Source organism: Haliotis rufescens, unplaced genomic scaffold, assembly GCF_023055435.1.
Source record: "Haliotis rufescens isolate VD_foot unplaced genomic scaffold, xgHalRufe1.0.p SCAF_7, whole genome shotgun sequence".
Lineage (NCBI taxonomy): Eukaryota > Metazoa > Mollusca > Gastropoda > Lepetellida > Haliotidae > Haliotis > Haliotis rufescens.
Window position 1 is genome coordinate 8,061,271 of NW_025964361.1, and position 60,948 is coordinate 8,122,218.

General features: G+C 39.7%; 3 protein-coding genes across 4 annotated transcripts; all 3 read left to right on the forward strand.

Moving 5' to 3' along the window:
* Nucleotides 1-571: 571 nt before the first annotated feature.
* LOC124144464 lies at nt 572-13,708 on the forward strand. Its single transcript, XM_046513876.2, has 9 exons — nt 572-835; nt 3,366-3,603; nt 5,184-5,285; nt 5,415-5,593; nt 6,721-7,650; nt 8,043-9,491; nt 9,894-10,030; nt 10,241-10,380; nt 11,433-13,708. The coding sequence occupies exons 2-9, from the start codon at nt 3,372-3,374 to the stop codon at nt 11,474-11,476; spliced, it is 3,213 nt and encodes a 1,070-aa protein (XP_046369832.2). The 5' UTR covers nt 572-835; nt 3,366-3,371; the 3' UTR covers nt 11,477-13,708.
* An 11,617-nt stretch (nt 13,709-25,325) lies between these two features.
* Nucleotides 25,326-39,810, forward strand: LOC124144462. 2 transcript variants are annotated; one of them, XM_046513875.2, is made up of 10 exons: nt 25,326-25,444; nt 25,848-25,933; nt 30,730-30,989; nt 31,223-31,324; nt 31,774-31,952; nt 33,241-34,155; nt 34,541-35,965; nt 36,288-36,418; nt 37,308-37,438; nt 38,650-39,810. In XM_046513875.2, exons 3-10 carry the CDS (start codon nt 30,755-30,757, stop codon nt 38,670-38,672), a joined length of 3,141 nt encoding a protein of 1,046 aa, XP_046369831.2. In that variant the 5' UTR covers nt 25,326-25,444; nt 25,848-25,933; nt 30,730-30,754; the 3' UTR covers nt 38,673-39,810. The 2 variants fall into 2 exon arrangements, with proteins under 2 accessions (XP_046369831.2, XP_048243552.1); XM_048387595.1 differs by lacking the exon at nt 25,848-25,933 and having other exon boundaries at nt 25,366-25,444.
* A 9,262-nt stretch (nt 39,811-49,072) lies between these two features.
* Nucleotides 49,073-60,266, forward strand: LOC124144461. Its single transcript, XM_046513873.2, has 9 exons — nt 49,073-49,319; nt 51,209-51,456; nt 52,543-52,635; nt 53,665-53,843; nt 54,539-55,456; nt 55,840-57,300; nt 58,092-58,225; nt 58,453-58,586; nt 59,210-60,266. The coding sequence occupies exons 2-9, from the start codon at nt 51,225-51,227 to the stop codon at nt 59,356-59,358; spliced, it is 3,300 nt and encodes a 1,099-aa protein (XP_046369829.2). The 5' UTR covers nt 49,073-49,319; nt 51,209-51,224; the 3' UTR covers nt 59,359-60,266.
* The last annotated feature ends 682 nt before the right edge of the window (nt 60,267-60,948 follow it).

Genomic DNA, 60,948 nt, shown 5'->3' on the forward strand with positions numbered 1-60,948 from the left:
GCATGACATCGTAACCCAACGACGTGGATCGATGCTCACACTATTAATCACCGGATTGTCTAGTCAAGACTTGATTATTGACAGGCCGCCGTCATATAGCTAGAATATTGCCGTGTGCGGCGTTAAACAACAAACACAGACAACACCGTCAAAGGTACCTCAGAGGATTGGTTTCCTCACATAATGACAAAAATAAAATGTACCTTTCGCTCACTAATTGGGGGTAGAATATGCACCAGTGCATACAACGTGAGTCAGAACACTTTTGTTCAAACACAGTGAGTAAGTGAGTTGGGTTTAACTCCGCTTTTAACGGTATTCGAGCTTTATGTGGGAGGAAAGCCCGAAGTGATGCAGGTCTCAGACGTTTATCACTTCGGTGAAACCCACGAGCACGGGCATGGTGCTGAAAAACCTAGAAACATAATCGATGCGAACCGTGATTCGAATCCACACTCATAGGTTTCTGGCGTACCAAAGGGACACAACTCTGCACAGCGAATCGCGGCGCCTTAGACGACTGGGCCACCCGTACCCCCTTGTTCAAACACAGCTTTACATGTGAAAACGATGTCATATATACATTTTTATGTGGTGACTTTGTACTCTCAATAGAAGTTGCTACTGTCACTGTTCCGCTGTTCTACATCCTTGTTGATAAGGAAGCATTCGAGCACATTATTGTTTGAAGTAACCATAGTGATCTGACTTACCAGGAAGAACATTTACCTGTAACCGCTATCTCAGTTTATAGGTATTATGTTGTGGTTACAAATGATAGGGAAATAGTCTTCAGCACTGGTGTTCAGAGTTCTGCAAAAACGACTACAACTAGGTATGTCATATGCAACTCTTTTTCTTCCTTCGTTAACCGATTTGTATCTGTTATCGTGAATACACTGACTTGAAGCTGCTATTCAAAACAACGTTAATGTTATACACCCTGTTTTAACATCGTGTGACTTATCGAACATGTATACGTTAATTATTCTTTTTCGATTTTTGTTTCCATCAGTTAAAACAAAACATTTCTACAACTAAGATGTTTTCCGTGAATGCGTGTTTCAATTTATCGTAACATCGGCTGTATCACATTGCTATTTGACAGGTTTACTGTGTAGGTCATGATCATAGGAGACATAGTTCTGCAGAAAGAAGCGACAAAACCGTTTCCATATTATATAAGAAAATTCTGCTGAAAGCAGAATCGATGGTACTATTTCGACGATGTCATGAGTATGTGTTTATGAATCACAATTATATAATGATGATACCAGGTGTTCGTGAAACGGTGAGCGTATCCTGCCTCGCCGATGTACGTCACAAACACATGCCAAGGCATGTCAATTGTTCACCTTATCGAAACAAGGAAATAATGCGCGTTATTTGGAACTATCCTCCTCACGTATACCATTAAAGAGTCAGTATACGCTTTGTCAAAATATTTGAAAAAGATATTAAGTGTAACGCTGATCATTCCTCTTGTTCATCACTTAAGAGACCGCATCCGTGGTCCAGCGGTAGAGCGTCCGACCGGAGAACGGAATGTCCGGGGTTCGATCCTCGGTCGCGTCATTCATAAAGACGTTTAAAGATGGTACTTGTTGTTACCCTGCGTGGCGCTCGGCATTAAGGGGCTAAAACAAGGACTGGTCGGCTCGGAGTCAGTATACTGTGTCTGAGTAGGGGATTCATGTTCAACTGCGGCATGGTATCTCAGTGAGCTAGCACAATAAAATCGGTATTAGTCCGGACAAGTACAAGCAGACATACACATACATACGTACATGCACACCGCTATATAAGTGCAATAATCTTGAACGCGACGTGAAACTCCACTTCACCTCATCTCATCACTTAAGAGCAACTGCGTCTGTTACATTTTATTTTTAGGTGTAACATGCCTCAAATATCGATTGGTCTCAGAGTTCAAATTTCAAACCCTTGTATCGATTTCTTATCAGGCAATAATAATAAGAGTCATCATAATGCTAATAGTATGGAGTGGCTCGATCATTTTATTACCGTCATGACCCGTGAAGATTCCGGGGTAGAATAGGTCTTCAGCAACCCATGCTTGCCGTAAAAGGTGACTATGCTTGTCGTAAAAGGCGACTAACGGGATCGGGTGGTCAGGCTCGCTGACTTGGTTGATGCATGTCATCGATCCCAATTGCGTGGATCGATGCCCATGATATTAATCACTGGATTGTCTGGTCCAGACTCGATTATTTACAGACCGCCGTCATATAGCTGGAATATTGCTGAGTTCGGCGTTAAACAACAAACCAACAAACTATTACCGTCTTCGCCATGCTTGTTGCTGTAGAAATCGCTTGGTTGGCCTGAAAAGTGAAACAGATATAAGAACTTCTGTTTGCTGCTCAGGACCAGTCACTACCCACTCGAAACCGTCAATGTTAGATTTTGCATCAATATGTAAATATGAAATGACCAAAACCCCTTTGCTGCATTTTGTATTCTAATCTCTACATAAAAATATTATGTAATGAATTAATGAGACTGTCCAACACATTGTCAGTGGATGCCCAGCTTTGACACAAACACAGTATCTTAAGCGACATGATGGTGTGGCTCGATCATTTTATTACCGTCTTAGCCATGCTTGTGGTTTTGACGACACAGAGGTCCATCCATGGTACGACCCGGAATATGTAGAGGGCGTCATGGAAAATGATGAATACAAAATCCTTATGAATAGGCCCGTATACAGCCTCAGACGTATCCAGGCCAACAAACCTGATATTGTCCTTTTTTTTTATAAATCCAATGAAATCATATATATTATTGAACTTTCTGTCCCTTTTGACACCATGTGATTTGACATGATCAGGAAAAACATAGCAGATCTCACGTTCGAAATGTCACTCTTGCATCCTAAGTACCAAGTTGTTCTCGGTGTCTTAGGTTTGGTACCTCCCAATCTGTTGACTGACATTGGGAGAGTACCCGGGTTTGCTACCAGGAATACAGCCCTTCTGACAATCTAGGTAATGCAGAAGGCTGCAGTATTGGGGAGTCTTCACATTCTCCGAAAAGTTCTAGGTGGGCTTGACTAGGCAGCGTTTCCAAGGACAAGTGCGTGTAGAGGGGGCAAGGGCCCTGAGCTGATGATGAGCCTAACCAGCCTGACTCTGCCAGGGTCACCCAAACCCGCTTTGCTGCATTTTCTATTTTAATCTGTAAATAATACTAATAATGCTCCTAATAATAATAAACACGCAATTGGTGTATCACGATACAGACACCCACGTCAATGGCTACACATGAAATTCTGTTATGTCCTTGAATGGATGTTGAATGTTCTGTCAGTGACTGTTAATATTTGGATTTCCATGTTTCAGAGGACTATGATGTTAGTTCAGATTTGGGTGTTAGGTCTCCACCTACACCTTGCACTCTCCATCAGCGAAGACGTTGACATGCCAGGAGATGTGGTGTTAGGAGGGCTCCTTGAAGTACAACACTATGTGGATGGATCTTGCACTGATCTGCTTTCCGAGTCTGTTCAGATCAACGAGGCAGTGAGGTGGTTCTTCAGACAACTGAATGACAGGAACTACATTCCCAATGTCAAACTAGGTACGACATGAACAGAAGTGTTTTTGCAGATGCTATCGGGTATAAGCCCCTTAACCGGGGTCTCACTGACAGGGTATGGAATTGACAACCGTTTTGGGACCACCTAGTACAGGACACAACTGTAAAGTGATTCATGTGTGCATGTCCTTAAACTGTTGCATTCGTTTCAATTAATTTCATTTCCGTTTTCTGGCGAACGAATACAAATAATACACATCATGGGTAGTATCAGTTGCCTCAGTCGCAATATTTCATTAAATGGCCTGTGAACCTTTATTAAGCTTTCAGCAGCTTTCAATGGGATGAACAGCAATCCACTCCTAATATGTACACTTATATACATGTGCCTATGAGTTTATCGACATTCTACATTCAGCAATCAACTGCTTATACAATACGTATTAGTTTGTTTTAAATGCATAATCATTGCTGAAGGACATCAAATACTACTCGTATTTTCAATGTTTGGTTTATGTACATGTATATGCGTTCTATGCAACATATGAACTGGTGGATTGATAAGGCCACACTTTAAATTGAGGGTATACCTCTTTCTATTTACCATGGCTTGGGTTTGTGGAAATAAAGATATAATTTATTTGTAAAGATTTTAAAAATTAAAATTGGCGTGAAGTTCTTCTGATCTCTCGGTATAGGCATGCAGGATTTATGAGCTTTACAGTAACTCATATATTTTAACACATTATATTTTAGCTTTGGAGTTTTGTTTTTTAATGCCGCAAACGTGTAGACGTCGGGCAAACATGAAGGCAAGTTTCTGATCTGGCTTATTGCTCTGGTCAGCCGAAATTCGTAAATTGTATGAGTGAGTGAGTATGGTTTTACGCCGCTTTTAGCAATATTCCAGCAATATCACGGCGGGGGACACCAGAAATGGGCTTCACACATTGTACCCATGTCGGGAATCGAACCCGGATCTTCGGCGTGACGAGCGAACGCTTTAACCACTAGGCTACCCGACCGCCCCGTAAATTGTATGAAGGTGTTGCCTAATTATAAGGTAACTTATCCGAGAGGAAGGGAATCAAGTATTGTACTAAGTGTGTGAACAGCTATTAAATGTTTTTATTTGTAACACTGATAACTGTTTCCTTATCAGCTATGGTTACAAATATTTCAAAAACGATTTTTATAAATCACGGGTGATGTCGGCGAGTTCAAATTGAATATAATTTCTATATTTGGTATTGCAAAATGAAAGTGCAACGAATGAAACATAATAGCTCTTTTCAATGTTTCGCCGTGCGACAGATTTGAGCAATTTGTATGTAATGCTTAGCAGGAAGCAGGAAAAGATTGCTTGTGCACTGAACATTTTATCTTTCCAATGATGTGCACTGAACATTTTATCTTTCCAATGTTGTGCACCTGATGAGGGACCGACCGATGAGGGCCAACGCGTCGATTTAAATACTGTGTACCAAAGTAAGACATATTATCATTTGTCAATGCACGAGGGTGGGCTTGTTAAGCCTGATCTTAAGAAACATAAGTTCATGCGTTGCTGTCATTAGCTATCATACATCTTTTACAGCGTGACACATTTTTGACCATTTCAGGTTTCCATGCTTTCAAAACATGTGGCAACGCCGCACGAGCTACAGGTCAAACCATAGATATGATGACCAAATACGTTAACGGTCAAGGGCCTCAGCTCTTTGGTAAGTTAATAAGCTGTCTTCTGAGTAAAGCGCAATAAACTCGTCCTCAAGTATGTAATACATTGTTATACCGTTGGGCCTTGTGAATTGTGGCATTGTACATGTGCTTTCCATTTTGCCATATCATAGGAATACTGGGACCAGATTACAGCTCGGAAACCCAGTCCGTGTCTCGTCTGCTGAGCTCGCTCCCGGAGGAAGACCGTCTGTTGCAGATCAGCTACTCCGCCACCGCCGCCATCCTCGCTGACAAGAGTATTTACAAAAATCTGTACCGGGTCATAGAAACGGATGATGTACAAGTAGAGGTGAGAGGTATAACATGGTTGACGACTACATGAGCGTGGGAGTGAGTGAGTGAGGATGTGTGGCTGGGTGGGAGAGTTGGGGCAGCGAGCGAGCGAGCGTCAACGCTTCTTTGAACAATATTCCAGTTATATCACAGCGAGTCAGCTTAATGTTGGAGAAAAGCCCTGAATGATCTCAGCCCTGGCGTTCACCATATTGGTGAAACCCACGAGCACGGGTATTATATATGAGGATAACGTAATGCATGTAAAGGGATGGCGTATGAGTAAAATTTGTACACAATGACAAAAGCATACAATAGAGAAACAGGGTAAGTTTATTCTGAAATTTACATCTGATGATGGAGCCAAGTCCACTACAGCTTGTGGTTACTAGTTTTCCCAAACTACAGGAGAAGGTACTGAATGTTTTCTAAAGTTGAAGGAATAGTTTCATTCATTTTAGCTCCAAGATTCAAGACAATTGTTTGCATCGACCTTGTTGAGGGTAGTTGACACTTACTTATAACTTAATGTTTTAGTTACCATTATTGCTAGTTACGAATACTTACAGGTGTTACAACTTTTCATTATAGATGCATAAACATTTGCATGAGATCTCTCCAATTGCATGGTTGATGAACTAAGCATTAGACTTGATGTATGTATTACTTATCAAACTGTTTGTTGGCTTTGAAGCTACCATGTATGTTTACTGTCGGTGCCAAAATTAATAGCGGTATATCAAGAATGTAAAATTGTTCTTGGGGGCAAAGTGGAATGTTTGCCCAATTCAACCACAGCTATTATTCAATCTCTCAGAAATAGCCTAGCCAGTTAGCCAGGGGTATTATTCATTACTATGCATTATGTACATCAAAGACAGTCAGGCAATGCTTACAGGTGGTTAAAATCCCAATGACGTAAGAGGCATGATCAGCGGTTCTTGAAACATGTTCCAAATAATGAAAATTATATAAAGTCTCTTTTCTGATCGTATACGTTCACTAATATCGCATGTACTCCAACTCATAACGTGAATGCAGTTTAATACTCTGGAATGTCGCTTTATAGTATAATAGTTAGAATATAATCAGGATTTGAGTGTTGTCGACCTGTTGAGTAACTACTGTTATGTTATCCCATAGGTCACCCTGAAGCTCATGCAAGCTCTGAACTGGAACTATGTTGCCATCGTGTTCGACTCTGATACCTACGGCCGGGATGCTGCCTATGCCCTCAGAGCATCTGCAGAGGCGGATGATATCTGCATTCCTGTGTTCTTCCCTTTAGAACTGGGTCAAACTGACACACAGCAAAAGACTGCATTCAGTCAACTAATCCACCGTCTTCAGGTCGATGAAGAAAGTACTATCTTAGGGTTGGTCTTTTTTGGTCGAAGTAAAACAGCGAACAACTTGTTTCTTTACATTGAAGGAAATTTGGATCTCACAAATTTTCAAATGATTGTTTCAGAGTCCTTAGCTCTTGACCAGATAAATGTGCAAGATGCAAAGGGTGACACTATCATCCCCAGAACTCACGGACTCTTAACCCCGAGTCCACCCCATTACGATGTGGCGCTGTTCAGTCAGTTCTGGGCTGACTTACACACAAATGCCACACTGATGACGAATCACACAACAGATAATGATTGGTACCTTGGGTACCTGCATAAAATTACTGGATGCCACTTTACCGAGCAAATGGACAATGCTACCTCCTGTCTTAATAAGGCTAGCGAATATATTAACAGACATGAGAAACTGACGTTGTATACTCACTATGCTTTACGTGGCGCAGCAGCATTTGCCAAAACAATGAAACAACTACACGCAGAAGAATGTGGTGCAAACACTGGACTTTGCGATCAGATGAGGAGTCTGCCGAAAATACGAGCAATTTTAGAGATGACTCAAACTGTTATCAGTACCAGCGTGGACTTTCAGCAAGAACTGGTTAATGTTAATATTACCTTTAGCTTTGAAAAAGGCGAGATTCGTTTTTCAAACAAAGAAGCACCTGCATATGCTGTCTATAACTGGAAGTTTAATGGCAGCCCATTTGGATTTTACAAGGTATGCCATCTACATCCAACACCTTTTTTCTATATACTAGTATTTATTTGACTACTTAATAATTATTATTTTTTTACATGCATTAATACACAACTGTAACATTTGAAACAAAGATACTTTACATTGTGATACTTTCTTAATTCTCTAGAAATTACTCTGTAACAAAAACTGGAGTTCTCGTACTCAAGAATGTGTCTGTTTCATTTGTATGTAATACTATAACATCTCGCGTTGAGAGAGAGATGTTATTTGAACAACTTATGTACATTATAGTCTCATATCCCGATTTTCTATCAGGCCTTATATTGATAATAATAATGATCATCAACACCATTTAAATATCCAACAACTTAACTATTTAACTAATGGTGTGTTTACTCCTGTTTTTGTAGGTGGGAGAGTTCAGAGATGAACAGTTACATATAACAGACACAATCGTGGCATACAACAAAGCTCACAAAGAAACAGTCGCTGTTCATGCACAATGTCAGCCAGACATGGATTGTAAAAAGTGCTTAAAGGCAAACGGGGATAGGAAGGTCTTATACATTCCCGGCGATTTCTACATCATTGGTATGGCACCAATACACAACAAGGAAGGGAACTTCCTGAAGTGTGGGAGTCTGCGGTCTGAGTCTCTAAGTGTAGACCTGACAATAGCAATGCAATTCGCTGTATCTACCTTGAACAACAAGTCGGGTATACTTGGTGCAACACTTGGAAACAGGACAATGGGCCTTGTAGTACTAGACACATGCTCCAATCCCTACAAGATACAAGAGCAAATCACCAGCTTGAATGATGGAAGCTTACGTCTTCGCCATGGTTCTAACAGTTCAAAGATTTTGGACAAGATAATCGCTTATATTGGTCCTGCGTTTAGCTTCGTAGCTGTACCTCTTTCAACATTATTGACTGACATTCAGAAGTTGCAGATCTCCTACTCTGCCACAGCCTCCAGCTTGAGCAACAGACATAATCATCCGTATTTTATGAGAGTTAGTTCACCAGATCACAAGCAAGCTGAAGTTATCATGCAGCTTGCCAAAACGACTTCCTCGAAATACATACAGATTATCTTCTCAAATGAGGAATATGGAATAGCTGGGAAAGAGGTTCTTCTTGATGCTGCACGGAAGCACGAGATATGCGTGGCACAGTCCATTGAAGCACAGAACACGGTTGATCCTACTAAACATACAGGCTACATATCTGGTCTCAGAGTTTACAGGTATGCCAAAGTTGTCATTGTGTTTGCCTTGCCGTCACTTACACGTTTGATAATGGAGAATTTGGATAAACATTTGGAAAGTGGAGAATTTGCCTTTATTGGCGGAGAGAGTTGGGCTCAAATGGAAGCACTTTTAACTTCTAACTTACAAGGTTCTTTAACAATAGCTCAAAAGCTTCCTGAGATTACAGCTTTTGCTGAATACTTTAGAGATATAGACGTCCAAACCTATCCAAACCCATGGCTGGAGGAGTACTTTGAAGAAATTAATCAGTGCTATTTACCTAAAAGTTTTCAAAAGAAAAACCGACAAAAATGCCCATCAACATGGATTGGTGACCGTATCCAGCCTGATCTGTGGACAACATTTGGAATCTACACCATATACAGTCTTGTCCGTGGGTTCGACGACGCTGTGACATCAATCTGTGGGGATGTTGTGATCTGTCCAGGTATATCCGCGGCAGCCATGATTAAGAAACTGAAAGAAGTGAAACTTGATATGTACCAGAATGGTGAAAACATCAACGTCTTTGATGACAACGGTGACGGAAACGTGGGTTACACTATTTCCCAGATTGTCAGGAAAGGAAGCCTCAAGTATGAAGAGGTAGGTAAGGTCATGTGAACCTTAAAAATGCTTAGGTAATAGAATATGAAATATATCTAGTATCTCCTTTTCATGGGAGTTCCTATTCTGTTGACCACCTATGTGGTCTAGTGGTTGTGCGTCTGCCCGGAGGGCGGAAGGTTCGGGGTTCGATCCTTGGACGCGTCAAACCAAACGACGTTTGTCTCCTCAGAGGGATAGTGACAAGCTGTGCCCGGGAAATTGGTTCCCCTGTTGCGCCTCAATTTGCGTCCCTTCAAGATGTCATTACTTTTTAGATAAAAAAATCCGCGAGATAAAATTATTACAGCTGTATGTGTTAATCAATTCTACAGTACTGGTGATATTTTTTAACTGTAGGGGACAAACACATAACGAATTAAATATGTTTGTCATTACAAGGTTGGTTATTCATCACAGAAGAGAATTGTATTATCAAGACCTGTACAAGAACTGATGGCACGTTTGAACTTCACTTCGGCTTGTCCAAACGTCGATGAATGTGGAAAGTGCGAGAGGCAATTTAAAAGCGGAAGAATGTGAGTTAAAACATTTAATTAACACTGAACAAGAGAACACTGCGTAAGAGAATATTCTTGGATATCTCATTAAAAGTAAACGAGTTGAAATATTGAAAACACAATTGTAATCAGCGAAGAAGAAGTTTGTTGCACCAAGTGTCAACTCTCATGCTTGTTATGTACATGCGTAGAACAACCGGTAAACTATGTGTATTTATTATGTTTAAGTAATCAAGCGAATCCCGACGGTATTATCATCTTCTACTCCCTTGTGGCTGGCGCAAGTGTGCTTGGGTTGATCGTCCTGGTGATGTCCGGATGTCTCTGCTGCCGATGTCGAAGGGTGAAGAAGACGAAGAAGAAAGAAGGTGAGGATGAAGGGTTAGATAACCCCAGTTTGTAGTGTATATATTTCGCTTGACCATTTGGTGAAAACTGAAACCTCCTGCATGTATACACTATCAATATGCGCAGGTGTATGTACACTACGTTCATCCATCAATCGTGAATACCTACGGTTGGTATGCGGTTCAGTGACGCGTGTCTATCATTTGCCGATTATGAAACGCAGTCAGGCATCACTGACTCACTACTCCAGGCACTAACCTTGTCCATACCGTTGCCAGGTACTGAAGCAATGTGTTGAGTAGATGGCCGCATGTCATTTGAGCACTCATTTGTTTGAGCACCTGCTGGCTTCCCTCAATATTGAACCAGGCCGTAGCTTGGTTCGTTGCTTACAAATAGCGACAACGTTGAAGAGCGGGCGTATGTATTCACGGTTGATGGGGTAACGTCGTGTGAGTGTGTCATACTCTTGACTTTTTCCATCTGAATGCAGTAAGAAGCAAATGATAAGGACTTCATATTATCTTTTTCTGGGGTTTTATCCTAATGCATATAATTAAAAGGCCAGAGAAATCCAGAGTTTTACCATTTCTGTTTTTACTGAACGAGCCATTGCTCTAACAACTATGCTACCTCACCCCCTCTTTACAATTTGGAGTATGACCCTCTATGAACATGCCAACTTCACAATAGCCCTTTACAAATATATGTATAAGGCCATGTCTAGTTTACTGCTTATCTACTGGATACCACTTAGTAAGGATAAGAATTTATGGATGAACAACTTCTTTATTACTATATTATTTGTTCATCCATAAATTCTTATCCTTACTTAGTACTCCAACTTCTAAATGCCTATGACTTCTAAAAGTTATGGATACCACTTTCCTTTTACCCGAATTCTTCTTGCAATTCACAAATTCATATTGTCTGATCATTGCTAAAATTAAATCACCAATGATTCGTATTCACAGAGGATCTGATACAGATCTAATTATTTGATTCGTGGAAGTAAAACACCTCCATGGCACTGATATAGGTTAATGTTTTATATTTCTCATCTCCATTTCAGATCCCTATTCAACAATTTGTCCGAGGGATAGTTTCATTCAGTGAAACACATATCAACATTGCCCAGCGCACCTTTGTAGATATTTCTTTAAATAATCACATCATGTATTATTTATTATATACTTAACTGTGAAAGACTGAGTTTTCGGAAGTTGAGAAAAATATTTTCATTGCAGTGGACATAACAATTAATATTTCACTGCTATGAACATTATACTTTGACGGAACTATTGTCGTACAAGAGTGACCTCCCCTCATATTGTCTCCCCTTATGTTTGGCCCGTTCACAAACTCTTAACTTACTTTTTATGTTAGTTCCACATTGACAGGGCAGAATAATGACAGATGGCCATTTATGGAGTTAATAACGTTTCATGTCCTGTGTTATTCTCTTGAAAATTTTCCGTTATAAACTGTAAATTTCTCACTTAACTCGTCAATTGAGACCGTTCGTTTTGCAAAGCGCCATTTTTATTACTTGACCAGCGTGTATTCTTTCGCTTCCAACAGCGGTCTCGAAGTTTTCAAGAATATTTTTTTGTTTAAATTTTTGGATATTATCATATCTACATGTATGATGCAGAATTTTCGCGACCATAAATATTTTGTGTTACTTTTGTTTATATTTTTATGATTTTGCAAACACAAAACTACTTTTAAGTCGAAAATACAAGGGGTGGTGACCCGTCACTGTGTGTTAAGTAGGACAAATTCACGTTTCAATGTTTTACATTTGTAATGAAATAATTTATTTTTCCGGTAGACAACAACACAAAAATAATAATAAATAGGTTATTCCATGTGTCTCGTGAAATAATATCTATGTATCAGAGATGATCAGAATCTAATCTTTTAGTCACACTCATTCATTACAATTTCAAGCAAAAGAGATGCAATATATGAGATGTCTTTCAATAGACGTACAGTTACAGTGATAACTGATAACATTGTTTGCGTACGAAGTGTTCTTGTACTTTTAAGCTGCACTACCTATATTCTTAATTATTACTTTCAGTCTGTTATTGTTCATATGAATACTTTGTGCACTTTATTTTATACATATAATATACACTGATGTCTTTTCATAACAACTTGGTAATAAATTTAAAACCTCACTCACAAAAAGACACGTTAGTTTAAAATTGAATCTAAATTAGGTAGATATCGGTTGCAGTTTTATTTCCGGGCAAGGATATAGCAACTATGAAACGGTATTTGAGAATTCGAGAATACGGAACGGTTAGTTTTCCAAACACTGTTTCAAGAAGTAAGTGTATAACCTGAATTAAAGATTAGTGTTTACAATATTTTGAATTGCTAATTAGAAACACCATTTTAAACCAAACTGTCGTATTCTCTCTTGATTGTTGATTTTGTAGACGCTCAGACTAGACTGTTACTAGATTATTTAACTGAGTAATATTGATATTGTGTGCTCTTTTCATTACTTGAGATGTATGTATTAGTCTGCTTACCTTTCCTTTATAAGATGTATGTTATTTATAATTTCTTTTGCATTTTGTATTTTTGTATTTCCCAATAAATGTAAAAAAAGCCAGAGATGGACTACTTTCACCACGATGGACTGTCAGAGAATCCCAATGTAGTGCAAGTTGAGGGAATTTCCATGTCACTTTCTCCCGGGGCCCACTTGCATAAAAAACACTATATATTGCTACATTAGGCTTCGTCTACAGTCGCTATCCACATGCACAAAGTAATTGTTGGGTAAGATCATTGTAAGCTACATTTGCAATTGATCGGGACCAACAAAGAGTAGATCCTGAGCATAATTGACAAGAAAGAGTGCATGAGAGGGTCTATTAAGGAAATAATCTGCTTCACGTTCAAACATTGACATTCATTTGTTCAACTGTGCGATTCAAATCGAAAATACGAAGAGACCATCACATATTTCACGCCAGAAGTGTTGTTAATAACGATCCACATAAATATCTATGGATCGTGTAAAACTATAGCATTTCATTATCAGTTACTTCAGTGTATAAGACTAAGTTTTCTGTTGAGAAAGTTGAGAAAAATAATATTTTCATTGTAGTGAACATAACGCTTTGACGGAACTGTTGTGTTATACGAGTTACTTCCCCGCAAATTGTCCCCACTTTATCGTATGTGTCTTACCCGTATACAAGCTGTTGATTTCCCTTTAACGTTAGTTCCACATTGAACATCTCGTAGATGTCAAGATTTTTGTTGAAGTTGATTTTGTATATATTTATAATCATATCCAAATATATGATAAAATGTTTTATCGGCCTCACATATTTTTTGTTTCTTTTGTTTATATTTGTTAAGACATTGCAAACACAGAACTACTTATTAAGTCGCAATTACAAGGGGATGTAAAACGGCTCCGCATGTCAGGAAGGGAGAATTCACACTTCAAGGTTTTACATTTTGGTAATGCAATGATTTAATTTTCCGGTAGGCAACTACACTAAATGTATATAATAAATACTCTCCACTCGTGGAAATATCTCCTTTACCCCGTCACTCCTCGATGAGGGAAACATGATATTTCACTCGACACATCGAATAACCTCTACATGTATATCTGAATCCATGCTAAAAGACGTGTGGGGCCTTTACATGAAATGCGATAAAGATAAACACTGAAGGTGCCTGCAAGATATAGTAACATTTAGTAAAGTGACCTTTTTTACAGGACTGGTAATCTTCATATGCTGGTGGGACATATTTCTCTTTGTATATCTGCCAGTTCTTAGTGTAACTCATTGGAAAACATCTCATTTTTGCATTAAAAAGGTTAGGTTTGGATGGTGTACACACATACAGTTAATAATGAGTGCAGGGTGATATTCACTGCATCCATCAACGTCAAGCATAGACATTAATATGGTCATTACAAATATGTGTGCAAGTGAACACAATAACAGGTATAAAATCATAACCATCAGCCATTCACATAATAGGTTGGTAGGATATTCTAGTCTGCAGATCGAGTTCGGTTTATGGTTAACGCCTGTGTATCAATTCGGTACATTCGTAATTGAAGACACATTTAAAGATGAACATAGTTCGTGATGATCGGGGACAGAACACATGCTTATGTATGACAATCACCCGCCATTCTGTCTAGTGAAACCATGATTCTACAACAGATGAAAGTCCCGCCGTAATCACGTCCTTGGGGTTTAACTTCGTGTTCAAACATTATTGCATTTTTATAGCGACGTGCATGCATATGTCTGAATGTGTATGAGTGTGTGTGTGTGTGTGTGTGTGTGTGTGTGTGTGTGTGTGTGTGTGTATGTAACTATGGGGTGGTTAGGCTCGCTGACTTGGTCGATGCATGTCATCGTATCCCAATTGCGTAGATCGATGCTCATGATGCCAATCACTGGATTGTCTGGTCCTGACTCGATTATTTACAGACCGCCGTCATATAGCTGGAATTTAACTGAGTACGGCGTTTAACAACAAACAAACAAACTTTATTATCACCATCGCAAACACGGACATTCGTACTCTCGTGCATTAGTCAAAGTAAAAAGAAATATCTTCTGAATCAATACTACTGGGAGTTTGTATGCACAGGTGTTTCAGAGGTTTTGTACATTCAATCTTTGCCAGTTGTGATGTGTCAAAGCTGACGATGCCATCAGGCCAGGCACCTTCTGCACCTACTTTACACTGTCCATTAACGGAGGAGACCAAATCTCACGCAGTTGATATCTGTCAACAGAGAACACTAGACAGATAAAATGAAAGTGTGTTGTGCCATGTGACGTTATTTCGTACTGACTTCATATCAAACAAGGTCTTCTCTTCCATCTTGATACACAAATATATTTATCCAATCATTTTATTGTTCTAAAACTATACTAGCCATATTAAGAAACTGTGCACGGAGAAAATATATTCTGGATTGAAATACAACACAGCAAGAACAAAATGATGCAGACGCTGTAGCAGCTGAATGATCGGACCATAAGAAAATGTCCACGGGACCTGAACAACATCTGTTACGATGACGTCAGAAGATCAAAATGGAGTAGGGGGTCAAACGACAAAGTCACAAAGTCAATAACGGGTATGACCACCCTGTGCGTGAATCACAGCAGTGCATCGGCGACGCATGGAGTCCACAAAATGGGCATGGAAGGCCTGGGGAATGACCTGCCATATCCTCCTCAAATCCTGTGCCAAGTCACGGACGTTATCTGGAAGATGTGGAAGACGACGCAGACGGCACTCCATTTCATCCCACACATGCTGGAGAATTTGCAGGCCATAACATGACATTGTTATGGTGAAGGAAATCCATTGCGACCCTAGCCGTGTGAGGACGAGCGTTGTCCTGTTGAAATGTCAATCCCGGGCCATGACATTGCAGGAAAGGAATGACCACAGGCCTCAGAATCTGATCTCTCTAGCCAACACCGGTGAGATTGCCCTGAACAACCACCAAAGGGGTTCGGTGCCGTGCTGTTATCCCACCCCAAATCATCACAGAGCGACCTCCAAAACGATTCCTCTCCACAATACAGTTGCGTGCATAACGTTCTCCCAAACGCCGGTAGACACGTTGGCGCCCGTCACTGTGGGAAATGTTGAACCTCAATTCATCTGTAAAGACAACATTTCTCTACCAAATTCGAGGTTGGCGAAAATGATTTCGACACCATCTTAGACGGTTGAGTCGATGACGGTGTGTCAGGATGGGAGGTATGGCAGGGCGTCGTGGTCGAATCCCGTACTGACGTAAACGATTCCTGACAGTGTTGGGATGGATACGGTGCAGTCCAGGAGTTGTCTGGGACGTCGTTACTGCAGTTTGGAACCTGTGTCGGAGATGTGTAACTCGAATCCATCTGTCCTGTCTTGGCGTCGTTACTCGGGGACGTCCTGAACGTGGGTGGTCGGCAACGTCATTTGTGTTCTTATAACGCCTCACCAATGCCGATATCGTGTTACGATGGCATTGGAAATGTGTTGCCACCTGTTGTTGCCTCATTCCCGCTCGGATCATTACAATGGCTTCGTGACGCTGCGCAGCTGTCAATCTTGGCATGATTTGCTTGTGATATGCTTGTGTCTGCGCCTGAGAAGTTTTGAATTTTTGAATGACCACAGATCATGCTTTCCAAAGTGACAGCGAATTTTGAGTTGCACAAGCTGTGTACAGCTGCACAGGATGCACGTGCAGTAACACATTGCACGTCCATAGGCCCCGATCAATGACGTCATATCGCATGGCACGTGCATGAGCGTTTGAATGTCTCCAATAATTGCTGTGTTCAAACCTATATTTCATATATGGACGGTGTGCCCTTATATCTATATTTTCTCCGTGCACAGTTTCTTTATGTGGCTAGTATAGTTTTAAAGTTATAATCTGTGATATATTGCTAGTTGTTGTACTGTCCTTTGACAACAGTTTTTTTTATATATGTAGTAACTTGTTCCAAGTCACGATATGGCTGAAATACTGCCGATGTGACTTAAAATATTAACTCACTCACTCACTCACAAATAGATTTCCTTTCTCAGTTGATGTGAACTGTAAGAAAGTGTCAAATTTTTGTTGCAGCCTACATTTTAGGTGGTTTTTTGTTGTTGTTGATGGTCTGAGATATGCCTTCCCCTAACTTTGGCGTACAGTTTGTAACATGACATACGGTACCAAACTCCTGGTATTAACCAGGGGCCATAGTCTCTCATCCTGCTTTTTGATTTCATGTTTCCTGATGGTGATGTCCGCTTGTAGTTCAAGGCACTCTGAAAATGCTTCTCATGTGTTTGATCCCTTGAGGTATTTAGTTAAAGTTCAAGGAGGAAGAATATTCTATACTTTATCAAGGGCTGTATTTGCAGACTTCTCTTTTTCACGTTTGGTCGTTCTGTGAGCACGTTCTACTGTGGGGTCAACTTGCGCTTCTAGTCTCTCCAAATCTTCCTTATTGTGAAAAGGTGTCTGCACTTTCTGTGGTAGTACAGCTTTGGAAGAGTACCCTCAGGTAAACCTTCCGCTAACTGTAGGATTCCATTTTGGTTCTATATTTTTGCTGCCCTCGGGGGACTTTTCCAAGATTCCAAGCCCCTGGGTGTTTTTAGGTTTGTTGAAGAATCCTCAGATCCTGAATGGATCATGCAGCATGGCGACTCACTTCTGGTGGCATTGTTTCACCTGCAAAATACAGATATTCACCAACAAATGAATATTTCTCACCGTATTTATGAACATAAACATGCCAATATCTATCATATTACAGCCGTTTTGTATTTTATTTGTAAATAATGTAAATTCAGTATTTATATTACAGCAGTTACATTATATTTCAGAGCTATTTTTGTATTTATTTCTAAATAATGAAAATTCATTATTAAATACATTTCTAAGAATAACATTTAATCAAGTTTGTAATCTAAGTAATAACACTGAATGTCTAACCGCATTTCAACACAAATATTTAACTTTCAGTTTAATATGCAGTGAGTTAAAAATATCAATTTTTGAATATTCTGAGGCTAAAAACTGTGGCTCTTTCAAAAGTGAATGTATAAAAAACAAGTTTCAATAGTTGATACTTTTAATTTGCTTTGACTATTTTTTTGGTTTAAAAACACAACACAAAGCACATGAGACAAATCTGTAATTGTCTTTCCCTTTTTCAACCATAAGAAATCATGGTAGAAGCATTTAGAGTGGAATTAAAATTGTACATAAACATAATAAAAATATACATTTAATATTTTGAACTTCATTTATGCTCTCAAATAGTTCATCACAAACTTTCAGAGATAATTCTCTCATGATAATACGAATTGAACAAAATTAGTCCAAACTTGCAGACCGGAGACTGACTTGGAGATGAAATTTCAAGAATATTAAAAAATCATCTATAAAATGTGATTTCATAAATCCATTACCAAATTATTTCCATTAAACAATTAATGGAATATCAAATCTACAAAACACTGAGATCTGCTGCGTTCAAAATTCACTCATCTTTCAGGTAATGTTGATGATGGCCATGGTTCATTGTGAAATAAGAGATTATAATATTGTTTGTTGACTAGACAAAAGAATGTTATTACTTTAAAAAATAATCTTATGAAAAACTGGCTTCAGAAGTCTAATCAAAACTTTCACTTTTGAGTAAAATGAACGTTTTAAATCATCAAATCAGTAGACATTTCTTATACGAGTTATGCATTTGTAATATTTTGACCAGAAAATAGTGTCTCAGAAAGTTCCAGTAGTTGCCTGTTTTATTTCTTTTTATGTCACTTAGTTAAAAGTGCATTGAAGCATGACTTAGACTACACGGTAAAGCAAGAATGTGTTGAAATTTACAATTGCACATCAAAATCTTAAACAAGGCCAAAATCAAGGAACTAGAATGTCCCATGTTAACAAGATCGAATAACATTTACAAGAAAAAGATAAATCAGATACCTTTGATAAAGGAGCATATGCTGCACGAGTTGATTAAAATCACATCTGTATTCATATTTCAACAAATACCAACAATTTAAACAGTCGTTGAGTCCTCAGCTTCCATCGTAACATAGGGGGAGCCATCTTGGATGATACAACTAATTATGTATCATACCAAGTGAAAGTAGCATTGGAGCTGTATTGTTGAGGAGATTCAAAACCTAACGGCTCGGAATTTATCATTGCTATCATAATTAAATATCATCTACTTCAAGGAAACTTTAATTCAAGCACAGCAAACCTTTGTCACCCTGAGTGGGCGTGATAAAATGTGTACCTTATGGACTAATGTAAACAGCAACTACACCTTTAATACGAAAAATATCATATTATATCACGATTCAGCTGTTTGTTAAGCTCACGGTGAAGCAGGAAAACTTTGCTTGTGCGTGCTTCAGATTGACTTAGAATATCATATTTCAGTTTGTTTCGTTTGAACTGGTGTATTCTGGAGATAAACCACACATGGAATCAGCAGTTAACATTTAGAAATATGATCGATATGGTGACACGGATAATCCATTTAAAAAATTAAATACCATTAAACGGTTCAAAGTTGACATAAATTAATTAGTGCAATTAAAATGCATTTAAAGTAAGTCCAATGAAACTTAATGTGCCATAATGTATAACTTCTCGTCACGCTATGGCTGAAATACTGCCGATGTGACGTAAAACATAAACTCACTCACTCACTTAATGTGCCACGTTTGATGCACATTTACATTAAATTGTCCATGTCTTCATTTATCAACTGATGTATTTCGTAATGTAGTAGGCGCATTACCAATGCAATTCTTAAAATCTGATTATTTTTTATATCATTATATATTTTATAATTGCAGGGTTTCATGTTTTCAAAACATGTGGTCACGCCACAAACGCGTCTGGACAAACCACGAAGCTAATAGAATAATACAGCCATGGAGAAGGGCCCAAGCTTTATGGTCAGAAAACAAGTTATCTTCACATTAAATGTCTCGGATCAGGCTGTCTTGTAAATGACGGGTAAGCGCAACTGTGTTATTGGCCTTTTTTGTTTGGTTACATAATATACGTTGCCACTTTATGAAAAAGGAATAACGGGACCAAACCTCAGCTCAGAAACTAAAGTCGTGTCACGTCTGCTGAGTTCGCTGCCAGAGGAAGATTGTTTGTTGCAGATCAGCCACTCCGCCACTGCCGCCGTCCTCTCTGACAAGAGTATCTACAAAAACCTGTTCCGGGTCATAGTAACTTATAATATTCAAGTAGAGGTATGCCATAAATGAACTACAAGGTCAAAATGTTCAGGTCTCACCAATAACCTCCAATATATGTATCCAATGATGCTGTATCAGCATATAAATGGCAAATGGTATCAGTGGAACCTTCAATTGGTAAGCATTAATGGCGGCTGTGGTTCCGTGTTTCATTAAGTCAATACAGACACACTGAATATTTCATGCCCCCCATCTGTGAGGATATCACTTATGTTTGTGCATGACATACTCTTTCTAGATTCCTGTAGTAGTAACTATATTCAGTGTCATTATTGAAGAGTCGCATAGGTATGTAGTGTGTCAAACATGAGCACATGCAACAGACGCGTCAATAGCTCTGAGATGTTGACAGTGTGATTAGCAGTTGAAGAACATGCCTATGCCTATGTCACACTGATTGGATGCTTTGATGAAAATGGGAAAATGGACGATTAGGAACAACAATGAAAAGTGCAAGGTTATTGTTGATTGAAAAAGCTACCAAAGACACATGTCTGAACGCAACTAATGGTTTAGCACATACACGTGCAATACATGACAAGTAACAGTCACTGTGGGTGTGAAATGGTTCATTCCTGGCGAAGCGTTACCGGAACTGCATGCTTTGAAGTTATACTTTTATCTGCGTGACTCCTCGATTATGACACTGAACACACATACAAATATAACAACACATTAACATAAATATTCAATAAAATATCAAAACATTTTAGTTGCTTTGTTGTTCTTCATATTGTAATAACCGTTACTTTTGCTGTAGGTCATCCTGAAACTCATAGGGGCCCTGAACTGGAACTATTTTGGCAATGTGTTCGACTCTGATACCTACGGCCGAGACGTAGCCTATGCCCTCAGAGCATCTGCAGAGTCGGAGGACATATGTATTCCAGTGTTCCTTCCAATAGACCAGGGTCTAACTCACAGGCAACGGCTGAGTTAATTCCATCAACTCATCCGACGTCTTCAGAGGGATGCAGAAAGTCCTGTCTTGGCGTTGGTGTTTATTCGTCGAAGTGAAATAGCAAAGGACATGTTTGAATACATTCAAGGAAACTTGCATCACACAAACTTCCAAATGATTGTTTCAGAGTCCTTAGCTCTCGACGAAGCATATCTGAAAGGAAATGATGGGAATATAATTCCAAGAGCTAAAGGACTCTTGACACCAACTCCTTACTATGGACAATTCTGGACTGACCTTCACTCAAATATGACGCTAATGATGCAACAGGTGCAAAATAATGATTGGCTGCTCCTGCACCTGGAACGAATCACTGGATGTCAGATTCCATTTGATCAAGTGTGTATGGATATGGCTCAAGAATATGCTCAAAATAACAAGAAACTGCCATTGTACATATACTACGCTCTACGAGGTGCATCGTCATTTGTAAAACAATTAAAGATCTACACACCATGGAATGTCCTGCAAATAATGGACTTTGTGATCAGAAGAAAAATATGCCCAAATGAAGAGTTGTTTCCAAGATAGAACAAACCGTTATCAGTACCACTGTGGACTTTGAGCCCGAATTAAGTGTTGGTAAAAAGGCATACACGTACGATGTCTTCAACTTAAAGAATAATGGAAGTTCCTTTGAATTATATAAGGTATGATGTGTAAATTTAATTTAACTGTCATTTAATATTTTTGATGGAATGGTTCTCATTTTTATCAGTATGCTTTACGAATACAACGTTCTACATCTTTCAACAATATTTTTTAAACCCCGAAATCAAAATCAGATCTGGTTATACAATCCTGAACATTTGCAGATGGGAGAATTTTACAATGGACAGTTACACATGGCCGACGACAATATTGCATACGATAAGGATCAACAAGGTACAGATGCAGTTCATGCACAATGCCAGCCAGAATACGACTGCCACATGTGCTTAAAGACTGATGAGACAGAGAAGATTCTATACATTCCCGGTGATTTATACATCAATGGTATGGCACCAATACACAACAAGGGAGGTAACTTCATTAAGTGTGGGAGTATAAGTCTCTAAGTGTGGACCTGACAATAGCAATGCAATTCTACCTTGAACAACAAGTCGGATAATTTGGTGCAACACTTGGAAACGAGACAATTGGCCTTGTAGTAGTAGACACATGCTCCAATCCCTACAAGATACAAGAGCAAATAATCATATTGAATGATGAAAGCTTACGTCTAGGCCATGGTTAGAAAAGTTCGAAAATTGGTCCAGCGTTCAGCTTCGTAACTGTACCTCTTTCAACATTATTGACTGAAATCAAGACGTTGCAGATCCCCTATTCTGCCACGGTTTCGAGCTTGAACAAGAGATCTTATCATCCTTATTTTATGAGGGCGAGTTCACCAGACCACAAGCAAGCTGTTATCATGCAGCTGGCTGAAATGACTTCCTCGAAATACATACAGATTATCTTCTCGAATGAGGAATATGGAATAGCTGGGAAAAGGGTTCTTCTTGATGCTGCACGGAAGCACGAGATATGCGTGGCACAGACCATTGAAGCACAGAACACGGATGATCCTACTAAACATACAGGCTACATATCTAGGCCCACAGGTTACAGGTATGCCAAAGGTGTCGTCGTGTTTGCCCTGTCGTATCTTACACGTTTGATAATGGAGAATATGGATAGTGGAGAATTTGCCTTTGTTGGTGGAGAGAGTTTGGCTCAAATGACGGAGCTACTGAACCCAAGCTTACTCACATCTATAACGGTAACTCAAAAGCATCCTGAGATTGCAGCCTTCGGGGAACATTTTAGAAATATAGACATTCAAAAGGATAAATCCTTGGCTACAAGATTTAATGCTTATCAATGCATGTATAACGTTTATTGACACATAAGGTAACGCCTATGCACAAAATAAACATAGGCATAACAATCCGTTTGATTATGAGGGTTAATTCAGCTCTGCAGTGCGTGTTTAATGTCTGCTGATACCACAAGTGTGATTATGTAAAGTTTCATGCGGGAATATTTTAATATCATTATTAGATTGGTTATTCTACGTGACTCCTAATGGGATGTCCTCAGATCTTTGTTTAGCGGTAGCGAGAACTAGGATCTGATTTGAATGAGATTGGTAATATAATGATCACTTCCGTGTGACATCTTCTGATTACTTGTTTAATATTTGTTTCAGGTCCCTATTCCACGATATACACAAGGAGTCAGAAGCATTGACACCAACAGAGAAGCTTTACATGCCATGACACACTTGTAGATCTTTACGAGTCGTCACAATTACCCCAAACTAGTTGCTGAAAATAGGCTACTCCAATGACCGTTCACAACGTCTACAAAGTGTTTGACACTTCTGTCACTATGAACTGTCTGATTATGCAATACATGTATCATGTTGTTTTTGTATAATTATCATTCATGTAATTTCTTGATACTTTGAATTCAATGAATAGTTCAACTTGCAATTTTAACACAAATATGCTACCGACACACATAGTGTTGGTTGTTTGGTTTGTTGTTTAACGCCGCACTCAGCCATATTCCAGCTTTATGACGGTGGTCTGTAAATAATCGAGTCTGAACCAGACAATCCAGTGATTAATATCATGAGCATCGATCCACGTAATTGGGATACGATGACATGCATCAACCAAGTCAGCTAGCCTGACCACCCGATCCCGTTAGTCGCCTCTTACGACAAGCATAGTCACCTTTTACGGCAACCATGGTTGCTGAAGACCTATTCTACCCCGGATCTTCACGGGTCGACATACATAGTGAAAACGCTTAATATAAAGAAATAAGTATCCTTGTACAGTGCATTTTATCGATAAGAACCCGGTTTATTCATATCCCCTAAGTACATGAGGAAAGTGAAGCTCGAACAAAAATAACTTCAGCGATAAAGAATCCCTGAAAGGAAAGTAACGCTTTACACCACTAACTCGCCTGACTGCAAATTTGTCGAAATTGAAACGCATATTAGGACATCACATCCGGATCGTAGCTCCCTGAACTAAGTTGAACGAATAATATAACCATTATCTTTTGTTCACTGTTATCAGCATGGTGCACTGTGATGTATTTGTCATAATGCAGTAGTATGCTATTACATACAGAATTATGTTGGTTGGTTGGTTTGTTGTTTAACGCCGCACTTAGCACTATTCCAGCTATATGACGGCGGTCTGTAAATAATCGAGTCTGGACCAGACAATCCAGTGATTAATTTCATGAGCATCGACCCAAACAGTTGGGATCGATGACATGCATCAACCAAGTCAGCGAGCCTGACCACCCGATCCCGTTAGTCGCCTTTTACGACAAGCATAGTCACCTTTTACGGTAAGCATGGGTTGCTGAAGACCTATTCTACCCCGGAATCTTCACGGGTCACATAATTATGTATCATGTGGAGGAATAAATATATAGTTCAGTTTATTTTATGGTGAATCACCTTTATGTTATTGATTGTCAGTTATATACACATGAAATAATAGAGTGAGTGAGTGAATATGGTTTTACGCCGCTGTTAGCAATATTCCAGCAATATCACCAGAAATGGGCTTAACACAATGTGAAAGAATAGAATATAAGTGCATTTGTAGAATATATTAACGATAAGAGATCGAAGATACGCGTCAAAATATTTTGTTAGTAATTATATTTTTTAAACATAAACAATGTACAAGTATCCTTTGAGTGCCTTTTTGGATATAATTTCACTAACATAAGATATTCAGCTAGAAATCAAGCATAACATAAAAGTCAACTGAGAAATATAGTTTCTTTTGCTCATCAGTTTAAATGTAATATGCGTTAAAGTATACATCTATAATACCAGAAGACACAAGACACCTTCGCACAAGAGCTCAAATCATATTACATATTACATCCACACTATCAAATGCAGATGGCGGTGCATTATATTTTGTCATCTTATAAGCTCATCGCATGTAAAGTACAAGACTGTCTGTCACAGTCGAGAATAGCCAGGCCTTGTCCTCTGACATATTTATAGATGCGCTCTTGTTAAAAATCTAACCATATTCTGCTTCTTGTGTACACGAAGGGCTATTGAAATGTTGGTATCTAATTTCAGGATGTTGTATCCGCATCAACACAAATTATGTTGATGGTTGATTGTAACTCTAACCTCTTTGGAAAAGTCATGTAATAACGACTTTCTTCCTTGTGTTGCTTTCAGGAGATACTGGCTCAGACGATAACCAGGTTATTCAGTTTCAATCTCAAACGTGATCTGTCACATGGCGGGATTGAGTATCAAATCTGTAAGTAAAGTACATTTCTTACGCCGATATAATACTAAATCATTCCTTTTATCAAACATGCTTGTCTAAGTGGCGAGACTCAATAACAATGGTGTTTCGATATGAATTATTTCTTAGCATTAGATGAGGAAAGTTGTTTTATTCGTAGGTTTTGACCTACATCAGTTGTGTGTTTTAAAAGTGGAAATTATATTCAAAAGTTAAACTGTTTTACTACTGGTAAAGGTATACACGTGTGAAAATATACAAATAATTAAAGTGACAAAAACCTTCATATAATCGGATTCTTGTTTACACGAAGGGCTTTTGAAATGGTATTTAATATCAGGACGTTGTATCCTCACGGACACAATAATGGCTGATTGTAACTCGAACCTCTATGGAAAAGTCATGTTGCTTTCAGGAGATACTGGCTCAGACGATAACCAGGTTATTCAGTTTCAATCTCAAACGTGATCAGTCACACTGACGGGATTGAGTATCAAATCTGTAAGTAAATTACATTTTCTTACGCCGATATAATACTAAATCATTCATTATATCAAACATGCTTGTCTAATGTGGTCTGTCTTAATGACAATGTTTCGATATGAATTATTACTTTGCATTAGATAAAAAAAAATGCCTTTTTCATACTACAACAAATTTGATATACATAAGTTGTGTGTTTTAAAAGTGGAATGTATATTCAAAAGTTAAACTGTTTTACCACTGATAAAGTTGCGTACATATACAAGTAATTAAAGTGACAAAAGCCTTTCTATAATCTTAAGATATATCTGCTAAAAGCAGGGGACGAGGGGTAGCCTAGTGGTTAAAGTGTTCGCTCGTCACACCGAAGACCCGGGTTCGATTCCCGACATGAATACAATGTTTGAAGCCCGTGACATAGCTGGAATATTGCTTAAAACGGCATAAAACAATACTCACTCACTCTGCTAAAAATAAAAAGTCGTTTGTACAATTTCGGCTATGTCATGAACATAATTTTTGTGATGATACTAAGTGTTCACGAAAAGGTGAGAAGGAGTTCTTCTGGCACATGAGAGAACGAAACGGAAATAGATGAAAAGGATCCTGAAAAAGGGGGTCTATATCAAAAGAGGGCTGGGAGAATTCACATTTATTAATGTACATGGCAGCTAATAATGATAACCGACTTTCAGATAAGAAGATTCCTTTTCCATTCAATTTTAAATTGGCTCAGTTTCATACGAAATGTAATGCATGCAGGCAGTCATAAACATTAATTTCTACGAGAACGCTGTCGGTATAAAATGTTTGGCATTGGCATGCATATGCCCCCCTAATTGTCAGTCGATGACATGACGAAATCACGTAACCACTTAAACTGCAGTCGAGTCGTTACGTTAGATTCACAACATCACTAATGCATACTCACGCACACAAGGGACATTCTTCTTCCCTCTGTTGTTCATCAGTCACTGTGTATTAATTGCACCTTTCAGATTGTTACCGGTCTTTACCTAACTTTGATGAGTCTGAGGTTGAAGATTTTTCTTTGGGCCGTTTAACAGAATATCAGCAGATTTACAATGGCCTGAGGAATATTAGCATATTCTCGTTCAGCCTAAGTTTAATGAGAAGGTGACTGTTGTAACTCATTGGACGATGTTCAAGCCAGGAATTATCAGCAAGTAAAGTCTTCAGTTCTCAGGGTTTATAAGGTGACAAGTGAAGTGTATCGTCATCAATTTCGAGGTCTCAAAGAGGCAGGTTCTGAAAGTTACGCTAAGAAGGGCAAGTTGTTTGATAGTCGGACTAATGCAGAGTCTATATTAAGGAGTTGTCCGAGCTTAGACATTTAGTGGTATTAGAAAAGGTCAAGGATAGTGTGTTGCCTGGTTGGTAAATTCTCTCTTCAGAACAGAAAGTGGGGAAGTTGTCAGTTGTAGCTGAAGTGTGAGACAATTATGTTCTGGTACATAAGGTTCAGTCATCAAGTGGCTTCTCTTCTCAGAATAGTTCAGGTTTCCGTAGTAATGACTAGTTCAATAATCGCTATCGTAGCCAGAATGGTGGACATACCATTGGCAATGGTAGTCGTGGTCAAAGTCAGGTTCTTAGTATTGTTAGTAGTGGTCAGTTTGCCCAAGCTAGGGTTAGAATGGTAGCAATGATAGTTCGCTGGCATAGATACTAGACAGGAACCTCTAGCTTTTTTCCATTGAGTTAGTCTATGATCATACCCCCAAGGGCCCCTTGAAGTTGGTAAAAGTCAAGTGGGGAGATGATAATCCATCTGAGAATTTGCTAGCCGATAAGATAAAGAATAGCCTCTGGCAAGCTACTAATTTAGCTAAGCAGCACTTGTTTACAGCTCAGTTTAAGGCAAATGCTCCTTTTGACAAGAAGGCTCGTGGTAGACAATTTAAAGCTTGTGAACATCCAAAAGTCCTCCCTCAAAGCTGAGTGCTTTGGTCCTTACACAGTTAAATGCCAGGTTAATAATGTAGGGGTATATTATCAGAACCTCAAATCGAGGTAGGAAGGAGAGATATTGTCACGTTAACTTGCTGGAGGTGTTACGCGCTAGGCGTGACACACAGCCAAACTGAAGTATCTTCCGTATCAACACAGAAGAATTGCAGACTGATCACTGATCACGTAAGCTAGTGCCCGGATGCTCCAGGTACGACCAACGCCATGAGGTTTGGCGTGGACGTGGGCAACGCCAAGACCCTTAAGCAGCACCTTCTCCATGCTGTGAAAGGAACGTGTTTCACCCAAGACAGCTAATGTGGAAACCATCCTGAACTTTCGAACGCTACTGACAAAGCAGGACGTGTGACATTTAACTGTTTTGTTCATGAACATGCCAATGTTGGTTGGTTGGTTGGTTTGTTGTTTAACGTCACACTCAGCAATATTCCAGCTATATGACGGCGGTCTGTAAATAATCGAGTCTGGACCAGACAATCCAGTGATTAATATCATGTGCATCGATCCACGCAATTGGGATCGATGACATGCATCAACCAAGTCAGCGAGCCTGACCACCCGATCCCGTTAGTCGTCTTTTACGACAAGCATAGTCACCTTTTACGCCAAGCCTGGGTTGCTGAAGACCTATTCTACCCCGGAATCTTCACGGGTCGAACATGCCAATGACCATGAAGATGTATTTCACTGTGTACATAATATTATGTGTTGTTCAGAAGAGTTCTACATGTTTCCATATGTAGCCAATTTTCTCAAAATTCAGCAGGGGCATAGCTCTTTCACCTCTCGTAACTGTCCGGCGTTCGGCAATGTCCGCCAGTCGTCACCGTCTGGTACCTTTACGTTCCTCAGCGTATTGAGATGAATTTGTTGTCGTAAATGTTATTCATTAAACAGACAGGGGCGGTCCGGTAGCCTAGTGGTTAAAGCGTTCGCTCGTCACGCCGAAGACCCGGGTTCGATTCCCGACATGGGTACAATGTGTGAAGCCCATTTCTGGTGTCCCCCGCCGTGATATTGCTGGAATATTGCTAAAAGCGGCGTAAAACCATACTCACTCACTCACTCATTAAACAGGCAGTTTAATCACATACCTTTATCATGTATTGATTTGATATATGATATCTCATAAATGTATGCAAGTTTATTCATGTATTCAAAGTGTTTAGTAACTTCGATTTTCACGCAATTGGGTTTTCCTTATTTTAGATAACAATTCAGTTCGCTAGGTTATATCGTTCCACACGCTAACAAATTGAGGTTGCTCTCACCGCCGTCAGCGTGTATGGTTCATAACACTTGACTATATCTAGAGCGGCCACCAACAGGATCCGCAAGAATATTTACGGGTCGCTTTGTTAATGGAAGGTCAGGTCAAAACTTTTGCAAGTAAGTAATTATGGGGTAGTTTTCAATCTTGTACCGGCTTACTCTGGTGTTAAGGAGCTAAACCTAGCTGTGGGTGTTTAATATATTATACCCCGTTTTTTGCAGTAATCCACGAATAGCCAATTTGCCTAGATTGCCAAGCATAGGCCAAGTACCTACATGTGTAATTACAATTGGGAGTCAGGTTACTCTGTTGGTCAAGTACCTATTTACGATTGGGTGTAGGGTGCTCTTTAGGTCAAGTACCTACATGTGTAATTACAATTGGGAGTCAGGTTACTCTGTTGGTCAAGTACCTATTTACGATTGGGTGTAGGGTGCTCTTTAGGTCAAGTACCTTTTTACGATTGGGTGTAGGGTGCTCTTTAGGTCAAGTACCTTTTTACGATTGGGAGTCAGGTTACTCTGTTGGTCAAGTACCTATTTACGATTGGGTGTAGGGTGCTCTTTAGGTCAAGTACCTTTTTACGATTGGGAGTCAGGTTACTCTGTTGGTCAAGTACCTATTTACGATTGGGTGTAGGGTGCTCTTTAGGTCAAGTACCTTTTTCATTGTCGTGAGTCTAGAATCTCTGTAGCTCAAGTACCTGTATTTTAGAGAAGTCTAGACTTTCCTTGCTCAGCCCAAGAGACTTTTAGACAATATTCTTTTTGTCTTATTTGTCCAGAGACTTATTTTAATAGAGGACCCTCAGTACTTATTTCTCCCTATCTAACCAAGACAAGGTTATTATCTTTAGAGTGTTGGGTTAATTAACTCTCATGTGTAAATTGGTCACATCCAGCTGTCTATGCATCTCGGTGATTGTGTTGTCAGAGTGTTGATTTAGCTATCTTCTGTTATTGCTGTTATTCAGTTGCTCAACTAGTCCGCCTGTATATATGTTCTCTTTTGTTAATCAGGGATCATTATCAGTGTCAATTGGGGTCTTTATTCTTTAAGTTGCCTCTCCTTGGTTGCAACTGGCTGTGCACTTTTTAAACGGTGCACTCTTACCACGTTTATCTATTATTACTTAACTATACTTATTCGTATTTAATGACACTCTGGAGCACATATCCGTGAAACGTCCACATGCTTGAACAGTGTACCAGGATGGTAAAACTGATGTCTTCATCAGTGTTCTAGAGGGTTCCTTGTATTCCCTGACGCCATCTTTCCACAAAAATGTTAATTTTATCTAATGCAAATAAGGCTGTTGATCCGTTAAGGGGCAAGAAGTGCAGTGAAAATAAAAAAAAACGTTCTCAAAATACATTCATTTCCTCAAGGTATTGGTTTTGCTTATTTCAATTTGTATCGCGTCATTGTGTAACATTTTACAATCTGCTTCCTCATTTTCGTGAATATTGCATATTTGTATATAGCTCATGCTGATTGTAAAAACGAGACAAATTGATTCGTATCATGCTACCTTTTGATCTTATTTCAGTATAACTAAACATTTTTGGCTGCAAATGGTGTGTCTAAGCCAGGCTTGGGTATTAGTCCTCCACCTCCACCTTGCACTGTCCATTGATGGAGAAGTGGACATGCCAGGAGAGGTGGTGCTAGGAGGGCTCCTTGCAGTACAGCAATATGTGGATGGAACTTGTACTAAACTGAATTACGAGTCTGTTCAGACCAACGAGGCAGTGAGGTGGTTCTTCAGACAACTAAATGACAGGAACTACATTCCCAACGTCACACTAGGTATGAAGTTAACAATGAAATAACCAGTTCATTTAATGACTTGGAAAACAGACTCAATGCGAAAGAAACATGACAACGAGATCGAGCTACTTTGGTGTTTTGATAATTATGCCCAGACACGATCTGTCGCATAATCAAAGATTTCTTCACTTCTTGGTGCATCACTAATTTTAATCTTTATGTCATGATAATTAGTGTCCATGGCCTGACCAATTTCTTTTTCACATTTCCAGGTTTCCATGCTTTCAAAACTTGTGGCCAAGACGAAAAAGCCGTTGCACAAACAATAAAACTGATGGACAAATACATAGACCGACAAGGGCCCCAGCTTTTTGGTATGTTTTCAGGGTATCTTAAAAGATTTCATTCTTTGTTTTTTGACGCCACAATATTCCAGTTAAATGACGGCGGCCTGAAACAATCGAGTCTGGGCTAGACAGTTCGGTTAATAGTATGCAGTAGAACACACTGTGTCAAAATAGTGTTTGTGCTTGAGCGTTCGTGTGTTACTTAACGCCTCTTTAAGCAACGTTCCAGCTATATGACGGTGGCCTATAAATAATCTGGACCATACATCCAGTGATGATATCATAAACAACCATCCGTGGTACTATCGTGGTAAGGTTACACGCCACCAACAAAGTTCTCCGTGCACCATGGGTTGCTGGGGACCAAATGTATTCCAGAATCCTCACTGTATATGTGAAAATGGACATTTACTGAAAGTACTTTCCGGATTTTATTATTTTATCATCTGAAATATATCCCTGTTTTTATATCACAGCAATACTTGGACCTGAGTACAGTACAGAAACCCAGGCCGTGTCTCGTTTACTGAGTTCACTCCCGGAACAAGATCGTCTATTACAGATCAGCTTCTCCGCCACCGCCGCCATCTTATCTGACAAGAGGATCTACAAAAACCTGTACCGGGTCATAGAAACGGATGACGTACAGGTTGATGTAAGACGAACTTTGTGTTTCCGAAATGCGAAAAGAAAAATGGAATGCATGCGTGTGCGTTTTTGTTTAACGCCGTTTTTAGCATTATATCAGCTGTATGACAGTGATGTACCTAACCACCCTATCCCGTGTAACAGACTTTAGTTCTTACCTGGGGCCAGTTCTTTCCACCCATGACCAGACCTTCCCCGCAGAATTGAGGTGAGAAAGGTTCAGCCAAGGCCAGTTCTATCTCATCGCACGCCACTTCTTCTCAACTAAGGTCATTCTTCCCCAGGACATGTGGAAAGAGTTTTTCGAGTATCTCCCATTATATATTTCTCATATTTTGGAAATTGTGTATTCATTATCACATATTGTATATCATATTGTAGATATTGTTCTGTAATATTCACTTATTGAAAGATTTCTATTATTAATTATTGAACATAGGGATGTTAATGTTAATTGATGATTGACAAATGCCAAGTTTCTATGCTGCCAGTGATATTCATAATGTTTCTGTATTCATTTCTCCGTACTATTCAATAATCGTTTAATTGATAGGTGAGTGAGTGTTTGAGTATGGTTTTACGCCGCTTTTAGCAATATTCCAGCAATATCACGGCGGGGGACACCGGAAATGGGCTTCACACATTGTACCCATGTCGGGAGTCGAACCCGGGTCTTCGGCGTGACGAGCCAACGTTTTAACCACTAGGCTACCCGGCCGCCCCTTTAATTGATAGGAAAATAGAAACATGATATATATAATTGATGTGTGACGAAGGAATATCGACGCAAATTAATTCCGCTGTTTAGGTAATGAAATAATAAAATTCTCAACGAATCCAATGCAAATCAACTACAGCACTCCTCCTTGTATAATATATAGTATATATATATATATATATATGTGTGTGTGTGTGTGTGTGTGTGTGTGTGTGTGTGTGTGTGTGTGTGTGTGTGTGTGTGCGACTGTTGTCATGGAAAGAGTTTCATTAAAACTGGCTTAGGATATGCCGTTGAGGTTTAGCTTTAGCCGAACCCTTTATGTCTAAGGTAAAGAACTGGCCAGGGGAAAGGTTTAGCCTGATACACCGGGTCATATGAACGGACGCTTTATCTTTATCGCAGGTTGTAAAAGGCTATGCAAGTGTATGTCCTGCTGGGTAACAGATTTCCTCTATACTGTAACTGGCCGAGATTACACGAAACCCAGAAATGTCAGAACGATAGATAACATTGCCATGCTTCTCTTGTGAGATGTTCTAACTCAAATTGAATGTTAGACTAATCTTTCCTGTAGGTCATCTTGAAGCTCATGGAGGCTCTTAACTGGAACTATGTTGGCATCATGTTCGACTCTGATACCTACGGCCAAGAAGCAGCCTATGCCTTGAAGGCATCTGCAGAGGTGCATGATATATGTGTTCCCGTGTTCCTTCCTATAGACCTAGGCTTAACTAATCATCAGCAAAAGAGTGTCTTCGATCAATTAGTCCAAAACCTTGGGAGAAGTGCAGAAAGTCCTGTATTGGCGCTGGTGTTTATTGGTCGAGGCGAAACCGCAAAGAACATGTTTAAATACCTCCAAATCCATTTGGGACACACAAACTTTCAAATGATCGTTTCGGAGTCATTAGGACTGGATGAAACACGGGTCAGAGACAGCAACGGAGACGTTATCCCCAGAACTAAAGGACTCTTAACACCAAGTCCTCCTCATTATGATGTCGAGTTGTTCAGTCGATTTTGGACTGACCTGCACTCAAACATGACACTGGTGACGAACCATGTACAAGATAATGATTGGCTCCGCCAGTATCTGCAAGAAATCACTGAATGTCAGATTCCTTTGGATCAAAACTGTATGGATAAAGCTAAAGACTATAATCGGAATGATAAAAAGCTTCGGCTGTATATCCACTACGCTCTACGGGGTGCTGCAGCATTTGCAAAAACAATTAAAGAAATACACTCTACAGAATGTGCTCCCAATGCTGGACTCTGTGATCAGATGAGGGGTCTGCTGAAACTGCGAATGATTTCAAAGATGGAACAAATCAATGTCAATACCACTTTGGACTTTCAGCAAGAATTTGAGAACGTTAACCTAACTTTTGATTTTGAGAAAGGAGAAATATTTTATGTAAGGAAGGATCAACCAACATACGTTGTCTTCAACCTACGCGACAAGGGAAATATATTTGGATTTTACAAGGTGCAGTACCAAAGTTACATAATGCCTTCTTACATCTACTAACAATATACAGTAAACAACGTTTATAACCAACACGCTTATAACGAACTGACGGATATAGCGAACTTACTTTTTTGTCCCGACTATTTGCTGTAGTTATGCTGTATATGTGCTTATAACGAACTACGGTTATAACGAACTAAAATTAGAGGTCCCTTTGAGTTCGTTATATCTGTAGTTTACTCTAAACAAATTACAAACTGTAGATGCCTGTACGATCTTGATTGACAAACAGCAATTTTTACAAAGTAAATCAGCTTTATGGGGGACCAATGTCATATAACAGTCAACTGGTATACTTGTATCCTTAAGCTGTAGCATGTAATGTACATCATTGTTTTTGCAGGTGGGGGAGTTTACAGGGGACAAACTTCACATAACGGACGACATCGTGGCATACGATAACAAGCAACAACAAACACACGCGGTACAAGCACAATGTCAGCCAGAGTATGACTGTAAAATGTGCGTGACAACTGACCAGTGTGCGGAAATTCTATACATACCAGGCGATTTTTACATCATTGGTATGGCTGCCATACATATGAGAAACACCATTCAGAAATACGGGAGTGTTGATCACACATCAGCAATGCAATTTGCTGTATCTAGCTTGAACACCAAGTCTGGTATTTTCAGTAAGACACTTGGAAACAAATCAGTTGGCTTAGTCGTGATCGACACATGTTCCAGTCCATTCAGGATACAAGAGCAAATTATCAACTTGAATAATGGTGATTTGAGGCTTGGTCATGGTACAAACAGTGCGGATATTCTTGATAAGATAATTGGCTATGTTGGTCCTTCTTTTAGTTTTGTTGCTGTGCCACTGTCGCCATTAATGACGGAGATCAGGAAGGTGTTCATATCCTTTTCTGCGACAACACCCACCTTGAGTGTGAGGGAAGACCATCCCTATTTCATGAGAACGTGCTCACCAGATCACAAACAGGCTAAAGTCATCATGGAGTTAGCGAAAGTGACTGGTTCAAAATACGTACAGATAATCTTCTCGAATGAGGAATATGGAATAGCTGGGAAAGAAGCTCTTCTTGACGCTGCACAGAAGCAAGAGATATGCGTGGCACAGTCCATTGAAGCACAGAACACGGACGACCCTACTAAACATAAAGGCTACATATCTAGTCTCAGACGTTACAGATATGCCAAAGTTGTCATTGTGTTTGCCTTGCCGTCACTAACACGTTTGGTTATGGAGAATCTGTATCCAAATTTAGAAGGTGGAGAATTTGCTTTCATTGGTGGTGAGAGTTGGGGTCAAATTGTGGAACTTCTTACTCCTAAATTGCTAGGCTCTTTCACCATAGTACAAAAGCTACCAGATATTAAAGCTTTTACCGAACACTTTAAGACTATAGACATCGAACAGTCTGTGAACACGTGGCCACAAGATTACATTGAAGACATCGAGCAGTGCTATTTTCCGAAAAGTTTTCAGAAGTATAAACGACAGAAATGCCTTTCAACAAAGATTGATGCAAGTATCCAACCTGATCCGTGGTCATCATTTGTTGTCTACACAATATACAGCCTTGTCTTGGGGTTCCATGAGGCAACAACATCTGTCTGTGGGGATGTTGTGATCTGTTCCGAATTTTCAACAACAGGCTTGATTGCTAAACTGAAAGATGTGAAACTAGATATGTACCAGAATGGCGACAGCATCAACGTATTTGACGACAATGGGGATGGAAACCTTGGATATATTATCTCCCAGATTTCTGTGGACAATGGTTTCGTGTATAAAGAGGTATGCCAATGTTTCTGCCTTATACTTGCATAGGTAATCAAGAATTACATTTCCAGAGTTAGTCACAGAAGGTGTTTTTAAATGTCACTGCCTATTCCATATTTCAAACGGTATCTTAAAGTATTTTCCGAAACTGCTATCTGACTGACTGACATGTATTCATGCCATTAATACTTATTCTTTTGAGTGTAATTTTTCACAACACATTCAGGATTCTGTTGTTGATTCAATGCCATTGGAACCTACCCTTGTCTGTATTTAATTATAATTTTGTCTGGCCCGAAACAGTAATATATTAAAGTGTTATTGTTTCTCTTATCAGGTTGGCTATTCTACGGAGAAAGGAATCGTTTTATCTACACCTTTACAAGAGCTTTTGAGACATGTGAACTTCACTTCTGATTGCCCAAACGAGGTCGAATGTAGAGCGTGCAAACAGCAATTTGTCACAGTGTCAGCAAACATATTTACATTTCTAGTTCCAAAAATCATTACATATTAAATTGCAATGCCAAATAGAAATCGATAGCCATATTTCTAATTCACCATCGTTATCAACTCTATACTTGGACAATTCACCAATTACTAGCATTGTCTCACAACGTTTGTCATTTTACCCTCATCATGCTTATTTGCTGGACCGTCCCCGTGGTCTCGTGATAGAGTGTCCGCCCGGAGAGCGGAAGGTCCGGGGTTCGATCCCCAGCCGCGTCATACAAAAAGACGTTAAAAGATGGTACTTGTTGTTACCCTGTCTGGCGCTCTGCATTAAAACAAGGACTAGTCGGCTCGGAGTCAGTATACCCTTATGTTAAAGTGCGGCATGGTATCTCAGTGTGCTAGCACTATAAATCGGCATCAGTCCGGACTAGTACAAGCAGCCACACAAACACATACACGTACATGCACGTCGCTATATAAGTGCAATAATCTTGGAAGCGATGTTAAACCCAATTTCACCTCACCTCACCTCACCGCTTATTTGTTGTACTATCAACAGTAAGTTGGTATCGTCCAGCCTCTGTTTTGTACAGCTCTTAGTGATGAAGGTGTAATACATGTATAGGTGATCACATGTGAATGATTATAGTAGCTTACTGACTGCTATTTCTTTTGAAAGGGAAAAATCTATACTTAATCGTGTGGTTGATGTGTCAAAAAATATAGTAACAATCGTACTGTTCGATTTGGACTTGGTAGAAGAATTAATAAATGTTTGATTTTACCACATGCAGTATAAGTGGCAATCGAACAACGCATATAAGCAACAGCAGTGGAACTCGTAACATAAGCAACAAGATCGACTGTTGACAGTATCAACATAATGTTGTTTTGTGTCTAGTGCTCGGCTTGGGTCTGAGAGCGATGTGGTAATCTTCTCCCTTGTGGCCGGCGTGTGCGTTATGGGTCTGGTTGTCTTGGTGATGTCGGGTTGCCTCTGTCATCGATGCTGCAGGAGAAAGCAACAAGAAGGTGAGAGCAACGAGTCAAATTGGTCCCTACAAGCACAATTATTAAAAAGATCTATTCCCGCGGTTTCCTGTTTATACATGTAAAATTATTTTAAAAGTGTATTCTCAAGGTTTCCTGTTTTAAATTAACATCGAGTTGTCACTCCTGTTTTGTGGAACAATGTTTTGTGTGGCATTTTAAATGACGTTAAATATAACAACACAATGTTAAATCTTGATCTGATTATATGATGATATGGATGTCTTGCATGGATAAAACCATTCTCAATAGAGTGTATTGTTAAAAAGTAAACAAACAGGACAAGGCAATGCAAATACCATACCAACAACTCTAACTCGGTTTAGAGAAGTACTCATACAAATTTGTAGCTGTATTTATTTGTTTAAGAATAAAACATCAACATATATTTGTTACATAATCCTTAGACTTGGAATGGTGGGGTAGCATTGTTGTTAAAGCGTTTGCTCACCACGACCACATCCAGAGTTCGATTTCTCACATTGGGCAAGGTGTGAAGCCTGTTTCTGGTGTTTTGCAATCTTGTTGCGGATATTTTGCTAAAAGTGCCGTACATCTTCACTCACTCACTCATCGTGGGTTATCGGAATCAGTGACAGTGAGTTAACAGTGTTTTAGGGAACACTCATCTCATCAGTAGTTCATTAATATGTACGACTATAATTCATCAACGACTGAAAAACAGAATTAGCACTTCAACGTAAGGGAACAGATGTCTCACCATTTGGATGATATCCACTGAAATAGGTATTTTTCGGAGGCATGAATCAAAGGCGGGCCTTTTTGCACCAAATGCATAATATAAGGATTTAACACATACATGTATCTATTCATCTCGTCTAAATTATCGCACCGCCAAATTTGGAATGTAGGTGCGAGTTCAATGTAGAGATTTTCAAATAGTGTGTGTTGACACATCATCTTCCTGTAGAATGGTAGCCACTTTAACAGCCCAACCTTGTGGGTGCGTTTATGCGAGCCGTATGCACACCTAAGGGGTCTGTCTCTATGTTTTATGACACAAAGTTTATGTGTCTTAACTGCTATCAATTTTGAATGAAGTTCGACCAATTTAAAAGTCTTTGGAACGATTGTAACTGTAATCGTACTATCCAAGAATATCAACAAAAAACCGAATTGATCATAATTGGATGAATGATGTAATATTTAATATCTTTTAATCTTAATTTCAGATCCATATTCAACGATACATTAGAGGGATATGAGTCAGTCTAGTTGACGAGAAGGCAATGTTAATCTATTCCACTGCACGTTTCAAATGTACCTGCTTCCGCACATGCTACTTTGAAGAGAGCTTCACGTCAACGCCATTGACAACAAGACATACCTGTGACACTGATGTATTTAACAAGAAATATAAATGCTGAGTACATTCATTTTACATGACCATGTGAAGAATTCTATACAGATAACAAAAACACAAAAAGACAATTATCATTGTACATTGTATGTATGATCAGAAGGGATTCGAACAATCATCTGCAGCAGGACAAATGTAGGTTTAAGCACTCGGCTTCTCCAGTGACCTTGCATCCTTGAGTCGCCGGTGATGTAAATGAGCTGGTTACATTGACAGATGATTGGAAATGACATTGAAAACCTCCATAATTGATTTTATTCAGTGTGTAGGGCAATTTAGCCTGAGGATCACGTTACACTATTGGTTAATCAGAATAATTTAGGATAATGCATAACAAAGCGATCGTAGCCCTTTGACTTCAGAAACACATGTACAATAAAATGGATATTTGTCTGAAACACTGATCAGATGTTTTATTTACTGGTTAAAAAGTGTGTTTGGAAGACACTGCGGAGGGCATTTCCAAATTTGCCGCATCAGTGACAAAAATGATCTCGTGCAATTGCCTCTTTGACTTGTACCATGTCTTCCTGTGTTTGTTTTCGGACTAACTGTTGACCTGTGTGTGAATGTGACGGCTGCCTGGGTACAATGTGTGAAGGCCATTTCTGGTGTCCCCCGCCGTGATATTGCTGGAATATTGCTAAAAGCGGCGTAAAACCATACTCACTCACTCACTGTGACGGCTGACACCGGTGGGGCAGAATATGCTCGCATTTTTATGAACACCTGGTATCATCACTATTTGATATAGATTCATAAACACATGATTATGCTATAGTACAATCGTACAATGGAGGAGAATTCTTATGATCATGGAAAGGGTTTTGTCACTTTATATTTTAATTATATTATTGGTATTTACCCATATGGGCTAAATTATGCAGTATAATATCTTTTTGATATTTGCCCAGTGTGCAATTAGTGATTCTCGAAGCTGATTGGTTAGTTTAACAAAGATATATTTTCATTAGACAACGGGACTATTTTTCTCTACTTCAATTCATTCACAAATCCACGGCCTTCATTGACATGTTTCACTTGCTACAAACTCACTGATTCGAGATTTATAAGACAAGACTCATCGTTTCATATTAACAACATGATTTCACATTATAATCAACGTAGCATGTATTTCACATGATTTTCATTTCACAATAAAAAACAAAACAACTTCTGCGTTGTTTGTAAACAAACATGGCTGATCATTTGACACATGTCAAAGTAAATGACCTGGTTAAAGTGGACGGAGATCTGACTGACAGGAAGAGTTATTCAAACACATTCAATGTCTTTGTTGTTAAAACTGCATATGGCCAGTTTGAAGTTCCAGGATTCAGATTGCGAGTGTTGCAAGAAACGTTCTAGTGCGCCAAGATCAACGCCGCCATGTCCGGGTTTGTCTGTGCTAGATCTAGAGTACTTGCGCGTGCTGTTTGACGAATCTTTCAACCAACCGAATCCAAAAACCGGACTTTTGGGAACGATGATGACATCGATAAGATCTTAACTGCCAATGAAAATGAAAACACATTGAAAAAGTCTAAACTTGACATGAATTTAGTTCACAAATTTATACAGGAAAGCTCAAATGACACAAGAAAGGTGGAATTAAACATTATGTGAAACCAAAACAAACAAAAATTAAAAAACACAAGGAAAAGGAAACTTACCCCAACAAGTTGATCCTGTGTCCGATATTGAACTAAATAAACTCCGTGAATGCGTACAGCAGTTTGTCTATCAACAGCTTTTCGACCATTAATGAATCACATCCAAATATCGTCATACTCCTGTCGTCTACTTGGCTACGTCAACTCCACAAGTGTGATTGACAAGTCATCCTAAAATCTCAGATGCACGTGTTTCCCATCAGTCACACTTGTCTCACAGCACATACGATGTTTATACAACTTGTTGTCCGGATTAAGCTATAACGGCGGCTCTGTTGTCATTCCTGGTTTCGGCTGTCTCATACCTGGGTCAAGTTGGGTCCTTTTTACTGACACTGTGACAGCAATCGTGCTTTTCAAAGTTAACCTATTTTTCGTCACTTTTGTACACGTCTATGTCTTTGTTACAGGTTTGGGCATTTTTTTTAATGACGCATGAAAAAAATGACAGGTTTTCCGTGTTTACACTTCTCAATGTGAAATGTATGTCCATGCTGTCATTGACGAGATCTTCTCAAAACCAGCCTTGATTACAAAGCCTGTTGAACCTTTTGTGAAAAGTGTCTTCTTTTATCAATGCTAGACAGTGTACGCTGTGTAAATGAGACAGAAATATAACTGCACTAATGTAATCTCTAAAGTTATTTAACAGAACAAGGGGGTTGTGGGTGGCCCAGTCGTCTGAGGCGCCGCGATTCGCTGTGTAGAGTTGCGTCTCTTGGGCACGCCAGAAACCGTTGATTGTGGGTTCGAATCCAGGTTCGCCCCGATTTTGTTTCTAGGTTTGTCAGCACCATACCCGTGCTCGTGGGTTTCACCGAAGTGGTTAACGTCTTAGACCTGCATCGAATCGGGCTTTCCTCCCACATTAAGCTGACAGGCCGTGATTTAACTAGAATTCTGTTAAAAGCGGCGTTAAACCCAACTCACTCACGCACTGGATTTAACAGAACTATATATTTCACGCGTAACAGCACGTTGACTGAGTAATGCGGTTGGAGTGAGTGGACAGTGTTTTTTTTCACACGCGGATTGATACAAAACAGCTGATTCCTGATCGGCGACAGTTTGTTTTTTCTTGAAACATGTCTTTAACATGATATTGGGTGATAAATAGCGTAACCCACTCGGTACGAGTGATTACGGAGCTAATGCTCGGAAAGCTCGGAACATAAAACATTAATTTCAGTCGTGACATATTTCACTTAATCAATAATAATTGTACCTCGTGGTATATTCTATAATTATCACCTACGAGGGCAAACATATCAGAGTTCATAAAAATCACAAGTGCCCATGGGTCATATCACGTCACGAGACAACAGTGTATTGTTTCAGTCAACCGGACGGCATTATATCGAATTTAGCCAATTTTCATTCATTGCCAAATGAACCAAGTTGCTATCAAAAAGCTTTTTCATCGTTTACTTATGGTTTACGCCCAATCGAATCCGGATAATGGTTATTATTACTTGCCCGTGAAGAGATCACCCGTTTAATAAACATGCAGCTGTATTACACATTGTGTAATACCAAAACGCGTGCTTATGTACTCTCGGAACATGTTTCACGAACAAATATTGAAAGCTCACAACATCACTTGGCTTATTCAACGTCATTGCGTATGGAGTTGATAGATCACTGAGAGGAGCTTATGCACACTCGATGACCCAAGCAACCTTGTTGCTAGGCTGACGTCACATGGTAGTGTTTCGCCGATGTATCTTGCAACAACATATCACAATTTACGTCATCGGGTATTGTGACGTGATTGTAAACTTTGATGTGCAAGGCCCGTTCCACAATGCGATCGTATTGTAGCGCAACGACAGTCGTTGTGAAAGTATGTGAGTTGCGATTAGCCCTACGATAATTTTGTGAAACGGACGCCTTAATTCTAAAGGTGGACCGTTGCATGGTATTAAATTCATACGTTTCAACTTTTGACGTGTTTGAACTATTATTTTGTTAAACTCAATTGGACTATACCGTGGATCGTGTAGGTGTCAGCCTATTTATACTCAACAGTATAATTCTAAAAACGTCATAAATGGCAAGTAAAAAATTAAATACTAAACTCGCTCCCGTGTAAAACCAATTTTATTACTTGCCCGTGAAGAGATCACCCGTTTAATAAACATACAGCTTTATTACACATTGTGTAATACCAAAACGCGTGCTTATGTACTCTCGGAACACGTTTCACGAACAAATATTGAAAGCTCTCAACATCCCTTGGCGTATTCAACGACATTGTGTGTGGAGATGATAGATCACTGGGAGGAGCTTATGCACACTCGATGACCCCAGCAACCTTGTTGCTAGGCTGACGTCACATGGCATTGTTTCGCCGATGGATCTTGCAACAAAAGACAACAAATTACGTCATCGGGTATTGTGACGTCATTGTAAACTTTGAGCTGCAAGGCCCCGTTCCACAAGGCGGTCGTACTCTAGCGCAACGAGAGTCTTTAGTCTAAGTTAAATTATGTGAGTTGTGATAGCCTTAGCACTACGATAATTTTGTCGGACGAACGCCTGCATTCTAAAGGTGGACCATTGTATGATATTAAATTCATACGTTTCAACTTTTGACGTGTTTGAAGTATTATTCTGTTAAACTCAATTGGATTATGCCATGGATCGTGTAGGTGTCAGCCTATTTACACTAAACAGTATAATTCTAAAAACATTATAAATGACAAGTAATAAATAAAATACGAAACTCGCTCTCGTGTAAAACCAATTTTATGAAACTCGTGAATAGTTGTGGTATCTGACTCGCTTTCGCTCGTCAGATACCAGAACTATTCACTCGTTTCATAAAATTGGTATTACACGGGAGCTCGTTTAGTATTCTATATTTATGAAACTCGTGAATAGTTGTGGTATCTAACTCGCTTTCGCTCGTCAGATACCACAACTATTCACTCGTTTCATAAAATTGCTATTACACAGGAGCTCGTTTAGTATTCTATATTTATCTGACGTTGAGGTTTTATATTGTACGCCGACTTCCACATTGTCTTCATTTGAATCTTATTGTGACGTGAGGTCGGAATGACGTCACACTAGAAATGATGTCATAGCTGAAGATGTTTGACGTCATTCGACAAATTGTAGTGCCGCTGCTGTTGCGACTTGCTGTTCTTTTAGATAAACACAAACAATTGTCTCTGATTTTAGCCATCTTCTTCGGTAATAAATAGAACGTTACACTCTTGCCTAAATTCCGGTATTTCCCGAGCGAAAGTGTCGTTAACATAGTTTGACAAGAACACTGATATAATATCCTCTGTATAAGCTTTGTATGCTTAAATACTTTCAGGTGCATCAATAAATGTCTTTACCTTTAAAGTGTTTGTTCTTTAAACAGTAAGGGGCGGTCAGTTAGCCTAGTGGTTAAAGCGTTGGCTCGTCATGCAGAAGACCCGGGTACGATTCCAGACATGGGTACAATGTGTGAAGCCCATTTCTGGTGTCCCCCGCCGTGATATTGCTGGAATATAGCTACAGGCGGCGTAAAACCACACTCACTAACTCACTTAAACAGTAAAGGAATAACTATATCGAACAAAATGCAATTCCATTTCACAATTTGTATGTAGACATTGATAACGTTTGCCTGTTTTTCTAGTTAGTTTGAATTCAAGAGTAAGGATGATAAGACTGTTACTGCCGTGTCCCTACTTCACCAGGATGTCGAGTGATAGAGTTACAGTACTCGCTGAACTCTCGCTGTATACAATTCCGCACAAACAACTTCATAATCATAATAATAATACCGATACGTTCCTTGTAAATTACAAAACATGAAAAATGAATATTCATTAATGTAGCAGGAAAACCATGTTGAACCAATTCCCAACGTTTTCCTTATGGGCCAGGTAATATTTCTTTCCTCGTGTGAATTGCACTTGAGTTTTACTTTAATTTTCAGGGTTACACGTCCTGGGGCAGGGCCACAAAGCGATCCGAGCGCTACGACAATCGTCAACCTATCTAAAGTATGGGACAAACGATCTCCTCATCAGTAAGTTCGATTTGTGGAACTGGGCACATTTTTAAAAGCAACAATACATTAACCAGTACATATATCTAGGTAAGCAAGTGTGAGTGTGGGTTAAATGGCGTTTTCAATACCATTTTAACTATTCCGAAGTCTGTGTGGGCCGTATGCCAAGCAGGTACAACACTTCTACCATACTGCGGGTACGATGACAATGTACGTCGCTAGATGGGCAATAATCTTGAACGCGACGTTAAACCTCTTTTCAACTCCCACCTGTTTCAGTGTCCGTCTTTATAAATAGTGAATTACCCCCTTTACCTGTTTAACCTTAAGCGAAAATGTCACGCAAGCAACTTATGAACATATTGATTTTTCCATCACAAGGTATAAATATAACAGTGTAAAAACAGTCAAGGACCTTTTTAATCAAGTCAATTCTCATTTAATATTGTGCCTTTTAAAAGAAGTAGAATTAATTCATAAATTTTGATGTACATAATGTGTTATTTTATATTTTGGTAGTGCTTATTAATAACTTAGACTGTTAGTGGCTGTACCCTCGAGGGGGGTTGAAGTAGCGTAAAATTATTGTCCCCCTAAGAGGGTATGTAAGTCCCAAATCATTCGAAGTATTTTTATGCATGCCAGAATTTTAAAACGTAGCATTTTTGTCATTTTAATCTCAGACTTAACTGGTATACTATCGCCAGTGACTGAAGGGATGATATAAATCCTGCCGGGGTCCATGCAGGAAGCAAAGGTACTGTAAGTCCCCATGGTCCCTGGTACGGTGATCTCCCTTTAGGTACTGACGATCCCTAACCCATTTTTATATTGTGTTGTTCACTGATACTTATGGCTTTTATATATTCTCAACTAGTTTTAAATCGAATCTGTGATATTCTAGTTATTGTACTGTTCTTCATTGACAGCTTTTATTTTGTCCAAATATATGTATTATTAATGTACTTCTCGTCACGATATGGCTGAAATACTGCCGATGTGACGTTAAATCTTAACTCACTCAAATTAATTATATCAAAGGATGTAGCCGATCGAATTCATACGAAACATACTCAACCTAATATTCGTAACAGACGATGCTACTGTCTTACCGACAGACATTTTTGTCCTTTTGTTAAATGTTATCAATGACACTGTTTCACAACCTTCACGAGATACAAGTCAATAGGCAAAAATAGAAAGCATATCATAAATAAAAGCAAAACATAATTATGCACAGATGATTATATAGTTTCTAATTTTGATTTCATAGCAAATACCCTATATAATTACAGATGTTGGCAAGTTGGTTAGAAAAACCTACAGGGACCAGCCTGTTCGAACGGGCCTGCTTTTGGAACCCTTTACATAGTTGTAGTGAGTGAGTGAGTTTGGCTCACCGCCGCTTTTAACAGTATTCTAGTTATATCACGGCGTGTCAGCTTAATGTGGGAAGAAAAGCCCGAAGTGATGCAGGTCTCAGACGCTTACCACTTCGGTGAAACCCACGAGCAAGTATATTGTGCTGACAAACCTAGAAACATAATCGGGGCGAACCGGGATTCGAACCCACAATCAACGGTTTCTGGCGTGCCCAAGGGACGCAACTCTGCACAGCGAATTGCAGAATGGGCCATCCGTGCCACCCATAGTAGTAGTGGAAACTATATCATACGCTTTCATTTACGCTTTATTCAGCTATATCCCATTTTTTCAACATACTTCCAAAGTGCACTGAAATCTTCCACATTATTATTAGCACCCGTTTCGGACCTTGCACCACATTACATAATATACTTCGCCACACAAAACTTGACCGACGTGATCAGACAAAGCTCGACCGGCCCAGACTTTCAACGGGAACGCGGCGTTGGCAACAGCAACTCAACGAAAGTCTTCCTCCAGTTGCCTCGGGTCTGAACGGGTCTCCGCAACTGGAACATTTGCCACTAAGTCAGTCATATCCAAACTTTGCAATAAAGATTACTGCTTTCGTCTTACACCTTACACTCGAGTTTTGTCATGTATCGTCTGTCTGAGCTATCAAAACCATGTCCAATTATACTCTTGGACAAAATCAATGATATGTGTGTAAGTGACAAGATGACATTGACTCGTACCTTGTTCACAATCGACCGCCTCCGTGGTCAAGTGGTAGAGCGTCCGCCCGGAAGAGCGGAAGGTCCGGGGTTTGGTCCACTGCCGCGTCATACTAAAAGACGTTTAAAGATGGTACCTATTGTTACCCTGTCTGGCTCTCGGTATAAAGGGGCTAAAACAAGGGCTGCTCGGAGTCAGAATACAGTGTCTGAGTGGGGTATTCATGTTAAACTGCGGTATGGCATCTCATTGAGCTGGTACTATAAATCGGCATCAGTCCGGACAAGTACAAGCAGCCACGCACACACAAGTACATGCATGCACGTCGCTCTATAAGTGCAATAATCTTGGACACGACGTTAAACCCATTTTCACCTTGTTGACACATCTGGATAAATAAAAAACAGTATGTTACTGTGAAATGTCGTCTGTTGACGTGGGAAAGAACATATGCTAACGTACCATGACGAGTTAATCAAAGTTGTCACTGCACAAACGCTGTCAGTTTTGTATACAATACAGAAAGCTCGAGATTTTACTAAAGGGTGCAAGTATTGAGCATTGTCATCTGAACATCATACTCCGGTTCACATTTTAATGATTTAATCTATGTAAACCCTTGCCATCACAACATATGGAGTGTCAATCTGACAGTTAATTGTGAGGTGAGGTGAAATGGGGTTTAACGTCGCGTCCTTATATAGCGACGTGTGTGTTTGGCTACTTGTACTAGTCCGGACTGATGCCGATTTATAGTGCTAGCACACTGAGATACCATACCGCAGTTTAACATGGATACCCCACTCAGACACAGTATACTGACTCCGAGCCGACCAGTCCTTGTTTTAGCCCCTTAATACCGAGCGCCAGACAGGGTAACAACAAGTACCATCTTTTAACGTATTTTGGTATGACGCGGCCGGGGATCGAACCCCGGACCTTCCGCTCTCCCACTGTCCACCATTACATTAGTGGTCGTCAAGTGACAAACTATAGCTTAGTGTACACAGAACGTTGTATAAAATTGAACCATGATTAGGCTCGGTGACTTGGTTGATGGTGTAACATTGTACCCTGACATCATGGATGTTGCTCATAATGTCTGGTTAAGTATGATTAGAATATAAACAGGACCATCACCTAGCGTGAACATTGCTGTGTACTTTGTTAATTAACAAGCAAACAAGCCATACATCATACATCACTTCAGAAATGGTTGTATTTGTTTTGCATTCCTTAAAAATTCAGAGTTTCGAAACTATTGTACAATGGTACTTGCGCTATCATCAGTTGTTTCTCTTGAAAAAACAACAACTGACGTGACTGGAAGGTACAGAAAGAATTGATAGATAGAAGAGTACATCTGCCAGATCCCATTAACCCCCCCCCCCCCCCCCCCCAATCCCAACTCACACACACACGCGCACATATTTGGTGATTTTTAAAGGGTATAGGGTTGGGGATTCTTTGTCTTCTTCATCGTGGTGTCATGAAAAAACAATGATCGAAGGCACAGTTGCATCACTCAGCAGTATTAGGTATTCTTGAATTGGGAACGATTTCCATATCCGCCTGATTCATATGATCAACGGCTTGTTGAAGTGGTACACGTCAACGAATGACATCTTTTCAGGCCTTTAATCAACATTAAACTGTTATTATAATCAAATACAACTTTTGAACCCACACAAACAATATCCATCAAACACACTGGACCAGTGCCCCTTTTTACGCCATACACGACTCCAACAGTATTTACAAGCTACGTTACATTGTATTTATCTCGAATCTCAAAATATAGCTTATTTTGAAGTTTACTCTTTGTTACACTGGAAATTACAAAATTATATGAGTCCATTAGTTATCTCAATATAATCCTGAATGTGGCAGGCTTAAAAGAATTGCTTCTATTCTTTTATCCAAAACAGTTGTTCTCATAATATTTCGTTATTCATTTTGATGCTTGTAGTTTTAACACATCCCTCAAGTTTGTCCTTTTTTCCAAAGGTCACAGACTCCTGCTTTTGTTACAAAATATTGTACTGCTTACTTACAGCGAAACATGATCACCTGACTCAAGTTATTTGTTGATACACCTCCATGACCCGCCTTCGATTGCCCTCGTGAGTACAATGTGGAAGCCCATTTCTGGTGTCCCGTGACATTGCTCAAATAAAGCTAAAGGTGGCGTAAAACCATACTTATTCATTCACGCTACGCTTATTAGATCAACACCCACTACTCATATGTATTCAATATATCTTGCTACATGTATGTACCTTCGACTCAGATTTTAGAGTTATCGCCCTTTGTTGGTATGGCGACACACCTTCATGTCAACATTAAATGGATATGTATGTATATGTTTAGGTATAAGCAAACAACAACATATTTTCAGTGCAAAACATCCAGTGATATAACTGGAATACTGTTAAAAGCGGCATTAAACCCAACTCACTCACTCACATGGCGAACCTCGACGGCCCTGTATTGCCACTTTCTGGGTCGCTTTAATACCTCCGAAAGAGTACCGTGTAATTCGATAACAAGAGACGCAGTAAGTATGAATGTATGATGTCTTCGGGCCACCGTAAACAGTGGCCTTGCTTCCACGCCTGGTTGATTCCCTGCTCTCCCGGCGCTAACAACGCAGTTGCGATTGAACAGGACTTTAAAGTCGAAGCGGATAAAACGGTGAGACAAACTTCAGTTTAAACTGTGTTTAGGAATACAAAATCCCCCATTAAGTTGTATAAGTCTTCCGTAATGTGTGACAATAAGGACCTGACGGGATATTGATGAGGGGTGTGGCTTAATTCAATTTTTCCTTGTATCATATACCAGTGAATGAACACCTCCCGTCCTTTACTTTGTCAGCTTGAGATAAAGCGTTTAAATTCGTCATATATTTACCATCTTGTGATACTGATGCTTTACGTGTTTAATACATCCGTGATTTGTTTGTTTGTTGTTAAATATCTGAACCAGACATTCCAGTGATTAACGCCGTCGGGGTAGGTTGACGAGTCTGTCAACCTGATCACCCGGTCCAGTTGGGATCACAGCCAATATACGGGTTGTTGTGACCTAAAAATATCTTCTAGCGTCCTCACGGGGAACCCTGGCCGATATACACATGACATTCTTCATATGCAGTGACCCAGACAGACGCTCAATGCTATGCGTGTCCCTCGTTGTAATCTGATCGAAACATACCCGTGGAGCATTGTCTGTTGCTGTTACTTGATACTCTCACAGCGATCAGCCGACGGAAGGAGAGACACGGAATTCAGGCGACAGTAATTCATTTATATATTTTGTCTCTCGTGACCCTTAACGGGTGGCACACTTGTATGTACTGTTATATGTATTTATGAAAATATTTTTTGTGAGGTGAGCTATAAATACACAATCTGTCTCTCTGTCCGTCTGTCTGCATCACGGTAAGTCCAGTTGATGTCCGGGGAATGCCACACATGATCAGGACATTTAACACTCGAGCACAGGTATGGTGCAGACAAACCAAGAATCACGCAGTGTGAATCTGGGATTCAAACCCAAGATCATACATTCCTGGCACGCCCGAGGGACGCAACTCTAAAGAGCTGTAGATGTTTGATGGGTCCACTGTAATATCAGTAAATGCTATAATTGCCAAGAAAACATCTTAGGGGATAGTTCCTCTGCGTTGCTTCTCCTCCCATAATGACCTTACTTCAAATGAAGCATCAACATTTTGGTAACGAACTCCATATACTGTCCATGTAATGTCCATATAATATCCATGTAATGTCCATATAATGTCCATATACTGTCCATGTAATGTCCATGTTATGTCCATGAAATGCCCATGTAATGTCCATATGATGTCCATGTGATGTCCATGTAATGTCCATGTTACGTCCATGTAATGTCCATCTAATGTCCATGTAATGTACATATAGTGTAAATGCAATGTCAATTTAATGTCCATGTAATGTCCACATAATGCCCATATACTGTCCATGTTATGTCCATGTAATGTCCATGTAATGTCCATATACTGTCCATGTAATGTCCATGTAATGTCCATGTAATGTCCATATACTGTCCATGTAATGTCCATGTAATGTCCATGTAATGTCCATGTTATGTCCATGTAATGTACATATACTGTCAATGCAATGTCCATATAATGTCCATAAAATGTCCATGTTCCGTCCATGTAATGTTCATGTAATGTCCATATACTGTCCATGTAATGTCCATATAATGTCCATGTAATGTCAATGTAATGTCCATGTAATGTCCATAAAATGACAGTATACTCTATGCGGCAGTGCGTTCACATGACATATAAGAAGTCAAGTATTACGACCACTGTTTAACTAGCTATAATATTCGTATGTAATGCATTATGAACAGCCGGCCGAACGAAAGTATCAACCTTCAAAATAACTTCTTTACTAGAAAAATTACAAATGTCTCACTAGGCTGAAAACAGTATGCCAGATTATTTATAAATATTTTTAAAAATGTAATAAATAATTAAAATTATTATAAAATTATTTATATCTATAAACACATATTTCTGAATATTTCAGTTTGCCAAGTATCACAATGAACTCTTTCACGACCCTGCTGTGTGTCTGGACTATAGGATCAGTTGCCTCATTCTCAAACAACGAGTTCGTCTCTGGGGATGTGATACTAGCAGGGCTATTTTCTATACAGTCCCACAAGGATGAAACATGTGGCGCCGTGGTTCCAGAATCTATACAAGCATACGAAGCGGTCCGATGGTTCTTCAGAGAATTAAACGACAGGAATTATACCAATGCTGTTAAATTCGGTAAGGTTATCTTTATTCTTTAATACAGATGCTTTATCTGTGAGCTATACAAACTAATTCCATCTGGCCATAACACTATTTCTTTGAGGATGCAATATATGCAAGCAATAACATTACACATATGATAAACAAGTAATTATAAATGATAAATAGTCACCACAATTACATAATTGCTACACACTCGGGGAAATGGTGTGGTGCACAGGTATGGTGCAGACAAGCCAAGAATCACTCAGTGTGAATCTTCGATTCATACCCAAGAGCATACATTCCTGGCACGCCCGAGGGACGCAACTCTAAAGAGCTGTAGATGTTTGATTTGTCCACTGTAATATAAGTAAATGCTATAATTGCCAAGAAAACAACTTAGGGGATGGTTCCTCTGCGTTGCTTCTCCTCCCATAATGACCTTACTTCAAATGAAGCATCAACGTTTTGGTAACGAACTCCATATACTGTCCATGTAATGTCCATATAATGTCCATGTAATGTCCATATAATGTCCATATACTGTCCATGTAATGTCCATGTTATGTCCATATAATGTCCATGTAATGTCCCTATACTGTCCATGTAATGTCCATGTAATGTCCATATACTGTCCATGTAATGTCCATGTTATGTCCATGTAATGTCCATGTTATGTCCATCTAATGTCCATGTTATGTCCATGTAATCATTTCTTAATGGACATGCAGTCGAAACTGTTCGGCTAATAATATATTATTTTCCTTTAAGTCTGATGTCTCTGTAAAGGCTTGTACATTGTACTTGATATTTCGATGACGCCTTTGTGATCTCTTTGTAATTGTCATTCTTATAATTCTCATCACTGGTTTGACTTTTACGCCTAATAGTATCAGTTTTGGTAGATAGTCGACACAACTTATTCAGTGAACGCTGGTGTTTTATATATGCTAACAAACAGATCTTTGTTACCTCTTATATATTTATTATGAGTAGACATAAAAACAATGATTGCTAGTTTTAATTAAGGAAAAACATTCACTTGTAAGTCGATCAAATTTCAAACGTTAACATATGTATTGAAAGAAGTGTAAATATCAATAATGTTACTATATACAGGTCTCCACGCCTTCAAGACATGCGGGGATCCATCTATGGCTGTCACAGCAACTCTAGATATTCTGGAGACTTACAAACAGAAACAGATATATGGTGTGTACCCGTCATCAATCAACAGTATGTAGCGGTTCCTGTCCATACCGCAGTTCTAAGCAGTGACGATCCGGGTTAGAATTGGTCTTCAGTCACCCATGCTTGTGGTAAAAGACGACTATGCTTATGGTAAAAGGCGACTAGCGGATCGGGTGGTCAAGCTCGATAACTTGGTTGATGCATGCCATCTTATCCAAGTCGTATCGATGTTCATGATGCCAATCACTGGATTGTCTGGTCCAGACTCGATTATTTACAGACCGCCGTCATATAGCTGGAATATTGCTGTGTGGGACGTAAAACAACAAACAAACAAACAAACATCTGACATCATGACTGTATACGCTTGTAGTTGAAACTAATATTATATTGTACTAAGCGAACAATAGTATTTCATATACTAATTTGATTCAGATTTATTTTTCGACTTGTCTACTGTCTAAACCAAGGATGCGGTTTATCAAAAGAAGAGAATCAATATTCTCCAGAAGAGTATCAACAGAGCTAAAGGCTCTCTCATACCCTTTGAGGGTGAATAAAGACGTTTTGGGATATGAGTATATAAGTTAATTCTATGTTTTGCCGTGATAAGAGGATTATTGAAAAAGAGTTCGGGTGTGTATTTGGAGCTTTACACTGCAATACTGATCAGGCATCTTTGGACCCTAAACTGTATCGACATATACCCACTGTAAATTATGTAGCCTTCTTTTGTGTTCGCATTGTCGATTATATATAATCAACCATAGACAATAAATAGTTATATACACCGTGGGCTAGTAGATAGAAAGTCCGCAGGCAGAGAAGAAGGTCCCCCCCCCCCCCCCCCCCCCACACACACACACACACACAAACACGCACGTGTGTATATATGTGCAATAATCTTTGACGCGACGTTAAAAACCCCATTTCACCTCACCTCGTGATACCAAACACGCAATCAACGGTACAAAGACGACTACATGTAAGTGATAACTGACATAGTAGTAAAGATGTCTAAATAATTAATTCATACTTGTTTTTCATTAGGTATCATTGGACCTGAATTTAGTTCAGAAACCCAAGACGTGTCTCGTCTGCTGAGTTCGCTCCCGGAGCGTGATCGTCTGCTGCAGATCAGCTATTCCGCCACCGCCGCCATCCTTGCTGACAAGAGTATTTACAAAAACCTGTACCGGGTCATAGAAACGGATGACGTACAAGTTGATGTAAGACAAACTTAAGTGTGTGTGTGTGTGTGTGTGTGTGTGTGTGTGTCTGTGTCTGTGTCTCTGTCTGTCTGACTGTCTGTCTCTGTGTCTGTCTCTGTGTCTGTCTGTCTGTCGCTCTGTCTGTCTGTCTCTCGTCTCTCTGTCGCTCTCGTCTCTCTGTCTCTGTGTCTCTGTCTGTCTGTCTGTGTCTCTGTCTGTCTGTGTCTCTGTCTGTCTGTCTCTCTGTCTCTCGTCTCTCTGTCTCTCTCGTCTCTCTGTCTCTGTCCGTCTCGTCTATCTCGTCTCTTACGTCAACCATAGGAATCCACACGGGGACAGTAACACCAATATTCAAATGGCATGAGATCTGAGCTTACACTGTAAAAACGTGTTTGGATCCTCAACACAAACTTAAACACGTTCCTTGTCCCATAATTTTGACATGTTGAGGTCTTACCATTTTCAGGATTGTGTTTAACAGCTGAACGTGTTAAGGTAGAAAACACCAAATGTGTATTCCGTTTAGGATTGAAACACATTCACAATCGTGTTTAGATTTTAACATGCCTTTTCCGTGTTTCCATCCGCAACAATTTCATGGTGTATTGCTTCCATGGACGTTTGATATGCATTGTCACAATCACACAAAATGCGATACGTCTGTTGAATAGCAACACTTGTAGAAGTGGTAATGATATATTTTGCCATTGCAGGTTATGTTACAACTCTTGCAAAAGCTGAAGTGGAACTACATTGCCATCGTATATGAAGCCGACACCTATGGCAGAGAAGGGGCTCATGCACTCAAAACTAAGGCAGAAGAAAACGGCATATGTGTACCGCAATACGTTTCTATAGCAACAGATGCCAGCAGCGACGAATACAGAGCAATATTTGACTCAATTAAACGAAAACTGGAAATAGAATCAGAATCACCAGTGCTTGGTCTGGTCTTTTTTGGTCAAGCTGAGACTGCAAAAATCATGTTTGAGTTTCTTAACATCAAGCTCAGCAACTTCCAGATGATAGTATCTGAGTCTGTTGGTGAAAGTGAGTCTTATTTGATGAAGTCCGACGGAAGCGTGTACCCCTTAGCCAAGGGACTTCTCATGCCAAGTCCTCCATACTATGATGTCACGCTATTCAAATCACACTGGCAGTCGATTCACACCAATGCTATTGCAATGTTAGAAAGCATACAAAATAATGATTGGCTGTTGAAATACATGGAACAAGTAAGCGGGTGCCCTTTGACAAATGCAACAGATATTTCGCTAACCTGTCTTCAACAGTCCACAGCTTCAGTACCACGTATTTCCATCTACACCAACTACGCTCTGATGGCCGCAGCCGCATTTGCAAAGACGTACAAGACCTTATATGAGAGGAAGTGTCCTAAACAAACGGGTATATGTAAAGAGCTTGAGGATTATATCGCCAACAAGGCCAAATTTACTGAGGAAATGGCTTCAGTAGAAGTCAACTCTGCCGCTGAGTTTACAGAGCTGTCACCCTTTCGGTTAAAGTTTGGATTCAAGAACGGAGAGATTTTGTATAAGGAAAGTGGAAACTACTCGACCTATATCGTGTACAACTACCGGAAATGCAACACTGGGTTTTGCAATGTACAGGTGAGAGAAAATGTGTACGCATTGTCCTATGCGATAAGTGAACACATATATATATGTTTTATTAGTATTGACTTAAGTTGACCATAGGTTTTGCTGCAAACAGATCAATGGAATTTTTATGATATATTGAACCCATATCAAGTTCTAAGTATATGACGGCGATCTGTACATAATCGAGTCTAGACCAGACAATCCACTGATATCATGAACATCGATCCACGCAAGTTGGATACGATGGCATGCATCAAACCAAGTCACCACTTACCACAAACACGGGTTACTGAAGACCAATCTTAACCTGCATAACATTCATATAATTTATAATGATCATGAACATATATATTGTATGTCATTTAAACATAACATTATTTCTTCTTGACCAGGTTGGTGATTATGTGGCAGCGGACCTTACCTTTTTGCCAGGTGTTATCAAGTCTTACAATGACAAAGGAGAAGAGAGCTCTTACCCTGTTCAGGCCCAGTGTCAAGAAACCCGCCACTGTTCAAAATGTCAAGATTCAGGCAGTTATGGTGAAGTATTATACATACCAGGAGATTTTTATGTTGTGGGTCTTGTACCAATACATGATCAGGGTGCAGGCCCAATGCAGTGTGGTCAACTGAGAACGTCAGTCAGTGTGGACGTGGCTGAAGCTATTGTATTTGCTGTCAATCGTGCCAATGCAAAAAGAGATAAGTTTACTTCACTTCTTGGGAGCAAAACGATTGGATTAGTATTGTTGGATACATGTAACACTCCCTTGATTGCCAGGGAAAGAGTTACACGGCTTCATAGGGGTATTTTGAGACTAACTGAGAGGTTAAACAGTTCAAGTGTTGTTGATAAAATCATTGGATATATTGGTCCCTATGGGAGTTCGTTAAGTGTTACCATGTCCATTTTGATGACTGAATTAGACAAACTGTTCATTTCATATGCTTCCACAAGTTCAACTCTGAGCTCAAGAACTTTACATCCCAATTTTATGAGAACATGTTCTCCTGACCATGAACAGGCTGATGTAATTATGTACCTTGCCAAACAGATTGGTTCTACCTATGTTCAAATTATACACACTGATGAGGAGTACGGTACAGCCGGATTAACCTCGTTATTAGCTTCTGGGATAAAATACAGAATCTGCGTTGCCCAGACGCTTGCAGTCAAAGAAGGGACAAATAGTGACTTGTTCCGAGGTTACGTGTCCGAGTTGAGGAGGTTTCCGCATGCAAGACTTGTTGTGATATTTGTCAGATCTCACATTGCAAAACCTTTAATGACGGCTTTGAGCGAGGAGATGAACAGTGCTGAGTTCGTGTTTATTGGAGGTGAGAGTTGGGGAAAACGAAGTCAAGTGGTAGAAGGTAACAATAAATTACTTGGAAGTTTGACTGTTGCTCAGGAGCTGCCGAAGAACCAAGCATTTGAAGAATATTTTAGCAGTGTTGATGGGTCAAATTCAAACAACCCGTGGCTTCAGTCATATTTAGAAATAACATCCAATTGTTATTTCCCAATGAGTTATAACAAACGGTATGCATCTCCATGTACCCCTGAAATGTTGGCCAGGAACCGCAAGACAGACACGTGGGTACCATTTACTATTAATGGTGTGTATTCCCTGATTCTTGGATTCAGTACAACTTTAGAAGAGAAGTGTTATGGTACTTACACCATGTGTCCAGAGTATTCTACATCACGGTTGATCACCAACGTTAAAGACGTTCGTCTCGACATCTATAATGATGGTGGCAACATCCGTGTTTTCGATGACAATGGTGAAGGGAGCGTTGGTTACAAAATCTCACAGATTGTTCGGGACACTAATCTGGTGTATAAGGAGGTGGGTTGTTTTTGGAATCATCGGCATTTAGCATTTGTAATATGATGTCATGGTGAGGAAACAGGAATTATTGTTTTTTTTACATAACGGCACCGTCTGATATATTCGGGTGTGTACTCCTGTGATGAATGGAAGGTCAAATTACTGCGCTTCGTAACCTCCTTATGTTCATATGTAAAACTAAACAAGTACACCATATGATCTAGGAGGTGATTGACATCTGACAATGATGTGGGGCGACGGAAATCACTGATTTTCGCATTTCACAATATTACTTGTCACAGATATGTGAGTCTTCACGATGGACTCATCTTTAAGCTTGTACAGTTTAGTTTAATATGGTGTCTATTCATTATTGCTCTTATTAGCAATTGACCCGTGAAGATTCCGGGGTAGAATAGGTCTTCAGCAACCCATGTTTGCCGTAACAGGCGACTATGCTTGTCGTAAGAGGCGACTAACGGGATCGGGTGGTCAGGCTCGCTGACTTGGTTGATGCATGACATCGATCCCAATTGCGTGGATTGATGCTCATGATATCAATCACTGGATTGTCTGGTCCAGACTCGAATATTTACAGACCGCTGTCATATAGCTGGAATATTGCTGAGTGCGGCGTTAAACAACCAACCAACCAACCAACCAACCAACAACTTATTAGCAAATATACAATGAAATACTGTTCAACTTCCTACTTCTGCAGTGCGAAAAACGGTGTAACAATATATGTTGGCGTATGTACACAAACTTGACTCATAACTGAAGCTGTTCCCTTCATCGATATCTCTTAGGTCGGCTTAACATCAGATGATGGGATCCAGTTCTTCAAGACACGCCTCAGTTCTGATGCTAATTTCGCCACCACTTGTCAGAATGATGTTGAGTGTGGAAGGTGCAGCGCACAGTTCACGGACGCAGTGAATAGGTATGTATGCAGAAACAACTAAATTCTAGCACCTATTACAAATCAGCAAAAATGTAAGTTTATAAAATGAAATTAGCAATTAAATAGTCATTTCATCAAATATTTGCCATAGAGCATCACGCATCACGTTTGGGGCCCTCCCTATAATATTAAGAAAAAGTTCCACTTGATTGGTATCGAAGTTGATCTTGTTTTCTGGTTGACAAGTTACCTTTGTGTTTATGCAGTGATGAAAGCGGAGACCGTTCTACTGAAATTGGTCTAGGTGTGTTTGTGGCACTGTTACTGGTTGTTATCATTGGTCTACTCGTGGTAGGGGTACTGTGCTGGAGGAAGAGCAAAAGACCTGATAATAAAGAAGGTTGGTTTTTAGCTTTACATATTTTTCAAAAGGATTGTATAAAATTATGGTGATTCCGGGATAGAACTGTTCCCATGTGGCATATTTATGCTCATGTTAGCAACCACTGGTTTGTCTGATCAAAATCCGATCATATCATATACTCACACACTCACTAAAGAGATGAATATACTCAATCATGACACTCCTACTACGTGCCATACAAAAAAGCCTCTTCAACAGAAAACCGAGAAATCGGGTTTTTGACAATTAATATATTACATAGAATACTTACAATCATCATTCTAAATATTAAATGTAAGTTTGATACATATCTTTTAATGTAGTTAGGCAGTAGAATGTACTGTAATATGAACAGGTACATGGGCGGTCGGGGAGCCTAGTGGTTAAAGCGTTCGCTCGTCACGCCGAAGACCCGGGTTCGATTCACGACATGGGTACAATGTGTGAAGCCCCTTTCTGGTGTCCTCCGCTGTGATATTGCTGGAATATTGCTAAAAGCGGCGTAAAACATACTCACACACTCACCCAACAGGTTCATAAAGACCACGTCTATAGTTTGTAGTGAGACTATAGTTTGTACATGTAGCCAGTGTTCACCCATCTATTATAATCCTCTCCAGGTCCTTACACAGATGTCTACCTGCACCCCGTGAATGAACCACATTATGACAGTGTGTCCAGCGTCCAGTTGCAAGGTACCTCGAACTCTGCTTCCGATAACACGGGCTTCAGCGAGGACAGAATCTCTGCCTCTAACACAGAGAGCTAGCAGTCCTACACGTGCACAGTTGTTATTTGAAGATGTTCAGATGAAAACATTGTGTATGAACACGTAGTGCCAAATTATAATGATACAGTGTTTCCCTTGGACAGTGACATGTGACATGGGGCACTCCTTGGAGCATATAAATTGCCATCAACACAGGTGCTGGCACATTGTTCATTCCTCAGTATGAAGAAGCTTGTGCCATTGCAGATAAGTTGATAACTGCCACGGACATGATCCAGCCCGTAAGAGACTATAATCATAAGCGGAAAACGTGTGGTTAGTTTGTCAGCGGACGTCCTGTACACGTGTTAGTATAGTTCAACCAAGCAAGGTCAAGAATGGGCAAGAGGTCTACGGCATTTCTATTGTATTCTATCGATACAATACGATCGATAGTCGTCTGAAGCACCGCAATTAATTAACTCCAGAAACTTGTGATTGTGGGTTCTAAACCCGGTCGTCTAAGGCGCCGCGATTCCCTTGCGTCTTGGGCACGCCTAAAAACATAATCGGGGCGAACCGGGATTCGAACCCACAATCATAGGTTTCTGGCGTGCCTAAGGGACATAAGTTGAATGCTGTCCAAAGAGGCCTTAAAACTCACTCACTTAAACTCTGATACATCTCAATTGAGCCTTTGTGTGATAGAGCTCGAGGCATTGTATCTCTAGGCGTAAGGTACCAGTCTATTGTGAATTCCGGTGAATAATCTCCATAAAGTTTAAAATGTAAGAACGTGTGTAAACATATTTCATTCCAGTACCTACATATTTAGTATGCACCTACATGTTCATAACATGTTATTAATTAGTTGTTGTTTGTTGATTTTGTTTGTTGTTTAATGACGCACTCAGAAATATGCAAATATTGATTTGTGCTTGTCTGACACTAATAAAGAAATAAACATATTTTAGATGTTCAGGTCTCTTCCTTGTACACAAAGGATTATTACTCATAATAGTTACATTGACTACTGGTTTAGTATTTCCCACAAACGTTTTGCTCTGCTGGATTCTTGGGGGTTGCACACAAGCCCACAGCTCAGCATTCATTAAAGCGTCGCGCTTGGCAGTTTTGCATTCACGTTAACACACAGTCGGTGGTACACAGTCACTGAACAAATATTTGAAATATAGGTGAGGTGAGATGGGGTTTAAGGTCCTGTTCAATATTATTTTACACGCGGATCCTATTTGCGAACACTGATTTACAATGGTCCATTCATATCATTTCCGCCGCTATTTTGCCCTTTACGCCAAGTGGAATCTGTTTCGGCAGATTATGTGGCCTATCATTCCTTTGCATTGTCAATTTATATATTATGTAGCGACGTGCATTCATGTGTGTGCGTGTGCCTGTGCGTGTGCGTGTGCAGGTACGTGCGTACGTTCTTGTGTACTATGCCGGTTTTTTAGTACCAGCCAAAAAGCTGAAAAACCATGCTGCAGTTTATCATGAATACCCCAGTCAGACGCATTATGCTGACTCCGAGCCGACCCCTTACTGCCATATCATATCATTTCCGCAGCTATTTTGCCCTTTACGCCAAGTGGAATCTGTTTCGGCAGAAAATGTGGCCTATTATTCCTT

Bases quoted from the DNA above. Each gene is read 5' to 3' on its own strand.
- LOC124144464 (XM_046513876.2), top strand. From the start codon at position 3,372: ATGATGTTAGTTCAGATTTGGGTGTTAGGTCTCCACCTACACCTTGCA. The intron at 5,594-6,720 runs GTGAGAGGTATA...GTTATCCCATAG, and splicing joins CGGATGATGTACAAGTAGAG to GTCACCCTGAAGCTCATGCA. The intron at 7,651-8,042 runs GTATGCCATCTA...CTGTTTTTGTAG, and splicing joins GCCCATTTGGATTTTACAAG to GTGGGAGAGTTCAGAGATGA.
- LOC124144462 (XM_046513875.2), top strand. From the start codon at position 30,755: ATGGTGTGTCTAAGCCAGGCTTGGGTATTAGTCCTCCACCTCCACCTT. The intron at 31,953-33,240 runs GTAAGACGAACT...TCTTTCCTGTAG, and splicing joins CGGATGACGTACAGGTTGAT to GTCATCTTGAAGCTCATGGA. The intron at 35,966-36,287 runs GTATGCCAATGT...TTCTCTTATCAG, and splicing joins ATGGTTTCGTGTATAAAGAG to GTTGGCTATTCTACGGAGAA.
- LOC124144461 (XM_046513873.2), top strand. From the start codon at position 51,225: ATGAACTCTTTCACGACCCTGCTGTGTGTCTGGACTATAGGATCAGTT. The intron at 52,636-53,664 runs GTGTGTACCCGT...GTTTTTCATTAG, and splicing joins CAAACAGAAACAGATATATG to GTATCATTGGACCTGAATTT. The intron at 57,301-58,091 runs GTGGGTTGTTTT...GATATCTCTTAG, and splicing joins CTAATCTGGTGTATAAGGAG to GTCGGCTTAACATCAGATGA.